Genomic DNA, 71928 nt, shown 5'->3' on the forward strand with positions numbered 1-71928 from the left:
GCTGGTTCCCTAACCATCATAGCTGGATCCACATGGGTCGTGATTTACTTAGGCGCATACCTTCTCATTTTCCAGTTTATAGATAATTTGAGCTGGTTCTGAGGTTTGCTGCTGGGTGTCACAACCCACTGTGGCAGTGACCGCCACCCACAACATGACAGATCCTCAAGCTGGAGCTAGCAGAAGTGCTCAGAAGTGGCCTTTGGGCCTCTTTGCCTGAGGATGGCTGGAAAAGGGCATCAGAGTCAGGGGAGGAGCAGATCTGATAGCTTTGCCATTAATACTTTGGAACCCAATTCATAAAAGCATCTAATTACAGGGAGCCTGCATTTCATTGTCGTTTGGGTAATGACCTTCAACTGCATACAAATTACAGGGTAATCCCCTCAGTGGTGCTCTGTTTCCTCCAATGTGGAACTTTCCAGCTAGCATCTGAGGCTCAGGCGATGCCGGTGCAGAGTACGCCCTTTTCCAAGGCATTCATAACAATACAGACAGATAAATGGCATGAAGCTGGGCACATGCACTGCCCGCCCCCCATGAAGTGTGTTCTCAAGTCCTAGGCTGGGTTGCAGCAGGGACTTGGTTCACACAGGCTGACCCTGTTCGGTTGGGGTCAGGGGACTCTAGAGACAGGGTCATAGATAATGATTGCTTCTGTCCCTGCGCGAGTGTCTTGTCAATGGTCAGAAGCTGTCCCTTCACAAAACTCTCAAATGACACATGAGGAACCCTGGGCTGTACACTTTCTTAACCCTCTGCTTCTTCATCTTGTACCATCCCCTTCCATTTCACCTCCCCACTGCCTGGTCATGGTCTGATGTGTCAGCATGTTCTAGAGACAGAAGCTCTGTTGATGTCTACATTCTACCTTTGCCCTCATGTGGGCAAGGAAGGGATCTCGTGCATATCTCCTGTGTGTGTGTGAGAGATGCCCAGGTGGGGTACTCAGGTAAGAGGCCTGTGGCCAGCACTCATCCAGGCTGGGTTACCGACTGCAGGTCTCAAGCCCGCTAGGGCATCCTGCATTTGTATCTGCCAGGGTATCTTCTTATATAATGTAGCAGAGTGCTTCCCTGCAGAGGGCTGGGCAAGAAGTCTGTGGAGGGGGTCAGAGGAATGCCTGCACCAGGAGGTGCTCAGTGTCAGCGGTGAGCAGTGGCCACTGCCAGTTTCAGAATGGAAGTCAGGCTAAAGTCTTTTGGGGCTGGGTATGGCCCCGGTAGAACCTTGTTCCCACCCTCAGCTCTTTGCACATATGCACTTTCTAAGTACAGTTTTGGTTTTGTTTTTCTAACCGAATGCCTGTGGCTTGGCCTGTTGTAAAGACAAAAATCAAAATGGTCCGTCACAAGCTGGGGGCTGTCTGTACACACAGTGGCAAAGAAGCGCATGGGGCCGAAAGGCAAGATTTCCTCCTCGGCCCCTACCTCAGGGCCTCGTTCTTCACTGAGGCCTCTTTTGTGGGTTCACAGGCAGCATGCCATTCTGTGCCCGTGACTGACCCCCGATACGCCTGTCTACAGCTGTCCTTGTTTATTTGCTGGTTGTCTTGGATGTGCCGCCACTTCTAATGTCACACTAGGCCTTCATTTGGAGTTGCATGGCTCTAAGGTGTGAATGATGTATTTAGCCTGAGTCCACCAATCTGTGGACATGTGGGGTAGTTCCCAATTCTTGTATGTGAGCTGCCGTGTGCTTCTGTGGGTGCGCCTCTGGGGTGCTGAGCCCCTGACTCACGCATTCCTTGTCAGCCCATCCTCTCCTGGTTCTCAGCTGCCTTTGGGCAGCACCACCTCCCCTGTGGCTCCTCCCTGTGGACCAGGAGCTCCAGGAGCTGCTCAGATACTGCTCAACTGTGGGTGCTCACTGTCCTCAAAAGGCCCCAATGCTGATGACTTGGTCCCCAGGTGACACCATAGTGAGATCTTCCGAGGTCCCTGGGACATGTCTTTGAAGGGCATGTGACACCCCAGTGTTTCTTCTGCTGTCCACTGCGAGCAGAACAGCTGTGCTTTGACATCTGTCACCACCATGGTACACTGCCCAACCAGAGGCCCAAAATGCAGTGGCCACCAGTCATGGCCCCTGATCTCTGAAATGCTGAACCCAAACATTTCCCATTACAAGTGACTCCTCTCAAGGATTTTCTTACTGTGACCGAAAAGCTCCCCAGAATGGACATTCATGCCCATTCCACCCACCATGAAGCTCCTACTTTCCTACATGTGGTGTTTCTTCACTTCAGAGGGAAACCTAAGGCACTCTATCCTTGACCCCACTGCGTAGCTAGAGACAGATGCAGGGAGGGGGGAGGGGCTGCTCTCCCTGACCGAGGACTATAGAGAACTGATGCAGTGCCCAGGCCAGAGGGCAGTGGCCAACACTGGCCTTCTGGGGCCGCCCCCACCAGGGGCCTTCAGCCGTCCTTGGCCTAATCCCGTTTTCTGCCCAGCTGAGCAGTGGGAAGGCTTAGTTCTCACCCATTTTAATGCAAAGGAGGCTGCCTAGCCAGCTTGTTCTGAGCTTGGTGACAGTGGCCATGAATGGGGACCCCAGTAACGGTGACAAAAATGTGACAGGGCCCTCCATCATGGTATTGTACGACAATTGGGACATTATAGTTGGTCCTGGAACCCACTCAGGAAGGGGCGGGGGCCTCCAGCTCATATGCTAAACAGGGCCAAGCTGGGCCTCAGCCACCTTCTTTGGCCTGGCCAGTGACCCCATTGTGTGAGATGCTTACACTGGGCTCCTTAACTGCCTTCTTCCCTCCTCACTTCCCTCCACTGATGCTTGGGCTTATCCTGCTGCCCTGTAGTGTGTCCCTGGATGGGTGCTGCCCTCTCTGGGCCTTGACTGGCAGTCATAAAAGTGAAAGACCAGGGTCCTGAATGTTTGCCTTGGACTGTACATACTCCACCCAGCTCTTTTTGCAGCCCCTGGGGAAGGGGCTTTGCTTGATCCAGAGTGCAGATAAGGCCATTAGCTCTGGAAGCTGAGAACTCACGCAGTGTGAGGGTGTGCATTCGTATATGCATGCAGGCACTTCAGGCAAATCTCTTGCCTCTGTATAGTAGTGTGTGCACAGCATAGCCATGGTCCTTGAAGCTATGTAGGGCTGTCCAAGGCAGGGGTGAAGAGCACAGATGGACCGGCTGAGGCTCCTTCTTCCGGTCTATGCTGTCCTGCCCAAACCAGACCAGACTCCATTGATCAAAGCAGTCTCCTTGCCCCTGAAGCTTAGGCCAGCCTGCTCTGCCATCTCCCAGCTCCTTTCCATTTACAGCTGGACAGCTTCCAGGGCCGGAGTTGGGACAGGCAGTAATGGACCACAGACTGAGTTATGGAGTCCTGGAGGCAACCGCAGCAGTGGAGGCTGAACCCCAGTGTAACTAAGCTATGGGACACTTGTCTTCCTGGCCCCGGGACTCTCATCCTCTCTCCTCAGCAGAACAGTTCTTGAACCTTCTAAACTTTCCAGAGTTGGCGACTGAAGCTCAAAGGACAGATGATAAGTGAACTCTGGAGTCTCAGGCCTTTCTTCCCAAAGCCTCTCAGCAGCCTGAGGCCTAGCTTCATCTGTAAGGTCTCTGTGCTGTGTTATGAGGCTAACATGGTTATGTGCATGTGTGGCTTTGAATATGTGGGTTTTTTTTTTTTTTTTTTTTTTTTTTGGATCGGAAGTTCTTTCTTAGTCTCTTACTGTTGGAAAAGCCCATGATGTTCAGTGGGACAAGACAGTAGAGAGACAGGTGGGAAGCCATGGCTGGGTTACCTAAGACTCAGATCTTATGAATTAAGGTCTGTGCCTAGAATGAGGGTGGTGGCATTTACAGTTTATTCTGATCAGATGATTATTGAATCTTATCCCTGGGGCTGGTGGGGAGGAGCTCACCAGAGCTGGGAGGAGTTTGCAGCTGCTCCTGGGTAAAAGGGAACAATGTTCTCCCCATCTGGACAGCATGGCTCACGGCAATCTCTGAAGGCCTCCCTGGGGCAGTAGGAGGAGTTGGAGTCATGTCCATAAGTAAGGACTGGGCTCCAGTATGCAGTGCATAGAGAGATGGGCTACAAACTGGTGAGGGGACTGAGAGGGAAGGCCGAGCTCAGCCAGCTATAGAAACTGGGGTGCCAAGGGCCTCAGGCTTGAATGGGAGCTCAGCTCTGGGACCCTTCCTTCCCAGAGTGCTCTAGCAGGAGCACCCCCACTTCTGCTGATTACAAATTGCTCTGTGATTTTCTCCATTACCATGGTGACAGCAGGCCTAGCATCATAAGCAGCAGTAGGATGCAGCTGGATCATTTAACTTCGGGGCTCTTCAGGCTCCCTTCCTGCTTTGTCCTCCCTGTCTGCTTATTCTCTACTCACTCATGCCTCCTCCATCCCTTTCATTCATTCATTTCTTCCTCACACATCCCCTCATTCATTCATTCATTCATTCACTCATTCATTCTTTTGTCTCCCCCTTTCCTCCCTCTAGCATTTCCTCACTTCACAGCTCCTGGCAGTCCTCAGATGGGTAATAAAGGCTAGTGGCTAACCAAATATCCAGAATGTCAGATATGTCCCTTGGTAACAACCAAGCCTTTCCCCCTCAGCCATGTGACCTCGAGACTCCAACTTCAGTTCATCCTCTGGTGGCTCTAAGAAACAGATACCCCCTGCTATTCTACTGTGGTTGCATTGTGGCAACTAGGTCCCACACCCACCCAGCTTCCTGGGTTCTACGCTAGCCTTTGGTCACTCTTGGTTCACCATCTCAGAAGCCACATGTACCTGAGAGGGAGCAGCGAGGCCATTGCCCACTCCATTGTGGAGCTGCCCTGCCCCAGACCCGGTATAAATGGCTTCTCGGGGCTCTTCAGGTGTCCTGGACGAGCTGGTTTTCATAGCCCCTCCCACCCCCTGGCTACTTTGCTCTGTACCCCAGGAGGCTGCCAATCCTCCAAACTGGGGCTTCTCCTCCCTCCACTTCCTTCTATCTGTAGGTCCTGATTTTGCACAGGGTCCCTTCTTGTGGCTCCAGATCTGATCTCTATGACCCCCTTTTCCTCTGTCCCTGTGGCCCAAGGTGGCAATGGCTGTGTGCGGCTGGCTTCTCAGCCCTGCTGTCACAATTCATCTCTGTGTGCTTCTGGCTCCAGTCTTCATTAGTTCATCTCCTGCCCACCCAAGGCCAGGGCCTGGTCTCATGCTGGTGAGGACGACTTTTGTCGCTGACAGTTTTCGGTGGCTCCCAAAGGTAGGAATTCTGGAGCTAGAGGACTGGGTTCTAATCTCAGTACTAACAGATCCTGATCTGCCCCATCAAAGCTATGTGGCATTAGGAAATTGTTTTGCCTCTCTGCCCCGCTCGTGGTAATTATAATGCCCATCCCAGGAGGCTGCTGTGAGGACAAAGTCCTTTAACACCACTGAACTCATGAACAGCATGTGCTGGTAGGTACTAAATGTCAAATAAGTACTCAGGCTTCACAAGCATTCATGCTACTGCCCTTACCAAGTTCTTGTGAGGCTGTGGAGCTGGGTAGAAGTTGCAGGCAACCACTGACATCCTCACTATGGAGACTGGCAAGCCTTTTAGCTGAGAGCACAAGGCTCGAGGTCTGTCCATCCTCTGGTCTCTCACAGCCTCATCACCCCCCCCCCCCACATTCTTTTCACCATCTTCTTTTTGACAGTGAGACACAGGCAACCAGCCCCTGACAGTGTGTGACTTCACGCACAGGACCCTGTGGCCTCACACTGCTCACCTCTCCACTACTTTTTGCCTGCAGGCCCCCTTGCCATTCCAGCCTGTAACTGGAGCTGTGGCGGTGTGGCCCAGTCCTGGTGGCCAGATCGCACAGGTATCAGTGACTACCAATGTCCCGTTTTCCTCTACACAGGGACATAGTTAACAATGACTGACAGTCCTCACAAGGGCCTGCCTTCCCCAGGGAGAGGCCCCTGCATGCTATCAAGCCTCACGATCTTACCCCTTAAAAGGCCTACCCTCCCTGCTGACATATCACACAAATGGGGCCTTCAGCCATTGCCAGGGACCGTCTGATGCCCTGGGAATGTGGGCCGGAACCTGGGGCCCTGTGCCAGCCAGTCCTGCGCAGCTTGCCCTTTTCCTCCGTGTGAACCTGCCTCTCTGAGCACCTGACCATTTTTCCTTTCTCAGCCTGGATTACACCCCGTGAAAGCCCTTTGTTCCCTGGCTGCCCAGCTTCTGCCAAAGTAGCCATCTGCCCATGGGCAATCATTCAGACCCTGGGCCATTCTCAGGCACCAGTGCTGGTCTAGGAGTTATGTGGCATAGAGGCATGTCACTGTTGTGCCAGATAATCCTGAGAGTTGCCTTTTGTCCCCAAATGCTAGGCTGTATATTCTAGAAATTTCTCTGCAGCAACACTGACAAGCTTGCTAGCTTGTGTCTGGTGAGGTTCTCCCTTGCTGACGTCCTTCCTCATCTATAAGATGATGGCAACTCCAGCATCCACATAATGGCCCAATCGATAAATGTCGATCTTGGTGCTGGCAGACCTGGCAGAGCTGGATAGTGAGACAGGGATGAGGCACAGTGCCAAAACTTGGGGTTGAGGCCATTACAGATACAGATAACAGAAGGGACATATGGGAGAGGTCAACAAGGCCCCGTTTCAGGTGGGGATCTGAGAAGCTTGAGAGATGATTTGGGGCTAAACTCTTGTCTTAGTTCAGGGTGTCAATTGCTGTGACAAAACACTATGACCAGAAAGCAAGCTGGAGAGGAGTTTATTTGGCTTACACTTCCATATCGCTGTCAAACAGGGCAGCAACCTGGAGGCAGGAGCTGATAGAGAAGCCATGGAGGGGTGCCACTTACTGCTTGCTTAAAGGTTCAGAGGTTTAGTCCATTATCATCATGATGGAAAGCATGGTAGCACTTTGTCTGAATGATGATATTCTTTGCCTTACAGAAGCTTTTCAGTTTCATGAGGTCCTAGTTACTAACAGTGTTCTGTGCAGGAAGTTTTCTCCTGTGCGAATGAGTACAAGGCTACTCTGCTTTTTATTCCATCAGATTCAGTGTATCTGGATTTACGTTCAGGTCTTTGATTCACTTGGACTTGAGTTTTATGCAGGGTGATAAGTATGAATCTATTTACATTATTCTTCACCATCACCATTTGTTTAAAATGCTGTGTCTTTTGTCCAGTGTGTATTTCTGGCTTCTTTATCAAAAATCAGGTGTCTGTGTGTGGACTTATATCTGGGTCTTCAATTCAGTTCCCATGATCAATGTGTCTGTTTATTGCCAATACCATTTTTTTTATTATTATTATAGCTTTATAGTAGAGGTCAAGAATTGTGAGACCTCTAGCAGTTCTTTTATTGTATAGGATTGTATTAGTTATTCTGGTTTTTTGTTTGTTTGTTTGTATTTCCATATGGAGTTGAGTATTGTCCTTTCAAGGTCTGTAAAGAATTCTGTTGTAATTTTGATGGGGATCACATTGAATCTGTAGACTACTTTTGGTAAGATGGCCATTTTTATTATGTTAATCCTACTGACCCATGAGTGTGGGAGCTCTTCCCATCTTCTGATTTCTTTCTTCAAAGACTTAAATTTGTCTTTCACTTGACAAGTCACCTTTCAAGTGTTCTAAAGCTACATGTGATAGCTGCTGGCCCTCAGATGGATGACATCATAATAGGGGATCATACATAAACAGAGAAGGCAAAAGGGATTTGGGGCCATTTGTGCCTTTTTGTAATACCTCCATGGGGAACTAACTAAAGGTCCAACTAACTTAAGCTCTTCCAAGGACAATGCCCCAGTGACCTACCTACTTCCCTCCAGGGACCTCCCCACTGCCCCACAGTGCCCTACCCTCTTCCCTCAACATCCCATCCCTCTACCCACCACAGGGAGGACGGAGCTCCAGCAATGAACCTTGGGGGTTTCACTCAACCCTCCTCCAAACCATAAAGCAGCATGGCTGTGGCTGTGAGATGTCACCTCAGAAAGTTCTTGGGAACCTGGTGGGAATAGCTGCGACACACCTGCAATGCGCCCTGGCTGCAGTGTTCATGGATGTGACAGCCACACTCTGCTTCTGCCACTTGCTCTTTGCAAGCACCTGTATGAGGTGTGACTGTGAGTCAATGCTTACCCCTCTGCTCAAGACTGCATTGAGGCATGGTACACAGCTCAGCAGGGTCACCCCGGGTCACTGAGGCAGGCCACATGCTAGGCCCCAGTGAGGAGTACAAACCCCTACAGGGACAGGGAGCCTCCTGTCTCTCTACCTGGAAATGTGCAAAGTAAGCCAAGGTCTTCAAGGTATGATCTCAGAACAGTGAACTGTTCAGTGGATGGACACACACTTGCACAATGGGTTAATAGCTGGCATGTCCGTGTCCTGACCACTGCCACCCATGATTGTGCTGTTTTAAGTGGCAAAGAATCCCTGACTGTGAACAGAGGACAAACAATAGTGGCAATCATTAAGAAAACAACAAATGCTGGTGAAGATGTGGGCAGAAGGAAGGCCTATTCATTGCTGTTTGAAGCATAATCCAGTTCAGTCAGTATAGAAGTCAGTATAGTCTACCCTATGTCACAGGCGTGCCATCATGAGTATTCACCCAAAGGACCCCAAGCCCTCAGAGACACTGCACAGTCATGCTCATAGCAGCCCTGGTCACAACAGGTAAGGTACATAGCCAACAAAGAAGGGACAAACAGAGAGAACGTGAGCATAGACGCACAATGCAGTTGTTTTTTATCCTAGAGAACAGAATTATGTCGTTTGCAGGAACATGGATGAAAATAGGGCTAATCACAGTGTGTGAACTAAGCCAGTCTCAGAAAAGCAGAGAGCAAGCTTTCTCTTGTTTGCAGTTCCTAGAATGTACAGACACATAAAATCATGTATGTATTCATAGAAGAGAACAAGTCAGCTGTCCTGGATTGTTCATGTGAACAAGGGTCCTTGCTGAGGGATCCAAGAAGCCAGAGTCAGAGGTTGGAGTGATGTGCTCTGTAGTGGATGGGGGTAGGGGTTGTGGGGAAGGACCACCAGCTGAGGGGGGCAGGTGGTGTCTGGGAGCCAAGCAAGACAGGAAAAGGTTCATCCTCTCATAGGCTCTGGGAAGAGCTAGCCCTGCCCTCACCCAGACTTCTGACCATGCAAGCAGGTGTGTGTTGTGCCAAGCCACCCAGTTAGTAAGTTTGTTTCAGAAGCAAGAGGAAACTTATACATCAGCAAAGAGGCTGGAGTCACTGGTTTGAGCACTCAATGGAAACTTCTTTTGCTAACTGGATAACCATGGGCAACTGGCCTCATTTCTCTTGGTTTCCTTTTACCGATCTGAAAATTGGGGCTTATGGAGCTGGGGTGCAGTTTCTCCTCAGAGGGCCAACATAAGCCTAACCTGTTTGTGGCCCTGGGTTTCATTTCCAACACTAAAAGAAAAGATTCATCCTCCCGGGGCCACCAAGAGACCCAAGAGGAACTTCTGGTCTTAGGTAGTCTGCAGATAGCACTGAGAATTGTACTGGGCCTCCTGGGATCACTTTGCCAACACCGGTAATGAGTGATTTTTGTTTCCGTGGGCCTTTCCTAACACCACACACAGACCTGTCCCATGACAGCAAGGCCTATGGTCCAATGCAGGACATAGGCCAGGGCTGAGGGTGGGGGAGGGGTTCCCGCAGTGCCCCGAGGAGCAGCTGGGAGGCTAAGGCACAAGATGGGGGGTCTCAGCAGGCATGAGCCTGGATCTGACTCTCCCCTTTCTCCACCCACACTCTCCAACAAGCTGTCCAAACACAGGCCAGGCGCCTGAGGAGGTCTCCCAAGGATGGGCCCTGGGAAAGGTTGGCGACAGCAGCATGCAGCAGGGGGAAGCAGCGTGTTTGCTTTCCTGCAGCCTGGGGGCTTCCTGCCCTTGGTGTGTTTGCTTTGCTTTCTAGCTGCTGCCTGCTGCGGAGGGTTGGCCACCTGGAGCCCTGAGCCCTGGAGCCCTGGGTGGCTCTGGATCCAGAGCTGAAGAAGCATCTGGGACATCTCAATCCCAAAATCTGTGCTTGGCCTCACCAATGCTGAAGGCAAGGGCAGAGCCACCAAAGCCACCATATGTAGTGGCTCATGGCTCATAGCAGGCCAAGCCCCTTTGAGAGTCTAGGCAATGCTGTTCCTTGAATCAGGTAACACTCAAGACCACTGCGCTAGCTCCATGTACCGCTGTGGAAATGGAGGCACAGAACATGCTGGCTCTGGTCTATTTTCCCCAGGGGTACAGCCTGATCCTAAAGCTGCGTAACCTGGCAGCACCCCTGTGTTACAGGTGCTTGCAACAAATCCCATCTCTCAGGTCTTAGTCTCATCACAAATAAATATCAGAATAGACCATGGTGTACTGTGCCCCCATTTTCCTGTGGCTTTCAGCTCCAGGCTTGTCACCTTGGGGTCCCAGTGTGTGATGCTGCTGTGTTCTGGCTGGGACTATCCCTGGCAGCTGGTTCCAGCTGTCTTTCATCTTCTGATCTCTCCATGTCCCTCTGCCTTGCTGCAGCTTACACACATTAGCACCTCTACCTCTGATTTCTGATGACAAACAGTGGTGCTGCTTCTCAAACTCGGTATGTTTCTGGTGTGCATTTAATTGGAGTCCCTCAGCCGGATGGGGCCATCCATCTGCTTGCTGATTATTTGGGACTTCGGTTAATATCTGTGAAGGCACGATAATATCGTTAAGGTTGCAACTGGCCTCAGCTGCTATAAGCCTTGTACAAAAACAAGATCTGCTAGTGGGGACAGGTGAAAAAGTCACATGGGCAATCCAGAACGGGAAAGAGGAATCTCTCTGCGGTACCCTGGTGAATGGCATCTACAGCTTCTAACAAAGACATTCTCACTCTCCCCAGGTCAAGATCTGGTCACAGCAATGTGCCAGACTGTGTGTGTGCTTGCGCAGAAAGACAGTACTTGGGGCATTGCATCTGACGGTGGATAGACTGATGACTGTCCCTAGCAGTCACTTAGAGCCTACTAAAACCAATTGGTTATCTTCACAGCATAAGACACTGGAGACAGTTTATCTGTGTCCAGGCAGCTGCTCCCAAATAACCATACTGAGACTTACTATTAATTGTAAATGTTTGGTCGATAATTTAGACTTGTCACTAGCTAACTAGCTCTTACAACTTAAATTAACATGCTTAAATTTTTTAAGCATGGCACATTCTTCCTCTCCATGTGTCCTCCTCCTTCTTCCCAGCTTCTCTTAGTCTGATTCTCCTGCCTAACCTTAACCTGCCTAGCTATAGGCCAGTCAGCTTCTTTATTAAACCAATCATAGTGACATAAAGGAATATTCCACAAGTCACTATATGACAGAAGAATAAAGTGCTGTGATTTGTGTTTGCCAAGAAAGCAGCCTAGGTTCATTCATGTCAATCTGCAGCATTGATCGGTTTCTATTCCTACTGTCAAGTCTGGCAACAGTTGCCATCTCTGGGCATCAGAGCCTCTGAGGAAATGTGTGTATTTTCATCTCTTACTTTAGACATTTCTGTACACTTTAAACTAGAAAGCATCTGCCATTAACAAGTATTAAAAAATGCCTGCTCCCCCACGCCCCTAAGAGTGTGTGTGTCAGAGGGGAAGCTGGTAACCTGCCCTGCTGTCCTTCCTTCCCTGAGAAGCTTTTGTACTAGCTGCCTCTGCTCCATCCTTCCTCCTGGCAAATGAGATGATTGTTTCTCTGTTTTACTTGGCCATCACGGTTGCTTGGGTAGTTGAAGGTTGGCTCTTGGTGGCTTAGTACCATTGGCTCCTTGCATTTCAGCACTCAGTGAGGGGCAGAATGAGGGACCCCAGGACCCTGCAGACTCAGGTTTCTGCCACCTGGTGGCCCTCTCCCCAAGGTAGTTGTTAGGAAGAGGTAAGAGTGTATTTCTTCTCATCCAGGCACGGGAATGACAGGTTTCTGCTTCTACCTAGCATTCCTTGTGGGAGAAGATCCTGCTGAACCATCCCTTAGATGCACAGGGAAAGGATATGGCTTTGGTGTGAAATGCTCATGTCCAGTGTTATTTGCCCCTCTGCCTGTGTAACCTATGTCTTTTCTCTTGCTTGTGAGTAGCCAGTAGGGCTCTGGAAAGAAGTGGGTGAACTCTCAGAAATGCCAAGATGGACCAGAGTTATCCACCTTGACTTTCTTCTAAGAAGGGCTGGGAAAGCATCATATGGTCTCTGCTCTCTCTGATCCCTTCTGGGTGTTTGGCATTGAGAGACTTTCCCATCTCTAAAAGCGAGTCAGCAAGCATATACAATCTGCCAGTCAGCTTGGTAAGGGCCAGGAAGACAGGGCAAGAATTGGGGTGTTGAGGGGGGCAGTGAGCTGACTGGAATGAAAGGGGGTGAAATGAACACACCTTAGTCAAGTTGAGCCAAGCAAGATCCTAGAGATGCTAAACAGGGCCACACCCTTTGAGAGTCTCTGGCTACTGGGAGAAGTCTGAAAGCCATTAAATCCCATCATGTAAATGGAAGCTAGTGCCGTAGACAGCTTTGCCCCACCATGTGCTCCAGTATGTGTTCCCACCACATGTCCAACCATGTGTTCCCACCACCACACGCTCCATCATGTGATCCCTCACATGTTCCCATCATGTGTACCCACCATGTGCTCCCACATGTGGTCCACCACATACTTCACCATGTACCTGCTCCCACCACATGTTCCCATGGTGATGCATTGCCTCAACATAGGCCTAAAGCAGAGTGGCCAAAACTATAAGCCTGAGCAGCACCTTCCTCCTTTCACATCATTATCTTGGGTTTCTGTCACAGAAGAGGAGTCACATACCCACCTTTCCAGACCAAGAAAGGGAAGACCTGTGATTGGAACCCAGACTCTTGGGCTGTGAGTAGGGGCTCTGGGGAGCACACGGCTCTGTCAAGCAAAGGCCAAGCTTAAAAAACTCTTGGCCCTTCAGACCCAAGTGCCTCCTGTCTGGGTGTGGCCTCCTGAGGCAGGTAGCACTGGCTCTCTCTAACCTCTCACAAGGGCCCCCACTCAACCATGCACACATTCATGAGCACTGAGGGTCTGCTTCTGAGCAGGTACCAGAGACCACAGGGGGAGAGGAAGGGCCAAAGCAAGACTCCTAAGGAATGGTTTGCAGCTCTTCCCACGCCATGTATGTGGTCTGTACCTGAGTGTGTGTGCATTGTGTACCCTTAAGAATATGGCACTATCCGCTCTGTTTTCAGAGAGAGGAACTCATCTTCCTGCCTTAGCCCCCTGAATGCTGGGATTCTGGGTCTCTGCTGCCTTGGCTGACACCCAAGTGTATGGCTGAGATGGTCAGTGTGTGTGTGTGTGTGTGTGTGTGTGTGTGTGTGTGTGTGATAGCTGCTTGTGAAGGTCTGCATGAAGCCACATGGCTCTTGTATCTCCCCCTCCCCCGCCCCCTTTTGTCAGTCTTTGTGTGATTGTGTGCGCGCATGCGTTGCAGATTCTTTCTTTGCTGTCTCGGCAGCGGCTCTAAGCTGGGGTGGCTACTGAGCTGGCCTGTTGTCTTCAGTTCATTCTTCTGTGTCCAGGAGCGTTGCTGTGGTAACCAGTGCCGCCTGTCAGTGGAGAAGTTGTGTCTGTGGCTGTATCCACAGGCACTTGCCAGCTCCAGTATGCTGCAACCCTCAAAACAAGCCAGCCTCTTGTCTTCTAGGTTCTCACCTCTGGTGCTCTCACGAGCCCTGTATGTCCCACCACGCATTCATTCTTAGTCACCAAATGCTTATTACCCTAACCAGGCCCAGAGCATTGAGAACCCAGTAGCAGCCTCACAGATCCATAAGCCTCCCACTTCCAGCCTTAGAGTGGCCTGCACCACGTGTTAGTTCACTGGGTCACTGCCATCCTGTTGCGTATTCTGCTTGACCATAGAGAAAGATAGGCAGAGAGGTTAAGTAGGCTGCTCTAGAACACACAGCCAGCTTTAAACCCAGACAATTCTGTCATCTGTCTGTCTGTCCATCTGTCTTCCCATCCACACTCCCATTCATCTATCCATTCACCCATTCATCTATTTATCTACACACTCATTCATCCACTCCATCTTTCCAGTTACATGCCCATCCATCCAAACACCTAATAAAAGAAAAAATAAATAAATACATTCAAGGGAAGAAATCAGCCATCCAGCCATGTTTATTTGTCATGCTGTAACCCAGGTGGGGAACTGGACATGACCTAGGCACTAGGGGTGCTCCCAGCACACAGGCCACAGGGCTCAGGGCTGTGGTCTCACAGGCATCTGAGTTTCACCAGCAGCTGTAGCAATAGAGTTTGGAGTCTCTTTGTGGCTCAACACAGTCAAAATGGTTCCCTGCTGTCTACCTTGCACCCCAACCACAAATATAGACACCCAGTAACCCCCCTGGGACCATAGATGCTCAGGCATACAGCTCCATACACATGATCTGATCTCCCAGGCACATGGGATACATACAAGCATACCCACAGGTGAGCACTCTGGAGGTACTTCAAAGTGCTGGCACAGGAGTATGTAAATGTGCATGCCTGCACACAGGTGGAAATGCATGTGACACACATGAAATCAGACCCAGCCTTCTGGAGGGGCTTCCTGGTTGAGAGCTGGATCTGCTGCAGAGGGGCCATACCCACCACTTTCATTGTGGTTGGCCAAGGATTCTTAACTTCCATCTTTCCCCTTTCTGGTCCCTTCTCTGAGGATGGCACCTCACCTGTAGGCAGTGGCTGGCTGGGCTGGTTGGGGTATCAGCATCCCTGAGCTGGGCTGTACCTGATGATGAATACCAGGTCCTACTGATGATCACAAAATGTTCAAGACACTGACTCATCCACCACTGTAGCTCATCCTGAGATCTCCCCCTAAGAGTACTGTCCAGTGACTCCATTCCAAGAACTGAGCAAGCTAAAGCTGGAGGGTGACTCCCTCTCATTTAACACCAATGATACCACAGCCCAGGCATCTGGAAACCTCTATGGTCCCCTTGGCAAATGAAACTCCAGAACCCAGCTGTGTAAAGGTCCCTAGGGGACCTGCCTACACACCTGGCCTCATCCCCCTGCCCCTGAGTGAGTACCAGTGTTAAGGAGAAGCACGGGCCATGGGGCAACACAGGCAGATGCCATATAAATAAAATATACATAGAAAAATAGTCTCTTAGAAACCCTCTTATCCAGTGGTTCACTTTGCAGAGATGAAACTGCTGGGAGTTTATGATTCCTGTCCCCTCACCCAAATTGTCTCCAATGGAACTTTTCTAACAGTGAGGTTTGAACTGTGGAGGACAAAAGGATGGGGGGCATGTCCTGGAGAACTACTCCAGATACGGACCAGCTGAGATTCTGAATAGGTAGCAGCAAACAGCAAAAACAAAACAAAAATACAAATGTGTGTGCATATATACCTATATGTGTATAAAGACCATCTTCTCTTTGTACTTAACATCTAGTGCTGCAGAAGGGTACTTGCAAAATCAACTAGTAGAAACGTCTGCATAAAGAATAATTATGTACAGTTGTTCACAGCTCCCAGTCCCAGTGACAAAGTCATCCCACCAGGACCTCAAGCAGTAGTCCACTTTGATTGCAGAAAACGGATCCCGACGAAGTGGAAGAATTCTCTTTAATTAAATAAATTAATATTATTTCTTATCAGAATAAATTGTTAAATATTGCTATGACGAGGCCCTAGGCTCCAGAGTGCCTGCCGCAGAAAGCTTCGTTCCAGCTGTGGAGGGGCCCGGGCGGTGTCTGGGGGAGGGTGTCTGAGCAGCATCCAGCCATGTGGAATAGAATGGCGAGGCCTCTGAGATTCTTCCCACAGGGGTCTGCAGGAAACCCAGAATACCCCTCCCCCCTCAGCAGAAAAGACGCGGTTCCTGTGAGTGTCCAGGCAGTGGCTGACGGGGAGGCCTGCGATGACCTGTGGCCTCTGTTCACTTGCACGTGTACATCTCAGTGCGCTCGCTGCATGTGTTGCACTTGACGTAGCAGCACCAGTGGAATTTGCAGTTGCACTGCCACACTCGGGCGTATTGGTGCGTGTTGTAGCCACGGCCGCAGCACATGAGGTCACAGCCACTAGCCTGAGGGGCTGTCTTATTGCAGGCGCGGCCCTGCGTACCCACACTGCCTGTCACTGGGTCCTCTTCACAGTAGTTGGGTGACTTCTCGATGTACACCAGGTCAGTGTCCATGGGCTTACGGTAGGACAGGGGCTTCTTGATCTTCAGGAAGGTGGGCCGCTTGTTCCTGCTGGCACGCACTGGTTCCACGTGGACGGCCTCATTGTATTTGTCTTTGAGCACGTAGCCTAGCTCTCGGAATTGTGGCAGTGTGGTCCAGCATGTCTTAGTGGTACAGGAGCCCGACACACCATGGCACTTACACTCCAGCTTCATGTTCTCTTCCAGGATCTGCAGGACCAACAGGGAAAAGCACAGAACGTGTCACTGTGGCCCATGGCCAAGTGCAGGCCCACTCCACCCTTCAGGCCCTCTCAGACAGCTATGGCTTTCATTTTCTTCTTTGTACAGACAACTTGGACCTGGAATCCAGTCCCTCTGCCTCCACAACCTTGATGCAGTGGTCTCCCCGGGTGTGTGTGCCCTGTTTACTCTCAACTTCTTTATGCTCTGCTCTCCCAGCCCAGCTCAGGCCAAATGCACATTGATTGGTGTAAGGTCAGTTTTGAACCATGTCTAAAGCACAGGAGGGTTCAATTTAGAAGATGGGCTTTTCAGATTCCTTGAAACCTGTGGCATCTGTCCACACTGAGTGAGGAAAAGGTCCTGCTTCAGCTGGACTGCTGTAGATGCGGGCCCAAAGTCGGCACAGCTATCTGTGGTGTCCTGGAGCAGCTGTGACTTAGATACTGCCCACGGGCCCTCGGCAGTAGGTCCCTGAGCTGAAGACTGGACTCCAAGGCCCTAGGTGTATAGTGGCCACCCCCTACACCTCCACCGGCATCATGCAATTCCCATTAAGCCTCTCCTCTCTGTGGCCACTGTTGGCCTGGGGCTGTGGTGACCTTGAATGGGCTCTTAACCAGGTGACATTGAGTCTAGCTCTGCTAACTCTGCACTCTGAAAGTCTCAGAGATCTCACTGTATTCAGCATAGTTGTAACAGCCCTGGACAGGACTGGTCACCCACCAGCAGCCAGCTGCCTCCCTGAGATATGGACAGCAGCAGAGAAAATGTGTGCAGGGCACATCCTTTCATCCTAGGTCCCACCTCTCGAGGCCAGATTGGATCCTAGTTTCTGAGCTTCAGGGTTCCCAGCCCTCTCCCATGCTTCAGGTCAGACAGGTTGAGGCTTCGAAATACTAAAATGACCCATCTCCAGTACTTTTCCAGGGCTAGCTCCCAACAGGTACTCAGAAAATGCCCAAAGGGAGTTTACCAGAGGGACATCTGAACCCTATCAGGTCACAACTCTGGGTCCCAGATTAAAGGAGGGTAGATGGGCATGCCACTCACACCAACACTTCATACAGCTGAAGGGAAACCCAGGAGGGAATAACACATCTGGGTCTAGCCTCAGCTGGCTGGCCCTTGGAAGATGCTGCCAGATTCCTACTGGACCCCATGGCAGTTTGTGACCCTACTCTCATAAATCCCAGCTCCTGCTGAACATCTTGTCTGGGTTCCATCAGGCCTCCAGTCCCAGGCAGAGAGCTACCCTTTTAGACCTATTGATTTCATCCTATGGATTAAGACACTAGTTTGAGTAGTTCCTTTCTGATTCAGTTCACATGCCAGAAAAAAGTTCTACCTCCTCCAGGAAGTTTTTCCTGATTATCAAGGTGGGCCCCTGCCACCTGTCAGTCCCTGACTGTCTCCTGAGCAATGTCGAGCCATCCATATGCCATGTTCTTCATTAAGGCAGAGCTCTTTGGGACACAGAGGATCTCTGCCTTAGCGGCCTGTCTCAGGGCACTTAGAGCCAGAGGGACAAGTACCTGGCCATTCCAATGAGGCAACAAGTGGGCAGCACCTACTCCATAAAACAGGATTAGTGTCCTGCAGAGTTCAGATCTGAATCCCCCTCTCAAGTCTCCTCTCCCAGAGAACCCCAAGTGGGACAGTCATCAATCCATGACAACTGGCCTGGTATAGCAAAAGTGCTAACTTCTGCTTGTAAGAAGAATAGAGGGCTGTTTGGCCTAGAGTGCACCCTATCTTTCACTTGCTCATTTTGCAAAATACTCCTGATCTGAACTGCTGGTATTACCTCTGTTATGAGCAGGGGCAGGGGGCACCCTCCTGATGACAGTAGACACTGGCCTTGCCTACTCTAAAGGTGCAGCCTTTTCTGTCTATGAGCTTATGGTTCCAGACCCAAGGTAGCCATGGAATTCATGGAGAAGGGTGGGGTGGGCTTTGGGAAAGTGAGACTATACAGGACCCAGAGAATAAGGACTAACCAGAACAGCATTGCCTGTGCCTGTGTGGGTAGGATGAAGCCCCTGGGAGGAACAGGGAGGCAGCCCTGTGTCTGGAGAGTAGAGGCTTAGGGTGATAGAGCTAAGAAGCTGGCAGGGCTGACTCTTCAGGGCAGGGCAGCATCTTGAGCACCATGGAGGCAGTCACAGGATCATTAGGTTGGAAGTGACAGTGGCCAGAGAGAAGCCTGAAGAGACACTGTCCTCTGTGCCCAGGACAGAAGTGATGTAGCTCCCATGCAGGCAGCAGCCACAGGAGAAGAGGCAAACATGCATGGTGATGTGAGAAAGCCAGCCACAGGGGCTGGCGGGTGGGGGATCTGTACACGAGTCAGGAGGCCAGAAGCAGCTTGAGGAAGAACACAAAACACAGGGAAGTGTTTTGGAAGTGGCCAGGATGAAGGGCCTCTGTGGAGTGTGTGTGTGTGTGTGGGGGGGGGTTCTTTTGGTACAACTGGGCCCTGGCTCCCATCACTTGGCATGCCTAATAGGGAGGTCATATGGGGAGTCCCGGGAAGAACTCTGTCCCTTCTGCAAGCTAACACAGGAGTAAAAGTAGCCAGAAGAAAAGCAAACTCCCAAAATATTTATATTAAAGTTGGTCACAGAATGGGAGACACTGAGAAAGATCGATTGCTTCAATGACCGCAAAAGTGCTAAAAAGCCAGCGTCTGAAGCCATGTTGATAGATGCCTAATGTGTGTGTCACGTGCGCGCGCGCGCGCGCACACACACACACACACACACACACACACACGAGGGGAGGGGCATCCTTTGTCTTTGTGATTTCTAGAATGGAAGAAGGCAGTCAAGCCTAGTGGTGCACACCTGTAACACCAGCACCTGGGAAGCTGGGTTAGGAGAATCGCTACAGATGAGGTCCTGGCTGTCAAAAGAAAGGAGAATCAGGTTCAACCCGACTAGAGGAGGGGGTCAGCACAGTTCAGGGTCCTTGAGTGTGGCCCATGGGCTCTGCATTCCTGTCTGGGATGAGGTAAGCAGGAAGGACAGTGTAACAAAGGGCAGGACGTGTGTCCTGGGAGCAGGAGCCTTCCTGGGCAGCAGAGCACTGCTCAGTGGGGGGCTAGCCTGCTGGGAGGGAGCTCCTGTGAAAGAGTAAGTCAGGTACCTGTGGTGGAGTGTAGATGACTAGCACTTGACTTTGCAGAGGGGCTCCCTGCACCCAGTGGGTGGGGCTGCAGCTGAGCTCCTTCTCTGTCTCTCAGCAGTGCCCCAAACCTGTCTAAAGCAGCAGGAAGGATTTTCCACACCGCCAGAGGGAAAGACATCCATCTCTTTCTGACAAGTCCTCCAGGAAGTGCCAACAATGTACCAGGTGCTGCCCAGAGCCCAGAGCTCCTCAGGGTGGGGTGCTCAGGTTTGGGGAGGCCTGGGGAGAAACTTTGCTGCAGAAAATTCCTTGACTTATACGTAACACCAAGTAGATACTATCAGAGTCTGCCTGCTGGGCCTGCCCCAGACTCTCACAGTGGCAGTGACACAGGGGACCAGGAGAACAGAATGGGTTTTGAGAGGAGAGAGGTTGGACATGACCTCTAGCTCCCACTCAGTCCATGCCATAGGGCACCCATCACCAAAGTGTAGGTGATGCGCCACAGCATCCAAGGGCCCATCTCACTCTACATGTTTCCCGATATTGAACATCACTGTTTCTGTTCATGACCCGCAGCTGGGAGCCACACTGAAGCTATCTGAGATTCTTCTCAACATGATCAGGACTTCCTGCTTGTTGGGGTGGATTACCTCTGCCCAGCCCTCCTCAGGAATGTGCCTCTGTCTACTCTGTCTAGGAATGCACCACCCGCCAGGGTCTAGGGTCTATTCATCTCCTGCACAGGTCTGGCCCACCCCAGCAGGACACTCTTTTTTTTGGTACTTTGTTTTCTAGCAAGAATGGCATGATTGACACTGCTCCTCAGTAAGGCTTTTGCTGGCCACCAAAATGGAAGCCACCCCATTGGCCATGGTTTCCAGCTGCCGACAGCCACCTCTCCAGATCCTACCACCTCTCTTTTGCAGTTCCCACCTGTCAATGCTCGTAGTTCTCACACTCAACTCTCCAGTTCCCACTAGTTATCCCCCCAGTTCCTACCAGTCACCCCACCCAGGTCCCACCACTCATCTCTCCCAGTTCCCATCAGTCACTGATTAGTTCCCACAGTCACTACACCTCCAGCTCCCACCAGTCAGTACTCCCAGATCCCACCAGTTCCTTCTCCCAGGTCTCGCCGATCACTGCTAAGAATCAGCTGGCGACTGTCAATCAGAGTAAGCCTTGAGAATTAGGTTGGTTATTTCTCACCAGACATGCGCAAAAGGGAAAGTGAAACCCACAGCTGTGGACAGACTTCTGGCCAGCTTGGGAAGTTGAGTCTGGTACCAACTAAGCAAGTAAGCTGGGAAATAGTGATGTGTGCAGTTGGTTCCTGGAATAGTATGTTAGTATGTGTGCCCAGGATCAAGCTGGATCCAGATTCATTGCCACAGGACCTTTCTGTTCCAGGAACCAATGAGTTCTTGGTCCTTGAACCAGCTTGAGTTGTGTTAATACACTGTGTGTGTGTGTGTGTGTGTGTGTGTGTGTGTGTGAGTTGATAGGTTTGGGGCCATAAACAACATGGTCTGGGTTGCTGGGGACTGGTTTGCATATTAAAAAGGACTTGGGAGCAGGTAAGGGGGTGCCAATGGGTAAAGCTGTGCTGTGTGAGTGGAGGAAAAGTTTGAATTCCCAGACGCCACATAGATCTGGGCATAGTCACTTGTACATCTGAATCTGTGTGCTCCTCTAGCAATGCAGGCAGTGGAGACAGGAGATTCCTCAGGAGCTAGCAGGCCAGCTAACCTGGTGTATGCCACAGTAGAGAGCAGAGACCCTCTCTCAAAGGATGTGGAAGGTGAGGAGTGACATCTGAGATTGTCCTGTCACCTCCACATACGCATGCCCCATAGTACATGTACACATGCACACACATGTGTGCACAACACACACACACACACACACATGCACACACCATCACCACTCCTAAGCTTTAAATTCAAAGGGCATGGGGTCTAAAGACTGAGAATCTTTCCCTGGTCCCCTCTGAGGCATCAATTCTGAGCCACTTGTGCCTCAGGTAGGGAACAGGGATCCAGGTGATTAGATTCTCTATGACTGCATGCTGTAACAAGACATCTTGAAGCAGGGAGCACTTGTTCTCCCCACTGCTCCTCCTCCTCCCGCTGCTCCTCCTCCCGCTGCTCCTCCTCTCGCTCCCCAGCCTTCACTGCTCCTCTCGACACCACTCCTCCCCTTCTGCTCCCCTCCCCTCCTCCTCTGGCCCATCCATCATGAGCCAAAAGCTGCCTTGCACTTAGCTGCAGCTGCGTTCCTCTGGGCAACTCAGATGTAAGAGGAAAGCAGCTTTTTCTGTAAATACTTGGGGTATTTTCTCTTTGGTCACATTCTTTAAGCCACACTGAGTGCACTCACTTCATGCTAGTGTCCCTATCTGGTTCAGGTGTGTGCAGGCATAGCTACATTCCACAGGCTGGGGCCACCACAGCCCTGGTGCTGCAGACCTGAACATGGAGGGCATGCCCATGAAAAGGGGTTTGGGGCCACAGCCAGAGAGGTTTTCTGGTGTAAAGTAATGGCCTTGGAAAATCTTGTCCGAGGGTCACAGGCTCAGAGGCTGCTTGTGACTCCCTGCGGTCTTCGAATTACTGGACTTGTCTGGAACCTGTCCTCTAACTCGGGGTCTTATGAGAACTTGCACTTCACAAATGGCCCAGTCTGGTCTCCTCTTAGGTCAGACTCCCTGGGTACACCTGTATGCCTGGCACACATCTGTTGTGGTCAAACAGCCAGATGCAACAAGTGTTTACACACCCACACACATTCTCTCCTGTGGGTGAACCTACCCAGTTCCACAGGCTACACACCTTTGCACTCATTACCACACATGCAGTGCCAGGTTTCATCTGCATAAGTATTCACATCCTCCCTCAAAAATCACATGTTCACACACCTCCACACACCACAGGAGACACATTTGTGTATGAAATGACACCTCTATCTCTCTCCCTCTCTCTCTCTCTCTCTCTCTCTCTTACACACACACACACACACACACACACAGAGAGAGAGAGAGAGAGAGAGAGAGAGAGAGAGAGAGAGAGAGAGAGCAATCTAGATGAATGAGCAGCCTTGGGCCATTGGCTCACCTTGCACAGGCTGTTAGAAGCACCCAGATTGGGCTCTCAAAAGTCTTACCATCACAGAGGAATTGTGGGTGGAACAATGGGTTTCTCTTCAAATCTTGGACTGAGGGGTGGGGACCAATGCAAAAAAGCACCCACCAGCCTGCTGCTCTGACCAGCCCCTGGAGACCTAGGATATGGCAGCCCACTCTAAGACCAGACATCTCTGTCAGTCCCTCCTCCTCTTTTGGCTCCAGACTTGTGCCCTTTTGGAGACAGCTCCAAGGTGGCAGGGCCAGGGCACAAGGATAGAACAAAAGGCAGATCAGAAACACAAGTCCACACATGTATTTGTTTGTTTGTTTTTTGTTTTGCAGCAACAACCACAGTAGTTCAAATGGAACAACTCCCAGGGCCCTCAGTGAACAAATTTGTCTTTTACCTTCTTGCAAATAGAGGCTGCTTGTCAGTCCACTAAAACACAATGAAGGGGCCACAGGAAGGAGGAGGTACTTCACCAGAACCCATCAGTCCTTAGGACTATTTTCACTCAGCAGCTAGCCACAGAATAGCTATGATGACCTGATGACTAGCTTTACATAGACAATGCTACCACATAACAGAGCTCCTGCCAGCACCCAGAGCTCCAGCAGACCTTACCTCAAAACAAGCTGTGTAGATTTCTCTCTCCTAAAGCTCCCAACTCTCCTCTGTTTTTTTCCCAAACCAGAGACCTCTAAGTGTTTTAGAGTGTGTTCCTATGCTTGGTTTATTTCCCCTAAGAAGATCTGACCTGGAGATTAATCTACATTTTGTTTGGCTTTAACACTACAAACTGTGGTCTCTTCATATAATGGAACAGTCTTCTGCAGTGAAAGGAAAGAAGTGTTGATAATTCATATTTCTGTCACCACAGCAGAGTTCCTGAGGTCACCAATTCACAGGGGTAAAGGTTTATTTTATACCTGTGGTTTCCAAGTTGTCTTTCCATGCTGGCTTTGGGGCTATGGTGTCACAGTGCATCATGATAGAATCACTCAGTAGAAAGGGGCTCATCTCATGGCAACCAGGAAGCAGAGAGAGAGACAGAGACTGACAAGAGACTGGATAGATAAGGGTCTCACTCTCCCTTTCAGTGACGTTTCCTGACACCTAACATCCCCTCACTAAGATGGCAACTTAGCATGTGGGCTTTGGGGGGATGCCCTGCACATATGATAGTAATGAACAAAGCCTGTCACAGAGCTGCATGTGGTATGATCCCACTTACATGACACATCTAGAAGAGGCAACTCCACAGACACAGAAAATAGATCAGTAGTTACCAGAAAACTGGAGGAAAGGGGAACCACGGGTAAGGTGATATCTGGTGGGTTGATTTTCTGAGATGGGGTCTCACATAGACTAGGCTAGCCTTGAGCTCCCAATCCTCCTGCTTACACCTCCTCTGTACTGGGACACCAACCTTGTTGGTTTGCTTTTTGGTCTATAACTGTCAGTAGTTACCAAAACCTTTTTCTTTTGCATGTTGAAGGTATTAAGTTTATTTTGGTGGTCAGTGTATATCTCTATGAACCTGTTAGGAACCACCAGACTATATGCTGTGGCTGTGTGACACACAGATGGCTCAATAAAGCTACTGAAAAAGAAAAATAACCTGTGGGGCCAGCAGCCCTGAGCATAGCTGCTCCTGTGTGTGCGAAGTACAGCCCTGACCTGGTGTCTGGCTGGTCCTGCTTCTCCTCCAAGACTGGGCTTCCCACCCTGCAGAGTCAATGCAGGCTGAATTTCCAGAAGTCTGGCCCAGGCTCTCATAGGTTTGACTTGATCTCAGCTGTGGCCAGGCACACAAGATCTTCTTGTACTCTAAGTACAAGAGTACAAGAGTACTCTTGTACTCTTCTGGTACTTTTAGTAATGTGCAGGGGAGAGAACCCTGCTCTGTCCTTCCAGAGTCATCTTGAGGGACCTGCCCTCTGCTAAGGCCTACATCAGGTGCTGGTGATGTATGGCTGGTCAGTCAAGATCTCTCTTCTCAGGAGACTCTGCATAGTTATGGAGACAAACAGCCAGTGAATCTTTCTTCCTTAGATCTGGCCCAAACAGACGCCTTTGCATTCTGTATGATCCAAGAAAGCGATGTACCTGTAAGACCTCCTGGAAGAAGGGACCTGTGAGTTTTGAGGCTTGCAGAGAAGCAAGTACTGGACTTGCCAGTAGCAGAAGTGCCTGGACAGAAGTCCAGATGATGCCAAGATCAAAGGGCTTGAGAGATACAGGAGAGAAGTTGGGTGTGTCTCAGCAATGGCCAGGATAGGAAAGGAAGGAGTGTGGAGACCCCACAGAACTCTGGATAGATTTCCTGGGAGATTGCATACTGGACCATACCCCATCCTGGAAGCATCTGGGCATAGCTGGGACTCACTGGAGTGGGGATGTGATAGTTATCAGAAGACAAGTGGCAACCTCTTAAGAACACAATTTCACCCTACCCTCTGGTGCCCAGGACACCTGCTGCCTCTTGGTGCCAGGCATTCCTGGGAAACCATATTAATCTCACTTAAGACCCCTACGGCTGCCACTGTCTTGCTTGTGGCACCCTTCCCCTGGGTCCTCAGCTTCGACACCCTCCTCTGTCAGACTCACAACCCTATTTTGCATACTCCCAGCCATGAGTTTTTAGAGGACTTATTGGTTTCACTGTGCAGAGCCCTCTGCTGTATTGCCCATGAGGCATCTGGAAGAGACCACCTCCTGGGAGATGCTCAACAATCCTCTGTGAGTTAGGAATGGCTGGCCTCAGGTAGCTAGGACATACGTAGTAGGGCATTTCCTCTGAAATACCCTTTCTAGCTGGGACTTATATTTCATTCCTATTGGGTGGAACTGCAGTTCTTCTGGTTGAGTGTCTGGTCTTGACCCATCAATTTCCAGTTGAGTACAATGACACAGGGACAAATGGCAGGCATGGCTGAGGGGACATGGTGCTGCTCTAAACTTCAGGAGCTGCAGCAAGAACCAGGACCCAGGCTTCCAGGGACTTGGGCTGTCCCAGCCCTGCCAACCAAAGGTGTGATGCCTCCTTTGCCATTCCAGAGGCTCTCTGGCTTCAGCATCTAGGCCACCTCAGTAGATTTACAGAAAGCTCCCCCGAAGTCATGTCATGCTAAAAGACTTGGAGTCTCTTAATGCAGAGGAGAAGGGGCTATCACTATCAAAGTCCCAGGTCATTCACCTCCTGGCTGGGTCGCTCTGACAATGTTGCTTATCGCCTCTGAACTTAGTTCTTTGACCACAAAACTGGCAGCTGGTAAGAGAAGACACTTCCATGCTCTGTGAGCTAAATGAAGTGGAGAACAGACTCGCTGGTCCACCTGGGAGGGGAAGGGACTGCAGGGACCTGGTACAACCTCCTCATTTCCCCAGGATTTTTCTCAGAAGACATTTACAGCTGCCTTGGGGCCCTAGAGAGTGAAGCTGTGTCTTCCTGGTCAGTCCTAAGTCAGAGGTAGAGTGGGCATCCTGGAAACAATGCGATGTCCTGAGCCAAAAGGTGCTATGAGTACAAACACTAGGTCACACAATTATTACGGAAAAAGCAGTACACAAGGCCTCAGTATCCTTATACTGGTTACATCTTGAATGATGAAAATAGGTTAAATAAAATACATTTTCCCCTTTAGCAGCATCTTTTCCCCCCCTCTTCAGTGCTAGCGATCAAACCCAGGGCCTTGTGCGTGCCAGACACATTCTCTACCCTGAGCCACACCCCCCAGGCCTTTTATTGTCTTTTTGACACAACTAGAATACAGTATCCATGTGTTTTGTCTTAGATTTCTATTGAATAGTACAGGTCAAGATGCTTGCTGCCCAGTTGTGGTCCCAAAGGCTGTTTCCTGTGGCTATAGCTAAATATTAGAGGACAGGTAATGTCTAAAGAATACAGAATTATTCAGCCTAGTTCTCAAGGCTGAAAGTCTAAGCGCATGGTGCTCACATCTGGGAGGACCTTGTGCCATGTCACAACATGGTAGAGGGTGTCACATGAGAGGCAGAATAGCGCGGGAGCTCGGGTCTCTCCTCCTGTGCTTATAAAGCCACTGACACTCCAAGACTTCTTCTACCCCTAATCACCTCCCAAATGCCTCACTCACCTCCAGATCTCCATTTGGTTTTTGGAATTAACTTTCCAGTACCCAAACTTTTGGGACACACATTTCAGCCATAGCACCCAGCAGCAGTGGTACCTGGGGAGGCTCCTGGAGATGTAGAGTCAGGCCCTGCCCAGACCTGCCATGAGTCAGCAGGTATTTCCACTCTCCAGGTGGTTTATAGGCATGTGAATTCTGAGGAGTCCTGTAGGATCCTGGGCTTTGGGTTGGGTAGAGAGGGGGCAGCTTCAGACAGAGAGTGGGAGTCCATGCTTGTAGATACACTTGATCTCTGGTAGCCTCCAAATCCACTACTTGGCAGAAAGCACACATGTTTTCAGAGGGAAGAGAAGCAGGACACTGGACAGTTGTGCCCCACATCAGTGGATACCAGTAACTTAGGGCAGGCTCAGAAATCTATCTCAGGGGACAAATGACAAATGGATCGATGCACTTAAAATCCCAGACTTAACCCCGTCCCCACATTCCATTTCTTTTTTTCTCTGAAAACTTGGCCAACAGCATCCAGGGGCACTAAATACAGAAATGGCCAGGGAGTAAATCACTGAAGGGCCACATGTGGCCCAGGGCCTGTTTCACGGTTGGGCTGCAAACCATTGAGAACTGGGAGCTGTAATTAAAATGCTGATGGCCTCCTAACTGGGAACCCTTCCAGGGGAGCAGGGAAGGGGCCTCTCTACAGCAAACCATCCCAGATTCAGTGGCCTCCACTGGCTTCCAGGACAGCCAGGCACATCTGCCCTTGAAAGTCTTCATGCCCAAGTGGTAAGCTGTTCACCTCCCTCCCTCCCAGCTGTGCCTACTCCAAGCAGACCCCCCACAACCCTCCCCCAATGCACCCCTGCTCCCAGCTCCTACCTGTGACCTTGTCACCCCTATACTCACTGATCACTTGGTGGGACCACACTGGCCTCTGTGCTATCGAATTCTCTGACTCAACTGGTATTCCCCAGACAGCTTAGTTTCTGTTCACACTTCACCTTCTCAGAGAGGTCTCTGCCACCTACCCCCCAGTGACATCCCATTCCTGTCATCTCTACCCTCTCGCTCTGCTTTATTTTTCTGTCATGGCATTTATTACTCTTTGACAATGGTTCTCTCTTCATCTGACTATTTGTTGTCTGACTTTCCCCTGGAATGTCAACTCTATAAAGGCAAGTGCCACACCTAATCCCAGAGCCTAACACAGTACCGGACACACAAATAGGTGCTTGCTAGTATTTGTTTCCTGAATGAATGTGTGGATTTGCAATCCTTTCTTTCAGCTGGTCTGGTGATCTCACTGGGAAAGTGTCCAACTTCCCGGCAATGAGCTCAGCTTTTTACTCATTCATTCAATCGACTAACTATCTGTACAAATAACCCTCCATCCATCCACCCATCCATGCATCCTGCCATCCTTTCTATCTTACTTGTCCATATTTCAAATATTCAAATATACACATACCCATATACCTATAATCTATCCATTCACCCTTGTACTCATCCATCTATCCTCCAACTTTCCCACCCATCATTCATATGTTTATCCATTCTATCCATCCACCCATTTACCCACCCAACCATCCATCTACCATCCATTCACCTATCCATCCACCCATCCACCCACCCACCCACCCATCCATCCATCCATCCATCTACACCCATCCATCTATCCACCCACCCATCCATACATCCATATATCCATACATCCACCAATCCACCTACCCACTCATCCATCCACATCTCCATCCATCCTTTCCAAATCCTTCTTTTCTATATATACAGTAAAACATTTCTGTATCCTTCCTTTCACCCACCCTTCTATCCATTCACTCACTTATCTATCTACTCATCCCCCACTACCTACATATCTATCCATCTTCCCATCCTCCCACTCACCTTCACAACTATCTAACCACATACCGAGGCAGCCACGCTGCCACTCAGTCATCTGTTCATTTCACCCAGTTCCCATGCAAAGACCTCCTCTTCTGGGTTCCCATAATGCCCTATGCGCCTCTGTGCCAGATTTGGTTTCTGCTGTCAGGTCTCCGTGCAATAATTCACTTTCTCCCTATATCGTCACAGTGTCCACCCCTCAAAACCAGCAGCATGCTTTGTCTCTGATGCTCAAAACTGACACATTATAGGTGTCAGCACATGTTTACTGAGTGGGGACATTTTCTTGTCCCTATCTTGACTCATTCAGTACTTCTTACTGAATTGTGAACTCCCTGATGGCAGGCACCACTTTAGTCATCTATATATGTGTTCATCTCCACAATTTGTAGTTAACATGGAGTAGACACATGTTCACAAATAAGGGAGTGAGCAGGTACAGAGAGAAGTAAGTATAGTGAACATGGGTTCTGGCCCTGCAGTTCCCATACAAAGTCCTGGCTCTGTATTTATTCACCATGTGATCTTGGGCAAGTCACTGAACCTGCCTCAATTTCCGTATTTCTAAAGGAAGATTGTGAGAGTGGTCACCTCATGGGCTCTCATGACACCGTGTGAGGCAATATGTACAGTACTTAGAATAATACTGGCCATATGATGACAGCCGCATTGAAATAAAGCCTTTCCACTGGCCCAGGGGGACAAGGGATGGAGGGGACAGACTCTTGAACATGGTGGAGAGGAATCTTTGGCCTGAGCCCTACCACAGGAGGCCTTCTGCAGCAAGTGCTCTGACTTTTCCCAGTCACGTTGGGATCTCTGGCGAACTCCCAATATTATGTCAGGTGGTTGAAAGTGCTATGTGGGAAAACAAAACACGGGCGGGAACAGGAAGTGGCGAGACAGATGGGGGCAATTTCCAGTGGGGTGGTCAGGAAAACCCTTCTTGGGTGATATTTGAGCAAGGACTTGAGGATGGGTGGTGGGGTGAGCGTTGGGAGTGCAACAATCTAGAGAAATCGGCAAGTGCAAAGGGCCTGAGGCAGGGGAATACCCAGCATGTTTGAGACCGGTGAGAAGAGCCACAGAAGAGGAGGAGGAGAACAGGCAAAGGGGAAGCAGGAGGTGGGGTCAGAACAAAGGAGGACCGAGATCAGGGAGGGTCTTGATGGGTATTTTAAAGATGTCAGGATCTACACCGACATGGAAGGGAACAGTGTGAAGCTATGACAGAAGATAAAAGATATAAGTCACATTTGGAAAATCTGCAGCCCTAAGCCAGGGGCTGCAATACTGCTGCCAGGAAGAGGTGCTGACGAACCAAAACACCAGGCAGGCGTAGATTCTGCTTGCAGGAGATTTGAACTAAGGGTCTGGTGCACAGGTGAATGCTGGGAAGCAGCAGTAGGGCAGCAGGTGAAATCCCACCTGTAGGGTGTGAAATAAAGCACATAGCCAGAGACAAGGCCAAAGCTCTGTCCTTGGGTGACACTGATGCTTCCTGAAGCAGGGCAAGGATATTCCAGGCCATCAGACAGCCTGCAGCCAGGAGACAGCTGGATGCAGCAGGCAGGAGAGTGGACAAAAGGTCTAGGTGTGGACCAGGCTTTGTGGACAAGCTTGCAGGTCCTGGGCAGGGCTGTCTACTGAGGAGCTGCTCAAGTATGACTGACTGATCTAGAGACCCATCTCAGGGAATTCATAATGTCACGCAGTGGCTTGGTCTCCTATGGCCCTCCCTATTCAGAAGTAACAAACTTCAGTGGCTTCCAGACAGTTCCTTCTCCCCAGATCTTTTTGGCATGCTGTTTGGACAGAGCTTCAAAGAAGGTGGAGCACAGAGCTAGTAAGAGCTTAAGGAATAGAACATAGATTATAGCCAGGTGTGGTAGTGCAGGTCTTTAATCCCACCACTCAGGAGATAGAGGTAGATGGATCTGTGTGAGTTCCAGACCAGCCTGGGCTACATAGTGAGACCCTGCCTCACCCTCGCCCCCCCAAACAAAACAAAAACAAACAAACAAACAAAAGCACCTAGAACAGGACTCTGGCTTTCGTATTAATTCCGGAACCCTTGCGTCTAAGACTCGTGCAGTCTCAGACCAGTTGCTCAGGGCTCCTAGTGTTCCACAGTGGAAGATTGTCTATCCAGGACTTTGCAGGCATTGAACTTGCACAGTGGATCCAAGACTTCTATTATTGGTGCTCCTACCCCAATGGGTGGGAAACTGAGCCTCAGAGACAGGCAAGTGGTCAAGATCATACAGCAAATAAGCAGCATAATCAAAGCTGGGAGGAAGCTTGTCCCATGCCCAGGCCATTTCTATTGCTAGCACAGAACAAAGGCCCAACTGGAATTCTTGAGAGTTAGAGTGGGGTGTGGCCGGCACCCCCACCTGCCCAGAGGAGAGCAGCTCCCTGCAGTGTAACCCTCCTGGCCCACCAGAGCCTCAGCGGCCATGCCTGCTTACAACAGGAGCCCTGTGACACTGCTCACCTGCATGGAACTGAAAGGCTTGGCCAGGAAAAGGAGTAAATAGTGAAGGTCTTGGCAGGAATAAGGTATGCACAACTTGTTAGGCATGACTTCGGCAAACCAGCCCTGCCATCTAGACACCATACATGTACACACACAATAGAAGGCTAAGACAGAGGTTTACAGAGGATGGGCAGAATGTGGCTTGCCAAAGTGGGTGACAGGGCTACCTCAAGCATGCCACTCATTCAGTGCCTCAGTTTCCTCCTGTGGCAGGAATAACAACAGGAACTCTCTTGTGAGGTGAGAATAGCTGTGAGACACCATGTGGAATGGGACAAGCACACATGTGGTATATCTAGACCTGAGGACACATATTATATAGTACAGCAAGCAGAGGATGGCATCGTCCACAGCCTGTGCCCAGGTCTGGCTTCCTGAAGACTCTGGTTATTAGGAGACACCCCCCTCCTTCCAGCAGCTTGGTGTACTCTCCATCTGCTGCCTGCTGCCCCCACTATCCATGCAGTGGGCAGGTGACATGTCATCCCATGGGGAGCAGGGAAAGCCTTCCTGCGGCGTGGCAGACACTCTCACCCCGAGCTATCTCCCTTGGTTCAGATGCACGTTACAGGTGAGTTTCCTTGGCTAGGCAGAAAGTCCCTTTCGGTATATTATTTACACCTGATTTTTTTTTTTTCTGCAAAGGACACAAGTGATTAGGAGAAGTGACAGCTGGACTCCTAGAAGCCAGGCCTACATTCCCTGCAGGACCATGCCATGCCTCTCCGCCCTCTAAATCTCCTTCTGCCCTCCTCTTCACTTATTTGATAACACCCTGAGTGCTAGTCCCTCTCCTGAGGACAAAGAAGACAATTGTGTGTCCAGTGAGCACATTTTGACTTGGTCTCACTGTGGCATAACTGACTCAGGACTCTGCCCCTCCCCTCCTCTGGTTACTTTCCAGTAAGCTCTTGCCAGGACCAGCCACATGGGGGATTCTTTCTAGGGGAAATCACATGGCTGGTCCTGGAGGCCAGGAAGGTGGCCGGCTCTGGAGGATTTTCTAAGTTTCTCTGTTAATGCTAAGTTCTGAATGCCCCACGCTCACAGGGGACTTCCTGTACCAGGGAAGTCATAAACCAACCATTAGCCACACATGGACACCAAGCACTAGAAACCTGGGCCAAAGAACTGAGTTCATCATACTCATTTGCAGTTTGTTCAAATAGTCACATGTGACTTCAGGAGACTGTTGAACAGTGTGACCATTAACACTTCCAGTTCATTTGATCATTTTGTTAGCATCACTCTATGAGATGAGCCCTAGTTTCACAGATTGAAAGAGAAGGCACAGAGAAGTAAAGTGAGAGCCTTACAGATACCCAGGCCAGAAGCAGCAAAGCCAGGTCCAGCCAAATGTACAGCAGCACGCATTGTGGATGGGAATGAAATCCGCACTCCCAACCCCACAGCCCTTACCAGCCCTTGGATTGTGCCACCCGGAGACATCAAGTGTACACCAGGCTGGGCTCTGGGAGATGCTGAGCTGAAGTTCATGTTTGTCTCATAGAACAAGAAGGGCCCTGCAGGTGAGGGTTTAGAGCTCTAAGCCTGCCCTCTGCCCAGCACAAGCCCAGAGCAGTGATGGCCCCAAACTCTGCCTTAAAGATATAAAAGCATAAAACCTCTAAATCAGCTGTTTCCTCTGGAAAACAATGTTGAGGGCCCCACAACCAGAGCAAGACAGGACAACCAGAGCAAGCAGTGCCTGAATGGTTCTCAGCCCCCAGGTGATTGGAGTGGGACCTTGGGGGCTGAGGACCAAAGCTTCTAAGTTGCTTCGGAAGGTTTCAGAATTTTTGGGTAACATTGTAAAATCACTCATGGGATGTTAGATTGGGACAGGACAGCCCAGACAATGGAGTCTGGAGCCAGCCTGAGTTCAGATGTCTAGGGTAATCTGAATGCTTTGTAGCCTTGGGCCACTTTACCTCTCTTCACCTCCACATTCCCAAGAGCAAAACAGGGAAGCAGACTTGTGACCAGGCAGGAGGTTAGCAGTTGTGGGGGTTAAATTGGGATTGTACTGTGGGCTCTGATATTATATTTTCTTGTGTCCCCTCAGCAGAGAACCTGTGTCCACCTACACCCAACTCCCTCATAAGAGCCTTGTGTCTTTGTCACCTGAGCTTGAACCTGCCTTTTCCCACTCTGCTCCCTCCTGGGCATCCTGACCTACTGAGGGCATGGGGAACAGTGACAGCTCGCTAAAATCACCTTCTTCCTGGATGAGTAGCCCAAGTTCCTGTGGAGCCATGGCATCCAGTCATTCTCTGAGCTAAGCCTAAATTGTCATGTCTTCATGGGATTGAGTAGAGGTGGTCTTGGCAGTCCAGAGCAAAAGTGACAGATGGGGACCTACAGGCATTGCCAGTGTCTCTGGGAAGATCTGCCCTATCCGGTCACTGATTTCCACTCCTCTCTTGTCTCATTCCTCTTTCCCAGGTCACTGGTCATGGTTATCACTGTGGCATCAATGACAGGGGCTGGCTGGGCCAGTCCTGGCTATGTCATTGGATGAAGGGGGAAACGCTAGCCCCCATGGGCACCCTCCACCCTGACCAGTGCCTGTCCCTTCTGACCTCCTGTCCACCTGTGGGCCCTCCAAAGAAGTTTCTAAATCCAGAATAGGCCTGCAATTCCTTCTCCTGGCCCAGTTCCTTCTCAGAGGCTATACTCCTTGCCTGGGCACTAGGGTTGGGCAGAGGAAGCAGATTCAGCCACCACAGAAACCAAGGTAAAATGGGGATATTGTCACATAAGTCACACCTATAACATGAGGACCTGTAAGACATGAGGCCAGTTCAGGCCAGTCACAGAAGAAAAACACCCCAATCTAGCTTAGACTGAGTCTTCAGAATAGTCAAACTTATGGAAGCAAAGAGAAAAATTATGCCATGAGGCCGGGACAGGAAGTAGAGAGTCTGTGTTGTGGTTTTTAGCTTCGGTGGAGTGACTGGAGGTTTTGGGTTGGGGTGTTAGGGCTGAGGCTGAAGCTTTCAAGTTGTTGAAATCAGAGAATTTGATGAAGGCTCTGGCACAGGTGTGGGGATGGGGGCCCTGGATGGAGGCCCTGCCATAGGTATAAAGAGAAGCTCTTGTACAGGTGTGGGGATGGAGGTTCTGGTGTAGGTATGATGGTGTCTCTGGTACAAATGTGATGCTGTCTCCTGTGCAGGTATGATGGAGGCTGTGCACAGATGTGATGATGTTTCGTGACAGTAATGGACCTTGAGCTGTTTAATCATATATATTAAACACACATACATACATACATATATATATGTATATATAACATATATATCATAGTTGAAGTGATAAGCTTTATATTAGGTATTTTTAATTTAATTTAAATAATTAAATTTTTAATTAATTTAAAAATATTAGCTTGTTGACTTAAAACAACTAGTTATAAAAGGGAAGGGCTTAAAACAACTAATTATAATAGGGACGAGCTTAAGTGCTTTTTTTTTTTTTTTGAGTCATGGCTTTACTGTAAACCCTCTGAGTCCTGTTCTTACAGGCACATGCCACCACACCAGGAATCTAAATGCAAAACTCTTAGAAATAAATCACCCATGGGCCCAGGGTAGCAAAAGGTTCTTAGCTAACCTAGAAATTACTTTCCTCCACAAGTTCAAAGCCAGCTGAGCTACAGTGAGACTGTGTATAAAAACAAACAACAGCAACAACAGGCCCACTTTTGCTCTGTGAAAGACCCTATCTTAGAGATAAAAAGACAAGCTGCAGACTGGGGAAAGACCTGCCAACCATAGACCTGACAAAAGTACCTGAATAGATGAATCTAAAATATCCAAACCCAACAGTAAAAAAGCAAGCAGTCTAAAACATGAGCCAGAGGATGGACAAACACATTCCCACCGTGCCCTCTGGAGTACACAGGTGGCAAAACACACAAGGAGAGATGCTCACTTTATCAGCCACTGGAGGTGTGGCTAGAACTCCAGTGACATATGGCACACACCCATCACAACAACAGAAATAAAAACCTGTGTTATCAGCAAGTGTGGGCACGGATGTGGAGAAGCCGGGTCACTCACAGATGGCTTACGGGAGTGGAAAACGGCAATGCCAATGCTGTAGTTGTTCCCCAGAAGGCCCGTGCAGTAAAGGGCTGGTTCCCAATAGATAGTGGAATCTTTAAGAGGAAGGCTGTAGGGGGGTTTCAAGTCATTGAAGGTGCCCTCAAAGGGCAAAGTGGGACATGGTTCACCCATCCCTATCTGTCACCTTCAAGACATGAAGTATGCAGCTTTGCTACATCATACATCCTATTGTGACAAGCTGCTGCACACTCAAAGCAGCAGGATCAACCTGTTGTGGACTGGACCCCAAAACCATGAGTCAAGAAACGGTTTCCCTTTATAGAGCAGAGGTTTCAGCAGTTGTCATGTAGTGGGGCGAAGCTGACATGCCTCTGTAGGATGTTCTGCTGTTTTATCATAAAGCCAAACTCTGGGTAGCAGTATGTTGTCACTCCTAGCATTTACTATGGAGAACTAAATATTTAACATTCGTAGAAAGTCATCTGTACACACACATTCACCGCAGCCTTATTTACGACTGTCCAAGCCTGCCAACCACCCAGCCGTCCTTCAGTCGGGGAACAGCTAAACTAAGTGTGCCACCTCTGAGGCGTGAACTGTCACGTGGCTGCTGAAAGGCAAGAACCATTGTTGCACACAGCAACTTGAATGAATCTAGGAGATTATGTTGAGCATGAAGGGGTTCTACAGGCTGCACACTTCACCACTCCTTCTATACAACTTCTAACACAACAACATTATACACATAGGGAGTGGATTGTGGTGTGTGGTGAGTGGCACACAATCCTCATGCTCTGTATCTCTATGGTATCAGTGTCCTGGGGTGATAGTGTCCTACAATTCCATAGGCTGTCACTATAAGGGAGCTGAACAATGGGTCCTCAGTCTCTGTATTCTTTCAATTTCATGTGAATCCATAGTTACCACAGCATGAGCATGAGCTTTATTCAGAATACACAAAATAGTTAAAAGAAGACATCTAATTGTGTATCTCATAAAACATTTGGGACACACATAAATAAAATTGATTTCTTACTTATCTTGAATCCAGATTTAACTGGGAATCTCAAATTACATCTGGCATCCTACTCCCAAGACACTTCCAGGAAAGAGTAGACCCTTGCCATTCATCCCTGCACTCTATAAACCTCGCTTGAACCCTACTGTGTGCCAGGCATCATTCCAGGCACAGAAGAGTCAGCTGTCCTGACCCTCATGATGCTGACCTTGTAGTGGGAGGTGATAGACAATATGAAGGGCTGTGCAAAGAGAATAAGTCAAATGGCTGGTTGCCTTAAAAAAATAAAAGCAGAGGTTTGTTACACAGAGAAATTCTGTTTCAACCCCCCCCCCCACACACACACAAAAGAAAGTTCAAGGCCAGCTTGAACTGTATAGCAAGACTGTGTCTTGGAAGGGAGGGAGGGAGGGAGGAGGGAGGGAGGAAGGAGGGAGGAAGTGAGAGAGTGGTGTGCTGAGACTAGGTGGACTATGGGGACCTAAGACTTCCTGAGAGGGGGCTGAACTTCACCCTGACAGGCAGCTTGTGCATAAGCCCTGGGTGTGGGCAAGAACTAGAGTCTAGTGAGCACAGGAGAGCAAGGACAAGGGCTTTGAGTCTCCTCCTACCCCACATCAAACCTGGAAAAGCCTCTGAGACCCAAGGCCACCTTCCTCCAGATCCCTTGAGCCCAGGATGCAGGCCTTTCCTGCATTTTGAAAGTGAGGTGCCACACCTGCCCTAAATGTGAGCACAGTAGCCTGAGGACTATTAGCCGGCTTCCGGGGAGGTGGGGCCTGGCCTCTCGGGCCCTTGACATGCCACACTGTCCACTCTCTCTGGTCAAGTATGTAAGTGGCTTCCAACAGCAACAAAGTGGAGCAAGTCTTATCTGGGCCTCACCCTCACTGCCAGGGGCTTGGTCCCTGTTGTTCCGATACACTGGCCTCCCTGAAGCCATGCCCACAGTAGAAAGCCAGCCCCCAGGAGCACCCAGACCAGACAGGGCAGGGCAGGAAGGGACAAGACCAACACCCCTTGTGAGCAAGAGGTGACTCCACACTCAGGTGGAATTCCATCCCCCTTAGCTCACCTCCCTGGAGCACAGCACATTCCAGTGGGGCTGGCCTGTCCCAGTGGGGGCCTAAGGCTGCCTGTCCTAGTCTCAGCCTTCACTGCAGGCAGGGGCTGCTGACAGCCCATTCTTCCCTGGGACCTCCAGAGCTCCCCATCACACTTCACCCTGAGGGCACATCAAGGCCTCCACAGCCAATAGGAAGATACAGTGTAATGGTGGGACATGGCCATACTGCCGCCAGGCCAAGAAAGAGCAGAAGCCACTGTATCCTGCAGACTGGGGGTGGGGAGGATGTTTTCTATGCAGTCCAGTGATGTCCCAGGTCGTCCCTGTTCTGGTCTCTTCCCTGCCAGCACCTCCCTCCCCAGAGCCTCTCTGCACCCCTCAGAGGCCTGGCTTCCTTGGTGTCCTTAGCAGTTCCTGCTCTTCCTCCCTCTGATGATTCCTGAGCCTGCTTCACAGAGGAATTCTCCAATGCTATAGTCAGGTGCCAGAGCCATAGGAGTCAACACCTTCCTGTGCTCTCTAATCTGCCTCCTCTGCCTAAGCCAGTGAGGGGCACACCCCCAAACATTGCCCAACTGTATTATACCTCCCTAACTCCTGGGTGTCAGCACGGGCTACCTCTAGGGACTTTCGCTCCTCTCCACTCCATGCCAGGGAAGGACAGAAACCCACCCAGCATTCACCCCATCACACTGTTTCTGGCTACTTATGACATGTAAGGCTTGTATTTGAGTCCAACCTCCTGGGCAACCTCACTACCAGTTACTCAGCCTCAGACCATGGAGCCCCTACTGCTCTTTTAGGATGTAACAACTCCCTCATTTTTTTTTTTTTTTTTAATGCTGGGGACTGAGTAGAGGGCATTATGAATGCAGGCACTCCACCACGGAGTCCCATGCCTGCTTATGCTAACTGCCCTCTTCCTGGAAGCCTTCTGCTTCCTTGTCTCAGCTGTCTCCCATAGGAAACTGCCCTGCTGCCCTGCCTCTCTCCTATGACAAAGGTTTGGTCCCTTTATCTGACTCACACTAACCTGAGTATCTTGAGGACATGGACTATGGAGTAATTAATTCATCTCATTGTCATCCAAGAGACAGAAAAGAGATTAATTCAAGGACACAGAGATTGCTATAAGGACTTCAGGATCATTCTCCAGATGTCCCTCTCCTCTCGTCATCCTGAGATTTGAACCACCAACCAGAATAAGTGAGCCTAGTAGGCCACCAGCCTGAGCAGAGTGATATCAGTCTGGAATAGTGAGGCCCTAAAAGGCTAACAGGAGAGACTTCAGTTCCCCAGACACCTTCCCCAGAGGCATCTACAGACTCCGACCTGCCTCTTGTGACTACCCCTGCCATGGCCTAACGTGCCCTGGTGCCCACGGCCTGGTTCTAGAGCCCTGGTTCTAACCACGGCCTGGTTCTAGAGACCACTGGCCACTGAGGGCAAGCCTCACACTGACCCTCCTTCTCTGTGGGTGCACAGTACCCTCAGGAACCTGCAGAAGGCATGTGTGGCCTTTCTCCTGCTCTCCTGACCCCACCCCCTTTTCTCTCGCTCCAGAGCCTGTGGTCAGATTAAGTCTTGTCTCGGTGAGGCAGCAAGTGATCAACAAGATCACGATCCTTCCCAAGCCTCTCGACCCATCTCACCCAACTGCTGTGGGCCTTTCCCGCCAGCCGTGTGAAGTCCAGCGCAGCCTGGTGTATGCTGGGGAGTCTTGTGCTTTACAATTAATAATACCCTCTGGGACCCAGACCTAGGCCAGGACCCCCAGGTAACCCTCATACTCAGGATAGCACAGGGTCTCTAGATGAACTGGGTTTGTTTGTTTTTGTTTTTTGTTTTTGTGGGAAAACACCCAAAGATCCTGTGCTGGTTTGAATCAGAGTAGCCTCAGAGGCTCACATATTTGAATGCTTAGTCACCAGGAAGTACCACTATTTGAAAGGATTAGAAGGATTAGGAGGTGTGGCCTTCTTGAAGGAAAGGTGTCATTGGGCTTTGAGGTTTCAAAAGCCTATGCCAGGCCCAATCTCTCTCTCTCTCTCTCTCTCTCTCTCTCTCTCTCTCTCTCCCTTCCTCCTTTCCTCTCTTTCTCTCTCTCTCTTTCTCTCTCTTTCTCTCTCTCTTTCTCTCTCTTTCTCTCTCTCTCTCTTGCTCCTTTCCTCTCTCTTTTTCTCTTTCTCCTCTGATGATAATGAACTAATCCTGAAGTTGTAAGCAAGCCCCCAATTAAATGCTTTCTTTCATAAGAGTTGCTTTAGTCATGGTGTCTCTTCACAGCAGAGAAACACTAATTAAGATAGGTCCTCACCAGCAAGTGGGTAAAACCCCTCCGTCTGTGCTCCCCACACCTCAGGCAGGCCCAGCCTGTGCTCTGTCCATACCCAATGTCTACCTGGACCTTGCTGTCTCCATGGTCTGTTTCCATGACTTCTGCTCCCCTCTGCTTTGGAGCCAAAGTGCCTAGTTGCCACAGGCCCTGATCAATGTGTCCATTGTAGCATGTCTGTCTGAGGGTCTGGGGTACAGCGATATGGGGCACCCCAAGGCTGTCCTGACTGAGAAAGCTATGGAACAAAGCTGCATCCCAGAAGAGGTGAGGAAGGAATGAGGAGGAAGGTCTCCTAGAGAGAATATCATGGCTGAGATTTGGACAAGAAACCACATCAGTACATTTGATCATATTTGGGGATCCCCCCCTAAGAACCCACAGACCAGCCAGACTCCACTCTGCCATAGGTCTCCTTCTAAGCCTTCACCTCTTTCCTCTGTTCAGCTAACCTCAGCTGTCTTTTGGGCCCACCTCTCCCAGAAAGCCCACTGAAGTTTTCCTGTGACCATGCTGTGCCCACAGGCCCAGGGTAGCACCACTGAGCAGCAGACACAAGCCTTGCCCCTAGAACCCACTGTGCAGCTGATGAAGCCCTCTTACCAGAGTTGTTAACCGGGTTCACTGTGATCCATGGGCTAGCCTCATGCCTTTCCTCAGCATAGGCCAAGCAGGCATCTGGGGTGAGGAACGCAGACAAAGGAAGGAAGTTGCTGCCTCCTGCCTGCCTCACGGAGTGAGAGCTTCAGGAAGGAGCAGCACCTATGACCTCCGATCTCCCCTGGGACTTTGGCTGCCGAAGTGGAAAGGAAGGAATAGCTGAGACCCCCACAGAATGGTCCATCTGGACAGATGGTCCCTGGGCCACCCAATTTACCTGGGTATCACTCTGGGGAAGACCGGTCTCTCTTACTTACCCAGGCTGCTCAGAGGCTGTGACACACAGCCTTTGGCCAGAGGGACACAAGAAAGGAGGTAGTCCCATTTATTCTTTTGGATATAGGCCTGTCTATGTCCTCATAGTATGTAGGCCCCCAGCCACGCTCCTCACTGGTTCCCTTTGCACATGTGTGTAACATGAACTAATATCTACCCTCATGCTGAGCGCTGAGGACAGTGGGTCAGATCTCAGTGGGGTGTCCTCCCTCCTCACCTCAGCCCCAACAGCACAGCAAGGAATGACAGAGCCTGGCTGGGCAAAGGTGACCCTGCCACAGTCTCAGCCACTGCAGCCATGTAGACATGTGTGCAGAGAATGTAAACACTTTGGCCAGACGTGCCTGGCTCCAGTGCTAGGCGACCTTTAGCACATGACTTCCTGCCTGTGCCTCAGTTTCTTCACCAGTAAAAGTACAAATGACACAACCTCCTGCAGACACTGTGAGCTGAAACAGCCAGGCCAGAAGATATGTGGCCCAGGGGGGCCTGCTCCACCAGAACAAGACACCGCTTTGCCACTGTCCCCTCGGCCACACAACAGACACTATGTCTGAGCCCTTTGGGGAACTGCCTTCATTCTTTGCTTTTCGTCTTTTGAGACCAGTTCTGAAGACGGCGTGGTGACATCAATAACCAGAGACTTACACTCAGGGACTGGCTGTCCTGCTCCCAGAGCCCACCCAGCTGTGATGAGCTCATCAGGCCTGGAGATGCCCCCTCCTTCACCATGGCTTTGTGTCAACCCCTCCACCCTGCCTCCCAGATAACTGATGGAGCAGAGCACAAACCCCCTCCCACTCCTAACCCTTCACAAGCCCTAGGAACCCACACCCCAGCCTCAGGCCTCAACCAGATACATTGCCCCTCGGTAGCACTGAACAGGGTGTCCCTCAGTGCTTAGGTCAGGCTGCTGATGTGTGTCTGGAATAGGGTTCCAGCCTGTGTTGGTGCCTTCATTTGTTTCAATGGCCAGGGCTCACCCTTTCTTTGGTAGGACCTGCCTCCCTCTACTACACCCAGCTCACGGCCCCTTGCTTTGTACTCAAGACCTTCAGTCCCAACTGCTTCTCCTCAGGGACTGGGTATCCAGTTCCCTTCCCTTCCCTTCACAGACAGTCTGCTGAAAGGAGAAACCCTGTCCTACTCTTCTAGGGCTGGCTTAGATCTTGGTTTAGGGCCACAGAAAAACAGGTAGCTGCTCTGACAGCTGGTCCATGTGGATGCCTCTGGCCACTGCCTCAGTCCTTCCCCAGAGTCAGTTTATACAGCTGACAGTGGACCTCTGGAGAGCTCACAACCTCCCTCCTTGCCAGGAAGTACCCATTTTGTTTTTGTGTGACGTTCAGTATTCAGCCATACACATGACACCAGAGTGGAGCAGAAAGAAGCTAGGTGCAGAGCTGGGCTTTCCCAGGCGCCACCCCTGTCACCAAGGACCTCACTGCAGTGTCCTCCCTGCTGCCTACCTTCCGGCCTGCCTCGTTATTGTGTAAGTTCATGAGGGTACGGGCATTCTGCTTGATCTCCCGGGCATCCACGAAGACCTTGGCGAAGCCGATGCCGTAGCGGATGTCGGCAGAGCAGCCACCCCACTTCCAGCCCTCGTCCCGGTGGTACTGGCCTTGCTTCTCCTTGTCGCAGCCACAGTCGCTCAGGTTGCCCTGGGTGCAGGCAGCTGTGATGGCATGGGCCACACCCGCAGCAATAATTGCATAGGTGAAGGCAGCCTCCCGGCTCCCTGGGGGCAGAAGAGCGGAGAGAGCTTTGTAAGAGCTGATCTGGGAGACACCCCAGTAAGGGCATCTGGGGAGAAGGTGGGATCTGGCCCAGGAGAGAGGCTGAGCACAGTGCAGACATCCACCAGATGCCTGATGCTGACTATACGGAGAGTTCCTTAGGGTGGTGACAATGCCTGGGACCCCAATCAAGTACACGCTCATTCTCTCGAAGTCCTGACCCTCAGGAAAGCTGAATTGAGACACAGCACACATGTGTTATGGGGGGGGACACAGCACACATGTGTTATGGGGGACACAGCACACGTGTTATGGGGGACACAACACACATTGGTGATGGGGGACACAGCACACATGTGTTATGGGGACACAGCACACATGTGTTATGGGGACACAGCACACATGTGTTATGGGGGACACAGCACACATGTGTTATGGGAGACACAGCACACATGTGTTATGGGGGACACAGCACACATGTGTTATGGGGGACACAGCACACATGTGTTATGGGAGACACAGCACACGTGTTATGGGGGGACACAGCACACATGTGTTATGGGGGACACAGCACACATGTGTTATGGGGGACACAGCACACATGTGTTATTGGGGGACACAGCACACGTGTGTTATTGGGGGACACAGCACACATATGTTATGGGGGACACAGCACACATGTGTTATGGGGGGACACAGCACACATGTGTTATGGGGGACACAGCACACATGTGTGATGGGGGACACAGCACACATATGTTATGGGGGACACAGCACACATGTGTTATGGGGGGACACAGCACACATATATGATGGGGGACACAGCACACATGTGTTATTGGGGGGTCTCCTATCCCACTTCTACCTACTACCACTCCCTTCACACTTGACAGGATCCTGTCACCTGTACACATGTTCATATCACGGAAAAGTGACATTTATGCAACACCTGTGGAAGGCATACGCTGAAGTCTGAGCCCTAGGCCATTAATTTCTTCCTCTGTGACTTGACCAGTAATCACCCCTGCCCTGTGACAGTAGCTAGAAACATTAAGGGTTCGTCTTTAAAGCCATAGCCAGTGCTCAGCAGATGGCACCTATAGAAACAGTATTGCTGGCTCTTGGTCATGGACACTACTGTGAGGCGCACTGTCCCATGTATCTTTCCTCTGCCCTCTCCATGCCCCCTTGTTCCACCATAAGAGAGGTCTGAGCATCAAGATGCAGCCAACGGAAATGCTGAGTGAGTGCAAGTGTCATGTTGCCTCCTAGCCACTTAGCTTCTTTGGGCCTCAGTCTCCCCTTTGCTAAATTGGTTCAAGAGTCTGCAGAAGGGGGACAGGGCTTGCCCATGGTGATCCCTGCCTGAGCACTGGGCCTCACAGCTCTTACGGCCTGGGGGCTGAGGGAGAAATCAGAGCAAGTGCATGAGCCAGAGAACACACCTCAGAAGGAAGTGTTTCGGGAGCTGGGGCAGAGACGGTGCAGGGCTGCTGGGAAGACTGAGGAAGCTGCCGAGAAACCTGGAAGCAACCTTTGCCCTAGCATCTCGGCCTCCCCCTGTGCTTGCCTGGAACCTGCTTCACACACCACTTGCCCATCCATCCTCATTGCTGCTCTGGTGCCCTCCTTGACTGGGCAGGGCTGGTATTGCTCTTGCTTTCATGAAAGCCACCCACAGCATCCCTAGAGATAGGTTTATGTCTGGTTCACATCTGACACTGACTGGCTGCTGTGGGATAGTCCCTCTTCTCCAAGACCCGGGTCTCTTCTCTGTGAGCCTAGGATAACGCCAATGCCTACCCAGGAGGGGAATGTGAAGGTCTTGAAAAATGCCTGGCCCAAATCCTGGCTTAACAAATGGCCAAAACGGGGGTCCCAATAGTGGCGCCCCTGTCCTTTCTCAAAATGGAAGCTCAAGAAGACACTTTAAGCACATTGCTGAGTGGTAAGGAGGAATACTCTCTCCCACTCCCCACTCCAGAAGATAGACACACAAGAAACATAACTCTAGGAGAGGCAATGACATCAATTTTAACCTCTCAAGGGCTTTGGAAAAAGAGACAGTTGGAGGCAACTGTGTTCAACTGCTTTCTAGCTGTGTGACCTCAGGTGAAGCAGCTGTCTCTCTGTGCCCAATACTGCCACTGTTAAAGGGGCAATAATAGCACCTGATTTCCTACAGAGGTTGTGGGGAACACAGTGTTAAAGTGGACGAAAGCACCCTGAACACTAGTCACTACAGCATTCGTGGAGGACAGAACTGAAGGTGAAGGGGGTGGTTCTTCGTTTTCTTTTCTTACATTTGAAGAAGCCAGCGCCAGGAGAGCAGTCTGGCTCATCCGGAGCACTCAGGCCATAGCTGTGCGCCTGCTCTGGCTACCTCATAGAAACAAATGCTGTCCCGCGATTAAATGATTTCAGAGCCAGGGGTGATCACACTCCAGCAGGTGGAAGGAACTATGTTCCCTTAACCATACCAAAAGTGCAATCTGCAAACTGGGGGTGATCAAGACCCTCACCCCTCAGCTTCACCCTTCCCAGACTTCTCCCTGCACAGTGGGGCCCTGGCAGACCTACACTTTTTGTGGTAACTTTGGGTATCTGCCTGCCACCCACTATATTTCTCTCGAGTCTCCTGGGCCACAGGTGATGAGAGACAGCGAGCTGCCGAAGACAGTGGCTACAGAGATTGCCATGGCCTCTGTCCCCACATTCTCTGAGGTGAGAGAATGGCAGCCATGCTCCTAGTTCAAGGTGTACCTAACCATCACAGAGTCTGGTCCTGGACTATGCATGGCCTTGACCTCCCCGACAAGCTGGTCTTAGCACCCATTGCTCTGAGAGGTAAGAAGGGACAGCCACCCTTGCTCCCAGGGCCAGGTGCTTTCTGTACCCATGCCCAGCTCAGTTCCCAGCACTCGCAACCATCTGTAACTCCAGATTCAAGGGATCTGGACTTCTGGTGACTTCTGCAGGCACCAGGCACACACATGGTACACATACATACCTGCAAAACACTCATACACATAAAATAAAATAAAGTAAAATAAATAAATAAATGGCCCATCAGTTGAGCTAGTGATAGCACCCACTTTGCAGATGAAGAGACCGAGACTCAGCACTGTCTGACCAGGCAGGGGTGGAGCCCATGGCAAACAGGCTGTAAACCTCTCAGACCATCCTGTCTACCACAAGCAAGGAGCCAGGACAGCAACAGCCCCCAATGTAAGACACCACCCAATTTTACTGATAAAGAAATGGAAGCTTTGAGAAAAGCAATTGGATAAAGTTTCCTGCCTAGACTAGGGTCAGAACTGGGAGTCAAGGCATTTGTTGGATGGCATTGTTCCTCAGTCCTGCCTTGTCAACCTGCCTTGTCACTGCATCCGAAAGCCATGAGTAGAAAGGCAGACATCATCTTGTCCCAGAATGCATTATTTCTGTCAAGAGATGACATGTGGTTATCAGTTCATACTTGTCAGGCCCTGGTGCCCTGGGAAGGAAATGAAGTGACAGTAGATTCAGTAGGGAAGTGTCCTGTGTCCTCTGGCCACCCAACTGCTCTCCCCACTCAAGCCTTCTTCCCTGGATTGGAACTGAAGGGCTGAGGCTCAGAGAAATGTACTGATGTCACAGACACAGGTACAGTCAGAGGCAAATTGAGAGGTCACATAATGTCCCCAATCATGACCCAGGCCATTCCTGAATCCTGAAGGTCCACTATCTTCTCAATGGCCTGATGAAGCCATCTGGATCCCAGATCTGAGTCCTAGGATCCTGTCTTGGGAAGAGCTGCCTCCTCTCCCCAGAGTCAAAGAACAGATTCCCAGAGCCATAAACAAGAGGATCACCAGTGACCCCAGAGACTAGACTAGAACCAGTCCCAGACCCCCAGTAAGGAATCCCCTCCCTCCCCTCCACCTTACCCTCAACTCTCGCCAGCCTTATCTCAGGGGTTTCTACACAGAAGCCCAGGGAACTAACTCCAGATGTATTCAGCTCAGTCTACATGGCAGGGCACTTGTCATCTACTCTTCTTCACTCAGTGGGGTGAATCTGAACCAACACTCTGAGTCCCTGAGCCTCACCATCTATGAACTGAGGACCCAGGCGGCTACTGCCAGGCTGCCCTGAAGACAAGTGAGGCTTCCCAGGAGCTTCTAGGGGACTGTCAACAAGAGGGAGGGGTAAGTGTTAGTGCTGAGGTGAAGCCAGAGCCCGGTTGACGCCCTCTGTGTTCGGCTCCATAGCAGTCCCATGGGGACAGAGGAAATGAGCCCTTGTCCAAGCTGGCCCCAAAGATTCCATCCTCCACCCCTTTGCGAATGCTGCCCGTGGTTTGCACCGGAATATTATCTGGGTGTATTTACGGTATCTGACTGGAAACCACAGAGTGCATTGTAGTCTTTTTTTTTTTTTTTTTTTCTTTTGCTATTTAAAGCCAATGGGTCAGAAAGTGAGCAGTGTGTCTACAGTGACACCAGCAGAAATGTGTGGTGACTGGGAAAACAGATGGAAAAAGATTGCTCTCACCAGGTTGGTGTGGTAGCTACCCACAGCTCAGCACTCTGCCACACCAGAGTTAGGAGGCACTCTGTGCATAACCAGGAGATTTAAGGACTAGGAATCATGGGAGGGGGTTGAGCCAGATTCACCCCACAAACTGCCCCAGCTCTGTCTGTTGGTCCCTCTTCCCACAGAGCCAAACCACAGCACACTCTAACTATTCCCCAGTGGTCACCATCCATTTGTTTTGACTTCCCTATGCTTAGAAATGCCCTTTCTGCTGCTCTGTGAGGTATCATGGATGTATCCAGGTGGTTTCAAAGCAGGCCCCGGAGGCCAGTTAATCTGGGTTCACAGCCTGGCCCTGCTTCCCTGCTTCCCAGCATGACAAGATGCTGGGCAAGTTAACATGTGTCTTGGGCCTCCGGGTCTTCATTTCTAAGCTAGGAAGCATGAACAATATTTCTGGAGAGGTTGTTAGGAGACCTGACACATACCTGGCAGAGATCATCAGTAAATAGCACTTTGAAGCAGAGGCTTGGTATCTACACGATGTGGCTGCAAATGTCCCCACTCCTGAGGCCCTTCCTCCTCTATTTGTGGCCTGCACCTTATCCATCTGCATTTTGTACTGAATTGAGTTTTCTTTCTCTACCCATGATGTTGTGGGGACCTAGATTATTGATCTATGAAATCTCTGGGTTGAATGAATGACCTGTGAAAGTGTATGCTTGCCCATGTGTAAGTGTGAGTGTGTGTGTGTGTGTGTATGTGTGTGTGTGTGCGCGCGCACATGCGCACACATTGGACTATCTACCATGGGGAAGCTGGAAAGACTGTGTAACAAAAAGCTCATCTCAAAGAATAGTGTCAGGAGAGCGAAAATCCAGGATGAACTGAGGCTTGCAAAAAAAAAAAAAAAAATGCAAACGAGACAAAAAGCCCTTTGTTGGCTGTGTTCTAAGTGAGAAAGGGGAAAGAAAAGAGCTTTTGCTTGGGCAAGATGGTGCATTGTTAAGAAAGGCACAGGGAAAGTGGAGCTGGCCGCCCCTCACTCTATCTCTCTCCCTGGAAAGAACTTCCCATCCATCCTGCCAAACAGCCAAACACTGCTCCACTTTTACAGGCTGTGGGTAAAAAGACATAGCATTTTGGGGACCTGTAGGGGTTCTCATGCAAGGGAAGTGGACCCAGATAATACCCTAGAATAAAAGAGAGCAAGGTTCAAGCCACTGCTGCAGAGAGAAAGGTTACACACTTGATAGCAATACATCAGAGTTTCCCTGGCGCTGGACAGAGGCGGGTGGACCTGAGGCTGAATCCTAGGTCATGTGTGCCCATCCCTGGAAAAATCCTGCAGGAGGGTACCAAACCGGAGGCCATGAGCATTTGGAAAGGAATGTGGCATCCCCTGAGCACATGATGGGAAACCACCATTTCTTTGTTGATAATGCTGGCGACATAGCAAATTTCTGTGTGCACAAAGAATGTAGTTATCACTCAACCTCCTGATCGAATCTCTTGGACAACTCCCTGCCTGAGCAGAACTCTGGATGTGATGTGCAAAACCTTTCCATGGGAAGTCTGGGAATGACGGAACATGCCTGTAATCCTAGCACTTGGAAGCGGGGAGAAGTTTAACATCCTCAGCTACTTAGTGTGTTTGAGGCCAGCCTGGGCTTAATGAAAAGGAAGAAGGGGGGGAACAGAAAGAAAAACCAACCACTTGGGATTCCCATTCTCCATTTCTTTCTGAAGCCTCCGGGTCGTCCATGTCCATCACCCCAGCATCCTGCTGGCCCATCCTCTCTAGAATCCAGGGTCTTATACAAGTCACAATATACTGCTGAGCCATCCCTGCCATCTCTTTGCATCCTGTCGACAAGTCCCTACTTAGGTGGCTCTGCAGATGGCTCTAAGTTAACAATTCATGTGGCCCTCCACTTAGAGTGCATTTCAACCCCAGCTGTATCTGTTCCCATCAGATGTGGAAAGTGCCAGGGCAGAGCCCATGGCTCACTAGTGGGTTACTCACCAGCTTTTATTGCACAGTGATCTGATTTGTGGGACAGGTGAATAAGTGTGAGGTGGGGAAATAGGTATGAGGGGGTCTTAGCCCATGAGTGTCCAACAGCTGTAAATTTAACCAAACCCACTTCTCAGAAACTGTAAAATCCCATGGATGTAGGCTTTGGGTCTGAACTCTTCATCCTGTACCATGCATTCCCAGTGTCTACTGCCCTTGTGTGGAGAGTCTGGCATCTGAGTTTCCAGGTGTCTTCTGGGAATTGCTAAGAAATGCTGACTAAAACCGATCTCAGTGGCCCCAATCACATCAGATGATAACAGCCCCCTGTTCTGGACCCATAGAAGAGATGTTGTACCTGAGAGCAGCCATTCCCAGTATGCAGGTCTCGGCAACACTTTATCATGGAACAGATGGAACCTCTATGTGGCGGTTGCTCAAGTAGTTTCTAGAGCTTTTGGTATACTGGTGGACACACTGGTCCTCTCAGAGCAAAGAGTGTTACTTGCTGAGTTCCCCAGTCACCAACTATGAAACTAAATCCCCACTGCACAGCATCTGCCAGTGATGACCAGGGCCAGGCAGGGTAGGGTGGGGACAAGTCTGCTGAACAGAACTTGGACGCAGGTGTTCTTGAGTGAGGCTAGAGTGGCCTTTTTTGGCTAGTCGACACTCATTCCACTGGAAGGCAAGGAAAAGGGAAGATCGCAAAAGAGAGATGGCTATTCAGAAAGTCTTTCCTAATTTGCACAGGGCTCTGGATCCTATACTTGCCACTATAAAAATAAAGCAGCTGCCATAAGTAGTGCATGGCATCAAGGGACCCAAACAGACATGTGTGGCAAGCAATATGCAGTCTTACTTGGGTTAGAAATGAAATGCTTTATCTTCCCAGGATAGAAAATAAGACATTTACAAACTATGTGAGGGACTCCTGGACATAGCTCTAAGGCCCTGAAGTCAGGAAAGGAGTGATCTTCATGCACTCCATGTGCTAGGTTCTGGCCTGCACCAGGCCTGGGGTCCCACAGTTTGATGGACCTGAGTTCCATAGAGCCTCAGGCTGAAATCTACGACTACATGTAAGAATGTCCACACAAGGTAAGTGCCAGAAATATAGCAGCACACAATGGAGCAGGGTCAGCTGTCTCAAAGGAGAGCTTCCTGGAGGTGGCTCTTGAGAAGAATGATGTAGAGCACCGGGTTAGGAGGTTACTGCAGAGCTCATCTGTCTCTCCTGAGTATACTCTAGACACATTCCCTGCTTTATCATCCTGTGGTGTCCTTACAGCTACTGAGCTCATGGTGATCACCAGCCTCCCATGTGCCTGGGTGAGGCCTATGCTTCCCCACAGAGCTCTGGTTGGAGATGTAGAAATGATCCACAACAAAGGGAGACTCACAGACCTCATCCATCCTCTAGCCACCTGAGAGACAAGCATCCTTATCATTGTGGTCAAGGTGGATGGCTAGAAGACATCAGATAGCCTCAGGACTAAGGAAGGCCTTGAGCTGTCTTGAGGCATCAAGGGAAATATGGGAAGGTAAAGGATGAATGAGGATACACTACAGAGGTGTAATGTCCTCTTAGAGGCATCTCCAAAGGAGTGGGGAACAAAGAGATGGAGGACAAAATAAGCAGACATCTAGACAGTGGCATGTGGGCAAAAGGAGCAGCAGACTGTGCCAAGAGACAGGACTCAGTCAAAGGAGTAGGGGAAATGTCTGCATTTCCTCTGAGAGCAACAGGACAGCACAGCAGTGTTTTATATGGGGACATCCTACTTAGAATGACACCATGGCTGCATGGACTGGAGATCCAAGTAGCATGGAAGGAAAGTGATGTTGCCCAGGCAATGATTGTGTGAAGATGATTTGAACAAGGAGGTAATGAGAAACAGGCAGGTTTGGGAACACAATTTAAGTCAATGTAAAGACTTCAGATAAGTAGCCTGACCAATAGTTTCTGCCACACAAAGAAAAACCTGGACCATGAAGCACAGGTAGGTGCATCTCTGTGAGTTCGAGACCAGCCTGGTCTACAAAGTGAGTTCCAGGACAGCCAGGGCTGTTACACAGAGAAAGAAACCCTGCCTTGAAAAAACAAAAGAAAACAAAGAATAGAACCTGGGGCATGAGTTCCTTGATCCTGAGCTGCCTCCATGTCAGATCAGCACACAGACTCCATGAAGGGGGAAAGGAGATCCTCTGAGATCCCACCCACCAGGTGCCAGGGTCTTACATCCTGTTTCATGTAGTTCTGCTGCTCCCTAGCACGGTGGGCCACATCAGATGGGCAGAGTGAGGAGAGAAAGGCCACATACCTTCCCAACATCATCAGCGAAATAGAGATGGGGCAGAATGGAAACCTGGATTTGTGACTCCAACTCTAGAGCACATCTAGCTGCCCCACACAGTTACCCTGAGGTTCTCAAGCCTGGCTCATGCACACAGGCAAATTCCTCCAGCAACAGGGAACTCACTACCCCGTCTCAGCCCTGCCACAAAACAGCCACAGGATGCAGCTGACTCTTGCCTCTCTATGAAACTGGAAGGACAGGATCATGATAAAGAGCTGTCTCAGTTCCTGGCCATATTTGAGCCCCAGTAATGCAGCCCTGGACCCCTGTATCATGATGTCAGTACTACCATGTCAAGCCAGCCTAATGGGCAAACCTGCATGAAAACAGGGAAATGGGCAACAGGCATGAACAGACAGCTCAGGGGTGAGTAAATACAAGCTCCTCCCTTCACTGGGAAATATAAATCATGATGGCAAGTGGCAGGGAGCTACATGTGTGGCACCCACTCAACCAGGCAGGAATGTGGAGGTCTGAGAAGTCCCATTGGAGAGGCTGTGAGTAGCACTATAAAGTGACAGAGGTGAAATCTGCCACAGTCATAATTGAACTCAGCTGAAATGAAGTCATTTCATGAGGAGGTATATCTGTTATGATGAATAAAATATAGGTCAACAGGGAGGTGGAAACCCCTCCATCCCCTCCACATTCACAATGGAGAAAGCATGGCATGAACAGGAACAGGTAGAGAAGGAAGGGCCATCACTCCTCTGATGGATTTAAATAAGGTCTAAGAAAGTGTTTTAAGGTGTGATTAAGGCTCTGAGTTCAGTCCCCAGTACAGAAGAAAGAGATTGCGATGGGTGGGGCTAAAGTCCTTGTTGGACCCCCAGAGCGTCTCCCTGGGCCATGTCTCAGCTGTTTAAACATATGACATCATACACCACACAGAAAGAATCCCACCACTCTCTCCAAAAAGACCTGTTCGATGAGACCCTCTCTTACCTGAGTCTTCTCACTGTCTCCTAGGACCTTATTCACAATTCCCTTTGGTTTTTCCCACTGCCCGTTTTCCCAGTGACTAGCCAGAAAGTCCCTTTCCTTGTTCTTAGACCCAAACTCCTCTTTCCACCTTGGCGATCTCACCTCTGAGCCCCTTCCAGTCCTCTAGCACCTCTCTCTCTCTCTCTCTCTCTCTCTCTCTCTCTCTCTCTCTCTCTTTTTCAGGACAGGATTTCACTGTATTGTTTTGTAGTCTGTCCTGGAACTAGCTCTGTAGACCAGGCTGGCCTTGAACTCACAGAGATTTGCCTGCTGGGATTAAAGGTGTGTGCCAAAAATGCCAGGCATCCAGCACCTCTCTTAAGTCATGGACCATGCCACTGTTTACTGCTATAGGTTCAGTTATATCCCCCCATTACTCACACTGAAGTGCTGACCCCTAGTACCCCAGAATGTGACTGTAACTGGAGAGAAGACCTTTAAAGAGGTGGTCAGGTTAAATAAGGTCACTGGTGGGCCAAATCCCATGAGACTGGTATCTTTTTAAAAGAACTGTGAGAGCTTCCATGAGGAGAAGGTGAGTAACAGTAACAAAACAGCTGACAGTCAGTGGTAGAGTGATTTCCTAGTAAGTGCAAGGCCCTGGGCTAGATTCTCAGCACCAAGGGGAAGGAGCTTTATGCAAGTCCAAGAGAAAGAAACCTTGCTAGGCCTTGAACTTGAACCCCTAGCCTCAGGAACTGTTAGAAATAAATGCCAGCTGTTTAAGCCCCAGCTTTGGCATTTTGCTTCTTTTCCATGAGAGATGGCCAGAGTGGACTCTCATGCTGGCCAGCAAAGCATCTTGCCCCTGGGATGGGCACATGTCCTGAAGCCCAGCCTTGTTAAGTTGTGGGATCAGGGGAAACATCGGGATGTTTACAGTGTGGGTGGAGAAATGCCAAGGCTCTTTCCAGAGGTCTTCAACCTGTTGTGGTCCTGGGTCTACAATGGTCATCTGGCTGTCCCCATAGCATTTTTGAAAAGCAATACAACCTCTGGTCCGGCTGTTCCGAAGCCAGCATCATCCCTAGTTTTCCAGTTCCTTAGTCATCTTAACAGTCCCCTTTTCACCTGGGTGTGTTGGACTTGGTTTCAATTTCTACTTCCAAGAGACCTTGTCTAGACATGCTCACGGCCTTCTCAGATCTCTGCATGAAAATACAGACACTCAGAAGGGAAGGCAAAGCCAGGCAGCTCCAGCAGAACAGAGGACCATAGTAGGGATGGGTGGGAGCAGATGGGAGGAAGGAAGTCTTCAGACCTCAGCTTGGTGAAGTAGAAGCTAGTTACCCTACCTTGTAATCTACTTTCATATTCCTAACATCCTGAACTGATAACATGGCTGCTCTGCATGCAAGACTGCCTTTCATAGCTTCACTTGCAGCTAGGTGAAACCATGTGACTAAATTCTAGCCAATGGGATCTACAAAGATATACAGGGTGGAGCTTCTGAGAAGTCCCTGCAAAAGCAACTCACATGCCCTATGTTTCAGAGTGCCAGAGGAGCTGCATATGTCGAAGACCTCTTCCCTACTAGGCAAGCTGAGGCAATCCCAGGGTGGGGGTGATGAGCCCAGAAATCTCATATTTGAAAGTTAACAGGATACTTGTTAACACATGAGAAAGACTTGACTCATATGAAGTTGCCATTTTTTGTGGGTCAATAAGCACTGAATATTGACAATGTTTAAGGTGCAACCCATACTTTGGTAGTCACAGTCATAGTCAGAATCTTCCAACAAGTCCCGAGTCCTAGAAATTCAAGCTCAGACTGGGGTCCCACATCTCCTGCTCTAGCTCCCACTTTCACCCATGGTACCACAGCATTGCTGCGGCATGCCTCTAACCTGGTCCTTTATTTCCCAGGATACTGGAGGCATCCCTCCTCCTTAGACTGTGTGGGGTTAACCCCACAGAATGTAGCCAGGTGTGGGGGGTATTACGATCCAGGGGTGCCTCCATCCTGGCCCCCTCTGCCACAGCCCAATGGGTATCATCACAGTGTGTCTATGGGTTGGCTATACCCATTCTGAAACAGCAAACTATAAAAGATGAACTCTGTCCTGGGAGACCCTGCCACTCACTTTGGCCAAGTCCCTTCTGAGCATCAGTTTACTCATCATGGTCCAGCAAGGCCATTAGGTTCAAAATAATGTCAGAGCCCCAGCCTGGGTATCAGGAATCAGAAGACAGATAGGACACTTGAGAAGGACAAAGCTAACAGGTGACAAGTAGAAGGCTTGGGAAACTGGGATTTCAGAGGCTTCAACAGAAGTCTTGGTGTTAACATCCTGTTGCCTGAGCTGAAGTGGTCCACTCCTCTCTAGTCCATGAGAGAAATGATTCTGAGGTTGAGATGATACAGGGGACACATGAGTGTGGAGAGGAGGGACTCCATGTAGCCAAGATCTAGACAGAAAATGCTTGGAAAGAGGCTCTGCAGGAGGGGACCTGCCTGCCCATGTCATACAGACCACAGAGCCCAGCTCTGTAGTCAGTACTGAATCTGGTGACCAAAGCAGCAAGACTGTGTTGAGGCAGGAAAGGAGCTGGCTGAGAGCCACTGCCCTCCTGGAGCGGGCAGAATGCATTGAGATAGTGTGAGGTGCTGCCTGCTGGAGCCAAGGAGCAGGTGGGGGAGGCTCCAAGAGACTCGAATGCATGCAGAGGACTTGCACTATGGCGGGCACTGATCTCTAGAGAAACACTTATGGCCCTTAAGAAGAACCAGTAAGGTGTGTTTAGAAAGAGGATGAAACTGAGTGGAGGGGCCAAGGTCTCACCAGCACGTGGGAGATGGTTTCCCTGCTGGCTGGAAGGAGTGGCCTTTTAAAGGGCCTTTCACAGAGTAACACCATGCTCTGACCTGGGTGGGAGCCCTGATGACAGCAAGCAAGCTTGGGAAGCAGCCAGGATGCTAGACTGGACTGGGGATTTTAAACATCCCAATGGAGTTGCTAGTCATAGCTAGGGCTGAAGAGAGCATTCAAGGGGCCTGGCTTTGCAGCAGAGCTGTGTGCGTAAGCCCAGCCCAGAGAGACCTGTACTACCCTGAGCCTCGGGGAAGGTCACAGAGCAAAAATGAGTCTGCTGCCATCTTGGGCCCCCACGTCTGGACACATACGAGTGAGAAGACATCTCCACATCCTTCCCCACCATCCAGGACCTTCTAAAGATCAGTGACATTCTCTGCTCCCTTCCCATCACAAGCTCATCATGATTTCTCTGCAAGATGAATTCATGTGTGCACATGCTCAGGCATACATACATGTCTGCACATGCCAAACCCTCCCCAGGCACTGCTGCAGGATCAGGTGGATTGTGTCACAGGGTTATGCATGCTGGGCCACAGTAGAGAGTGGTGGGGAGTGTGGCAGAGAGTGGGTCACTTAGACCCTACCTCAGGAGGCTGTATTCTTAGCTCTCTCACGATGATGCCAGTGCACACTAAGTGATTGATAGAGCTGCCCATTTCCCCAAAGAAGCTGCAACTTCTTATGATGGGTAAAACAACCCACATTTAAATTTGGACCTCATTTGAGAACATGTTGGATCTGCCAGTGAGCCTTTGGGATATCAGTCTGTTTGTAGCTTTGCCTGTAACCAACAAAATGGCATGGCTTCCATCTGCAATGTTGGCCTTCATTGGGAGACCTTAATCCAAATCATACACCCACAAGATACAATCAGCAAGGGTATTGTAGCATAGTGCAAGCGAAGGGATCACAGAGGACTCCCAAGGTACTGACTGACTCTCTTCTTACCCCAGAAGGCCCTGCTCAGAGTCTGATGATTACATACCCACTTTAAGCTCCTTCCCGAAGACAGTTCGCTCTCCCAGAGCTGAGCAGTTCCAGCGGCCATTGCGGAACTGAAACTGACACTCGTCCAGGCCCATTTGGGAGCCTTCTCCTATGACGATGATGGCGTCCGGCCGGCTCTGGCAGATTGCCCGCTGTCTGGGAGCCAGGCCTGGTATCTTGTTACAAATGATGCTTGCACCCAGAGCGACCACCGAAGAGAAGCCACTGGAGGGGACACAGAGACAGTGGGTGAGACCTGAAGGAAGGTGGTGGTTGGCAGGTACTGGAGGGGGCAATCTCCGGCTACTACAATGAACTTCCCACAGAGACACAGTGGGGGAGAGGTCTGAGGGAGGGCAGGACAGAAGGATGGCATGTACAAATTTTGGCTACAAATCCTCTGAACACCTAGCTAACACCCAGGAAATGTCTGCTTCCTACAGAGAACAATGACACCATGGGACCCAAATTTTAGAGATGCTGCTATTTACTAGTGCCTAAGGGGAAGGTCCTCTTTCCCATCGAAGCCTCCCTTCATTTTCTAACCTGGAGCAAGTTCACACCCCCTCTGTGTATCTCAGAGCCAGCATTGCCTAAGCAAGAGCTTCTGGTAGGCAGTCTGCACCCCGGAGGGTGGCTGGAAAGCACATACTGAGGTGCCATTTCCAATATTTTGGGAACTAATTCCCAGGGGCTAATGCTAGCTGGGGTCATCTGAAAAACCTAGGTAAACTTAGAATACCAGATGTGTCACACAGAGTAGAAGACACGGAAGCCAGTGTCACCTACCAGAATGGGAAACCTCCAGGGATTTGGGGACCTTAATCCTCGGACCCAGGGGTCAGCAAAGCAGTTAAAAGTCTGCAACTGCCCCAGAAAGGAGAGGGCCACGCCCTCCTGATCTCCGCGCCTCCTCCCCTAGGGTAGCTGGGCCCCTAGTTAGTCAATAAGGTGTCCGATCCCCCAGGTTTATTTTCTGCTCTTTTTTTCTTTAGTCTTCGGTGTCTCCGCCCCCACCCCCTTTCTAATTAAAAAGATAATACCTAACCCAGCCAGAGCCAATAGGCCCGATCCGCTTCCTGGATGCTGGATGAGTGGATGAGCGCAGGGCGGCAGTGCACGGGCCAAGATGAAGATTAAAGCAAGTGGGGAAAAAAGAAAAGCCATCCAGACATGGGCGAATCAATAACACTTAAAACACACCCGCAGGCGGGCAGCGCGCGAGCCCAGAAGCCGCCTCTCGATCCGCGGTCAGGCTGGAGGCCGCCTAGTCCACTCAGCACACACTTAGTTGCGAAATCTCGTTCCAGAGAGGTGGGGTTGGGGAAGTGGGAGGCCTGAGGGTGGCCGTGGAGAAACACAAAGGGTCTGCCACACACGCCCCCTGGCCTTGGGTCCAGTCTTCCCCAGTGGCGACGAGAGGTTCACAGCAGGTAGTGAGGGGTGTGTAGAGAGGCAGGTGTGAAACCTACCAAGGTGACTCCTGGGCACCAGCACCTCTGTCTATGACTAAAGCCCCCACGACCCCCAAATAGTGCTGCACACAAGTCACTTCCTAAGTACAAAGGGAGACAACGTGTGATGCATCACAAGCTACATCTGGAGCCACCGACTCCCACTTTTTTTAGTAAGAGTGTCCACTGCCCCATTCCTGACACGCCTGGGCTTCTTGGCTCCCACCCCAGCGACCCCAGGGTCGAGCTGTCACGCTTCACTTTGCGGGTGCCTAGAGAGCATCTCCCCATGGTGTCTCTGGCCATCCATTGACGATCTCTGGTCTTACTATTTGTTTCTGATTGTTGAGGGTGCTGTCCTTCTGGCTTGGAAAGGGGCTCTGAGGGTCGCTGGAAATGGGGTGATGCCAGGGCTTTGAGAAGTGGTTTATGCTTTTACCAGAGAACGCCCCCACCCCGCGCCCCTAGATCCCTATTTACTACGTGGGGACCCCTGTCTACAAAAAGGCTGCGCAGGCACCACCACGCGCTGAGTTTTTTGTTTTGTTTTGTTTGTTTGTTTGTTTGTTTGCCGTGAACTGAGCTCTCTAGGGATGGTTGTAGTCTGCCAGACCTGCTGTGCTTGTGGCTTACGCGGTCCCTGGGTAGGTGACCCTATGCAGAAGCCAGTCTCCTCTAGAGTTCCAGAGCTATCTGTTTCTGAGGGTTCCCAGACTCCGAGATCCTTAGGATGGCCGATTCCCTGCCCTTGGTCATTGGAACAATTCGCGCCCAGGTGTCCGCTCGCTGGAAGCCTTTGTGCCCACAGAGTTCCCGCACCGCCCACTGCATCTCCTGAGCTAAGTTGGGTTTCACGCCTCCCTCCCAGGTCCAGCCAACTTTGCCTGGACCGCACGCGCGGTAGGGACGCGCGCTCGGCGCTTACCCGATCCGGAGGTAGACCATGCCCAGGCTGAGAAAGAGGTGGCCCAGACAGCGCCGCGCTTTCCGGGTCATAGTCCCCGCTGGTGGCGGGTGCCACGGGCCGGGCTGTGCTGATCCCGCCGGCCGGGCCCGGCGGGGCAATCCACATAGCCTGCTCAGGGGGCGCGGGCCGAGGCTGCCTGGGCCGTCCGTCAGTACGTCGGTCCGCGCTAGGCGCTGGAGACTGTCCCAGAGCGCCGGAGCCGCGGAGCGGGAGGGAGGGACAAGCGCGCAACGCGGGGCGACGCTGCGCGCCAACGATCGCGGCAAGTGTTTGAGGCGCGGGGACTGCGGGGCGCTGCTGCCTCCCGCCCCCGCCCCTCCCTCTCTGCCCTTCCCCCGCCCGCCTCCCGGAGCGCCCGCCCCGCGCCCGAGCGCCCGCGGGTCGGGTATGTCTGCCCCGAGCGCGCTCCCGTGGCGCTCCTCCGAGCTCGCGGTGGGAGGCGGGGGCGCGGAGCAGAGTTGGGGGTGGGGGGCGGTGGAATCCCGCTCGCCTGGCATCCTTCACTAACTCGCAGGTTGAGACCAGCAGGTGCCCAAAGGCCATCCTGTGGGTGGAGAGGATATAGGTTCATTCCAGAAACCTCGCGCCTTGTTACAGCTCTGTCACACGGGAGCTGGGGTGGCGACCTCATCTGAAGTACTATCACACACATTCTTTCCTCACCCTTGTCTGTGCAAGGGACTGGTTGCACAGAGGGCTAGACGTTCCAGGATCCTCTGGAATCTAGCTACCGGTGGAGACTAGGAATTGGACTGAAGCCCAAAGGCCAGAAGCAGAACCTGAGAACTCACGCAGGTGAAAGCTCAGTGCGCTCTCGTGACGACACCTGCTGGGAACATCTGGTAATGCATTCTGGCCTGGCGTCTTCTGACCAGAGACACTGACCCCTTCCTTTGATGAAGCACCTCAATCCAGAGAGCTAGAGGATATACAGCCCAAGGAGTTTCACCTGGAGAGACTAAGGCTCATGAAGCTGAAGCCAAAATCAAACTCAAAGTCACCATCTGGTAAATAACCAGATTGGAGCAAGGTAGCCCCAACTCTAGTGAGCCACACTATTATTCTCCCCAAACTAGGCCTGCTTAGCCTTCATTGCACACACTCATTTGCATAATGCACAGCTGGTGTTCATGCATGGATCCACTGGCTACAGACTGGAGCCAGGTACCATGATGAACACAGTGGATTCAAGGAACAAGGAAGGCCTTCCTCTGGGGACAGTGGGAAGACTGGCCTTACAGCTCCAGATGGCACAGAGTGTTGGGAGGTCACAAGATAGGATGATGTGAGAGAGGGTTCTGGGTATTGGAATTCATTTTAGCTCTGAGGAGGAAGGTGGCTGGGCTGTCCCTAGCAGGTCACAGGATTTGGACACCTGTCATGGTAGAAGCTGGGAGGTGGGTGAGGGTAGAGGTGGGGTGAAGAGAAAGAAAGCCAATGATATGGAGGGAAGAAGGTGGCAATGCAGACCCAGACTTACTACATATGGTTTTTCTAATGTTAGTTGTAGCCTTCTTTTTGTATTAGACAAAAGAGGGAATTGTAGTGATATATTATTGATGATTTTGTAGTGATATATAATTTATGATTTATTAATGCTTGCCTGAGGATTCAGAAAGCAAAGTCAGCCACAACCCATAGAAGCCAAGCACACACTTTTAATCCCAGCAGCCAGAAGCTAGGAGGTGGTAGTACACACCTTTAATCCTAGGACTCAGGATTAAGAGGTAGCCTAACTCTGAGTTCAAAGCCACTCAGGGATACACAAGATTGAATCAGTCTAAAAGAGTAGCAATCACATGGCTTTAATCCCAGCATTAGAAAGGTATATAAGACAGGAGCAAGGAGTCAGTATCAGGCATTGATTCTCCAGCCACACTGAAGATAAGAGTATCAAGGAGAATAGGAAGACACTGAAGTCTCAGGATTCTGCAGCTATGTTGAGGAGAGCCAGCAGTTTGCGGCCCATTCAGCCTGAGGCGGAGGTAAGAAGCTAATGGCCAGCTGCTTTGTTTTTCTGATATTCATCTTGAAGTTTGAAACCCAATATCAGTCTCTGGGTCATTTATTATTCATGTTACTGGCTTGGAGTCCAGTAGGGGACACTGGAGAATAAGCAGGTGACTCGTTTGGTGTGTGCATTTCAAAGCACTAAGATGGCTGTGTCAGTTTTCTGGTGCTGTGACAAAATAAGTGAGATGAATAAACTTATAAGCAGAAAAGTTTTTGTTTAGCGTGTAGTTTCCAATGTTTCAGCCCATAGTCTCTTGGTTCTCCTACCTTTGGACTTGTAGTAACTACATACACTATTAGGGTAGCTGCACACATTACTTAGCAAAGGGGAATGCTTGGGTTGTGGCAGCTGGGGAGCAGAGAGGCAGAGTCAGGAAGAAACTGTGAAATCCCCTGATAATTCAATTTCCTACCATTGGATCCTATGGTGGTTTGAAAGAAAATGGCCCTCAAAAGGAGTGGCATCATTGGGAGGTATGGCTTTGTTGGAGAAGTATGGATTTATTGGAGGAAGCGTGTCACTGTGGAGGTGGGCTCTGAGGTCTCCTTTGCTCAAGCTTTGCTCAGTGTCTCAGAACACTTCCTGCTGCCTGCAAGATGTGGGACTCTCAGATACTTCTCCAGCACCATGTCTGCCCGCACACCACCATGTTCCCCACTGTGGTAATATCTTGTTCATACAAATAAAGTGTGCCTGAAGATCAGAGGGTGGAACTTACCACTAGCTAACCATAGAGGTCTAGAGGTCTGGAAGTCTGCACAGACAGGCAGGAAGTAAGATGGCTGGGTAGAGAAAGGAATATAGGCAAGAGGAAAAAGGAACTCGGGTCTCTGCTGCTGGGAAGCTAGTGAGGTAAACGTGGCTTTGGCTTGCTTCTTCTTCTATCTGATCTCTCGGCATTTCCCCCTATATCTGATTCTGGGCTTTTATTATTAAGACCTATTATAAGTCGAATTATATCCTACCATGATAATGGACTGAGCCTCTGAACTGTAAGAGAGTCATCCTAATTAAATGTTTTCCTTATAAGCATCTGCTTCACAGAAACAGAAACCCTAACTTTTAAAGGTCCTACTACCTTTGAGCAGAGGAAGGTGATCTCTGATTTCATGGATAGCCTGATCTACACAGTGATAACCTGTCTCAAAAACAACAAGAAGAACAAGAAATAGAAGTTTCTACAATCCCTCAGTGGTGTCACAGGCACCAGTCTTTGGAAATATTTCAGGATCCCAACTGTGGCATAGTGTCTAGGCTGCCAAGAGTGACTGAGGTCTCTGTGGCCATGAGTGGACCATCAATCAAATTGGAATACGGGTGTGACATCTTGGTACCTAGGATCAGTGGGGAACATGTTGCCCAAAGCCCCAACACCTCAGCCTGATTAACAAACAGCTGGGGAAGGAAGTCGGTAAAAGTGGAGCACTCCCCTCTCCCCTTCCCTCCCTCTTTCCCTGCATCTCATGTGTCAGCTGTGGTGTGTGTGTGTGTGTGTGCGCGCGCACGTGCGTGCATGCGTGTGTGTGTGTGTGTGTGTGTGTGTGCGAGCGCGCGCGTGCGTGCGTGCGTGCGTGCGTGTGCGAGCGCGTGCGTGCGTGCGTGTGTGTGTGTGTGTGTGTGTGTGTGTGTGTTATCAGATGCACACCGAACACTGCAGAAGGTGCTCCTTGTCCTTCCTCTGTGTGTAGCTGGAGTGCCTTTAGCTCTCCTTCCACCTGGTAAACTTGTAGTTCACCCTCTAAGGCCCACCATGTCTCCACTCCCTGAAAAACCTGCCTTGATCCACCTGGCTTCTATCCTTGGTTCTCCTTTATCCCTTTGTCAAATATCCCTCAAGGATTACATTATGCAAGCCCTGCAGCAGATGCAGATACAGATACAGAGAGCCAGATAGTCTCTGCAGACCTTTGAATGAGTCAGATATATATCTCCACATAGGAGCAGGTCATGACTGAAGACAGCATATTTTATTGTAATTCTTCCTTCGGCTTCCACTGGCCCTGGACAGAGTCCTTCCCTCCCTAAAGTATGTCTGGGCTCACACCATTTGCCTCCCACTGCAGCATAATCTGCAGAGTTCCTTCCACTCTGATTACACAACCCCACGGGGCTTATGTCAAACCAGGACCATGGCTTGCTGAAGAGATCACACATTTGGGGGTCAGCTAAGCCTGGGGTTTGGTTCCAGTTCTGCCTCTTATTAACTTCATGATCCGAGACAGTTTTTCTTTTGTTCATCTGTTGGGTGTGCTCTGCAGCTAGTTACTCTCATGTCACTACTCACCAGGGGTCTAAGAGTTCTGAAGTGGACACTGAATCTGATCCATCCCAAGATCCATAGCCATGTGAAATCGACTGTCTTGGGTTATCTACAGACTTTCTTTTGCAGATTCCTCTTAGCCCAGGGTCTCTCTCCCCATTTGCAACCTGTACTTGGATCCTGGAAATAGGCATCTCGGTGACCCAGTGAGTTGCCTGTTACTATCTTCAGACAAACCAAACATACCTGGGCAGCACGTTTGCCTCTGTGCTTTGTCGCCATCTGCTGGAGACGGAAAAAATGGTCACCTAGGTCCATATAGCAGTTGCGTATTCCCTTGTCTCAAGGGAACAAAGGAGAGGGCAACAGGGTAGGACTCCCAAAATCCTCCTGTAGCTTCTGTAGGTTCAGACATAGATGCACACACAATCTCCCCACAACACACACACACACACACACACACACACACACACACACACCTGAACAAAAGGAAAGAAGGAAAAATAAAGACAAAACATCATGGACTGCAGAGTGAAGTTGAATGCTGCAAATGTGACAGAATGGCTGTGGGAAACCTTGCACAGCAGCAAAGAAGGGCTCTGACAAGATCTGTGCTAGCATGGGGAGATGAGACGCACCCAGGACACCCTGAAGACCCACTTCTCCCCATCACAGTGGATGCTGTGCTGTATTACCTTGGCCTACATGCTGGCCTGTCCCCCTGACCGGACTCAAGCATCACTGAGATGGATGGATGTGACACCGAGGTGATAATCTCAAAAGCCTGAGCACCCAGTCCCTGGAGAATGACAGTGGGGAGGAGCAGTAAGAAGGAAGTGGCCAAAGCCACTCGAGAGGCTGAGGCCTGACACCCAAGGCTTCTGAGCAGGACTGTAGCCCTACCCTGGGTGGGACTGTGTAGGTGAGGTGAGTCTCTGTGGTTTCTGACTGTCCTCTGTGTGGACGGCCCCATTGTGTGTGTGGCAGGAGGGTTCCAGTCCTCTCTCATGAAGGCTTCTGGACATCTGCCTTGGAGCTGTTGCCTTCATGTCCTGTCTTTCAGGTTGGGAGCAGGTGGGACAAGTTGATGAGGCCTACAGACCCCTTTCCCACATCTAGAGAGCAGCAGAAACCCAGAATACAATCACAGTCAGCTGTGATTGACAAATTACCCCATTGCAAGGTAGCTCACCATGGCAGGGAGCTGATGGGGATGTTCTGTGTATATGTTTCTCTCATTGGATAGTGAATAAGACACTGCTTGGCTGATCGGCCAGACAAGAAGTGATGTAGCTGGGCAGAATCAGGATATATACCAGGACAAACAAGAAATCATTCTCTTCCCTGTGGAGACACTGAGCACTCATGTAGCAGGCAAAGGAGTTGCAGATCTGGCATTCCCCAGTAAAGATAAGGCCACTGGAAATACATGGATTAACAGAAATGGGTTAAATATTAAGACAGAGCTAGCAATAAGAAACCTTAGCCAATGACCAACAGCTTTATAACTAATATAGTGTCCCTGTGTTTCTTTGGGACTGAGAAGCACGGTGGGATCTGCCAGGCCAGAAAGCTCACGTTATAGAATGGCGCCAGCAACATGTGGCATGGCATGAATTTCCACATAAACCTGACAAAAACTTAAAAAGGGATTTTAGAAACAAAAGAACAGAGACAAGCACAGGTCTTGGTAGTAACATTTTCTCAGGTGGTCTCTGTTTTGTTAGAGACAAGCAGAAACTCTCATGGCTCCTTTAAGAGAGGTTTCATGAGTCAGCATAAGCAAAAAAAAAAAAAAAAAAAAAAAATGCTGGGCTCTTTTAAGAGGCCCAACACCAAACAAAAATGGGTGTATGAGAAGCTGGCAGCAGCAATGACCAGCATTCTGCATGGAAGACTTAGCTTTTACTCATAAAGAGTTGAGGCACTGAGCACAGCTTCCAGTGCTAGCAGTAAACTTAGGCCCACCATGATGGGAAGCCAGCAGCTAAAACATCTACTTTAATTTTAACAATACTGTTTAGCAGATTAAGACTTGTGGTTAGAAAAAAGATATACAGTAAAGACATATTCAAAGGGAAAAAATAAAGCCTCTGAAGTTTTCAGGGTGTTTAAAAATATACATAGGCTTGGAAGAGTAAAGAAAAAAGAAACAGAGTAGCTGGGTGTGGTTGGCACATGCCTTTAATCCCAGCACTCAAGAGGCAGAGGCAAGCAGATCTCTGTGATTTCAAGGCCAGCTTGGTGTACATAGTGAGTTCTAGGACAGGCAAAATACACAGAGAAACCCTGTTTGATAAGAGGAAAAAATAAAAGTAAAAGTAATAGAGTAATAATAAATAAAAAATAAGCCATATAAAGATGGAAAATACACAGAGAGTATGAATGCTGTTTGCTATTATGTTGTCTTTGAATTGTTCAGTTGCTAAGGAAGGAACAAGAACTGCTAAAATACACTTGATCATCAATGATGCTGGATTAATCCAATTTATATATTTTAAAAATGCTTTGACTTCAAAATTTAAATTGAAGGACGGATTACTTTGGAGAAAAGGTTTTGTTCTTGTTTCCACAGAAGATGAAAAGCTGTGGATTCCTTCCAGACTAATATGGTTTGATCAAACAAGACCCCCTGAAGCAAATGCCTAGGTGATCCAACATCTAAAACAGCTGAGACAATGCAGCCTTACGACAACTACAACAAGGACTTGGCCAAGTTTTTGTGTTTTGTAAAGATCCCCATGGTATTTCAGCACCCCCAAACAGCAGGAGAGAACAAGGCCCACATTCCCAATATTGTTTATAAATGTTTGTTTTCACTTAAACGGGGTTGTTTATAAATGGTTAATGATCACAGCCGATCTTTTTAAAGAAAAAAAAAAGGAAAAAGGATACTTTGTATTGGAATGGATTTTCATTTATTGACACAAATTTAAGATCAATTTTGTGATATGTATATTCCTCCTCTTGTTTAGGTATTGTGTTTATATAGCTCATTTTAAAAATGTAATGTATTATTAAATACAGATTATATATAGTCACCTACAATAGTCAAAACTTATAGTTAAGTTAGTTAGGTTTTCTAGATATACAGAGATATACTTGAGATGGATAGATAATCTTCAGACCTTTCAAAGACCTGCAGAATATGGCATTTAAAATGGTTTGGGGTTTTTCATGGCAAAGAGACACAACTGCTCTTGGCAAAACCAATTACATCAGAAAGGAGGATGGGCATCGAAGAGACTCATTATGGAGTTTGCCTTCAACATGGCAGAAATAGCCATTTGGGCAAGAAACTGTTCTTGCCTGGACTGTTTGATAAACTGGACATGCAGGATCCACAGGAAAGTGACTGCTAAACTTAATGGGAAAGTCCTAAAGGGTCCCTGCTTCATGGAAGAGTCTGCCAGACATTCTGCAGGACACGGAAAAAAAAATGAATGACAAACTGCCAATGCCAGCCGACAGTTAAAATTTCCTGCTTCACGAAGAAGTCTATCAGATGCACTGTGGCCTATGGGCTAAAGATGGATGCTCCAATTTACAAAAGAACTTCCTGTCTATTCTAGAGTTTATTTTTTATAATTTTTAATTTAAATTTGAAACAAGCTTATTTTACATGTCAATTCCAGTTCCTGCACCCTCCTGTCCTCCCCTGTTGTCCCCCCCCACCAGTCCCCATCCCATCCCCTTTCTGCTCCCCAGGGAGGGTGAGGCCTTGGGGAGTCTTCAAAGTCTGTCATATCATTTGGAGCAGGGCCCCCCATGTGTCTAGGCTGAGGGAGTATCCCTCTATGTGGAATGGGCTCCCAAAGTTCATTCATAAACTAGGAATAAATACTGGTCCATTACCAGAGGCCCCATAGACTGCCTAGTCCTTCTAACTAACACCACATTCAGGGAATCTGGGTGGGTCCTAAGCTGGTTCCCAGCTATCAGACTGGAGTCCATGGGCTCCCCCTTGTTCAGGTCAGCAGTTTCTATGGGTTTCTCCGGTCTTCTTGACCCCTTTGCTCATCTCTCCTCCCTCTCTGCAACTGGATTCCAGTTCTGCTCAGTGGTTAGCTGTAGGTGTCTGCTTCTGCATCTATCAGCTACTAGATGAAGGCTCTAGGATGGCATATAAGGTAGTCATTAATCTCATTATCGGGGAAGGGGATTTAAGGTAGCCTCTCCACTATTGCTTATATTGTTTGTTGGGGTCATCCTTGTAGATCTCTGGACAGTTACCCAGTGCCAGATTTCTCTTATAACCTATAATGGCTCCCTCTATTGTAGTGTCTTTTCTTGCTCTCCTCTATTCTTTCCCTGACTCCATGTTCCTGCTCCCTCATGCCCACCTCTCCCCTCCTCTTCCTCCTAACTCCCTCTCCCTCCCCCTATGCTCCCAATTTGCTTGGGAGATTTTGTCTCTTTCCACTTCTCCAGGGGACCATGTATATCTCTCTTAGGGTCCTCCTTGTTTCCTAGTTTTTCTGGCAGTGTGAATTGTAGGCTGGTAATCCTTTGCTCTATGTCTATACTCCATATATTAGTGAGTACATACTATGTTTGTCTTTTTCTGACTAGGTTACCTCACTCAGGATGGTTTCTTCAAGTTCCATCCATTTGCCTTCGAAACTCAAGATTCCATTGCCCCCCCACCCCAAGTAGTACTCTATTGTGTAAATGTACCACATTTTCTCTATCCAGAAGTGGAGGAATATACCCTTTTCTCCACATCCTCTCCAGCATAAACTATCTTTGGTGTTTTTTATTTTAGCCATTCTGACAGGAGTAAGAGGTTATCTCAGAGTTGTTTTGATTTGCATTTCCCTGATGGCTAGAGATGTTGAGCACTTTCTTAAGTGTCTTTCAGCCATTTTAGATCTCTGTTGAGAATTCTGTATTTAGTTCTGTACCCCACTTTTAAATTGGATTATTTGGGTTTTTTGTTTTTTGTTTTGTTTTTGTTTGTTTGTTTTTGCTAACTAGCTTCTTGAGTTCTTTGTATATTTTAGAAATCAGTCACATGTGGGGTTGGTGAATATCTTTTACCATTCTGTGAACTGCTGTTTTGTCTTGTTGACTGTGTCTTTTGCCTTACAGATGTTTTTCAATTTCAGGAGGTCCCATTTATTAATTGTTGATCTCAGTGTCTGTGCTACTGGTGTTATGTTCAGGAAGCAATCTCCTGTACCAATTTGTTCAAGGGTACCCTCCACTTTCTCTTCTAAGAGGTTCAGTGTGGCTGGATTTATGTTGAGGTCTATGATCCATTTAGACTTAAGTTTTGTGCATCGTGATAGATATGGATCTATCTGCAGTATTCTACAGATCAGCATCCAGTTGTGCCAGCACCATTTGTTGAAATGCTTTCTATTTTCCATTGTATAATTTTAGCTTCTTTGTCAAAAGTCAGGTGTTCATAGGTGTGTGGGTTAATATCAGAGTTATCAATTCAATTCCATTGGTCTTCCTGTCTATTTTTGCATCAATACCAAGCTATTTTCAGGACTATAGAGCTTGAAGTTAGGGATGGTGATGCCTCCAGAAGTTCCTTTATTGTATAGGATTGTTTTGGCTATCCTGGATCTTTCCATATAAAGTTGAGTATTGTTCTTTCAAGGTCTGTGAAGAATTGTGCTGGGATTTTGATGGGAATTGCATTAAATCTATAGATTGCTTTTGACAAGATTGTCATTTTTACTATGTTGATCCTACCTACCCAAGAGCATTGGAGATCTGAAGTGATATATTCACTTTTTCTGCACCTGTGGCACTGACCATGCCCACTGGGAGTGGGGACAGGGACAGACGTGAGACAGGCATCCTTGGGACCAGGAACCTGCTGGTGTTCATCTGCCTCTGTTGTAAGTTATTTCTCCCTGAATAAACATCTATTCAGCCTATCTGTTTTTCATGATCCTCATTAAACCACGACAGAGATCTTTCCATTTTCTGGTATCTTTAATTTCTTTCTTCAAAGACTTAAAGTTCTTATTATATAGGTACTTCACTTGTTTGCGTAACATTACCCCAAAATATTTTATGTTGTTTGTGGCTATTGTAAAAGGTGATGTTTCTCTGATTTCTTTCTCAGTCCCTTTATCGTCTGTATATAGAGGCTACTGATTTTTTTTTTGAGTTAATCTTGTATCTTGCCACTTTGCTGAGGGTGTTTGTCAGTTGTAGGAGTTCCCTGGTAGAGTTTTTCGGGTATATGTAAACTATCATATCATCTGCAAATAGTGAAAGTTTGACTTCTTCCTTTCCAATTTGTATCCCCTTGATCTCCTTTTGTTTTCTTATTGTTCTAGCTAGAAGTTCAATTCAACAATATTGAAGAGTTATAGAGAGAGTAGACAGCCTTGTCTTGTTCCTGATTTTAGAGCAATCACACTGAGTTTCCATTTAGTTTAATGTTGGCTGTTGGTTTGTTGTATATTGGCTTTTATTATGTTTAGATATGTTCCTGTTATTCCTGATCTCTCCAAGATCTTAATCATGAAGGGGTGTTAGATTTTGTCAAAGGCTTTTTCAGCATCTAGTGAAGTGATCATATGGTTTTTCTTTTTGAGTTTGTTTATATGGTGTGTAAGGAGTAGGTTTTTTCTTGCCGGTTTGCCAGCCCCAAATAATATGCAGAGACTCTGTATTTGATATAATGCTGTTGGCCATGTGCTAGTTTCTTATGGGCTAGCTCTATCTTAAATATTACCCATTTCTATTAATGTAAGTACTTCCACGTGGTCTTATCTTACCGGACAGAGGGGCTGGCGTTCTCTCTGTCAGTCCACCATCTTGAATCTCTCCTCCCTACTACTTCCTCTTTCCTCCTGGTCCCACCTATCTTGCTTTCCTATTGGCAAACAGTGTTTTATTCATTAACCAATATGAGAAACATATTTACAGAATGACATCTCCCATCATCTCCTCTTTTGTGTCTAAAATAAAAGAAGGGTTTTAACCTTAGCATAGCAAAATATATAACACAACAGTTATCCAATAAGAATCATGGTTAACAATATTTAGTCCATTAACATTTAGCAAGATTTAAAGAAAATATTCCATCATCTATCCTTCTTTGTGAGTCTAAAGTCTTAAATGTAATTTATCTTTAATCCTAACTAAGGAAAACTATAGCCATAACTATTTGTCTTCAACTCCCTCAAAGACCACAGAAGGATAATATATAAACTCTAGAAATGACAGAGACATCTTACCTGGTCAGTCACCTGAAGTTCTTCTGTAATCTTCCATCTTCAGCCTATAGACCATAGTGTGTCTGGCAGACTCCACAACAAAGCAGGAAAATTTAATCTGTCCATCTATATTGGCAGTTTATCAATCACTTTTTTCTGTGTCCTGTAGACTGTCTGTCAGACTCTTCCATTAAGCAGGAACCCTGTAGCAATGTCCATCTTGTATTAGCAGTCACTTTTCTGTGGGTTCTGCATGTCCAGTTTATACAGCATAAAGTCAAACAGTCCAGACAAAAGCAGTATCTTGCCCAAATGACTAATCTTGCCATATTGAAAGCAAACACCATAACGCGTTTCTTCAATGTCCATTTTCCAATCTGACGCAGGTGGTGTTGCCAGGAGCAGTTATGCCTCACTGTCAAGAAAAACCCTACACCAATTTAAATGCCATATTCTGTAGGTCTTTGAAAGGTTTGAAGAATGCCTATCCATCTCAAATACATCTTGAAAACCTAACTAACTTAACTCTAAGTTTTGACTATCATAGGTAACTATCTATAATCTGTACTAATTTATACATTGCATTTCCAAATGAGCTATATAAACACAATAACTAAACAAGAGGAGAAATATACACATCACCAAATTGACCTTAAATTGTATCAACAAATGAAAATCCATTCCAAAACAAAGTATTCATATCTATGCCATAATCCCCTTTTTACCTTTAAAAAGAGATTGGTTGTGATTATTAACCATTTATAACCAAGTCCATTTAAATGAAAGCAAACATTTATAGACAATATTTGGGAATTTGGGAGTCCTTCTTTCCAAACTGCTTCCTGCTGGTAGGGGGCGCTGTCATGGGGATCCTAAGAAGACACAGAAACCCTGGCTTGTCCCAACTGTTTTGAATGAAGCCTACTTGGTTATGGTGGATGATTTCTCTGATGTGTTCTTGAATTCGATTTGCCAGTATTTTATTGAGTATTTTTACATCAATGTTCATGAGGGATATTGTAGTTCTCTTTTTTAGTTGTATCCTTGTGTGGTTTGGGTACTAAGGTAATTGTAGCCTTGCAAAAAAGAGTATGGCAATGACCCTTCTGCTTCTATTGTGTGGAACACTTTGAGGAGTATTGGTATTAGCTGTTCTTTGAATTTCTGGTAGAATTCTGCACTGCAACCATCTGGCCCTGGGCTTTTTTTGGTTGGGAGACTTTTGATGACTGCTTCTATTTCATTAGGGGCTATAGGTCTATTTAAATTGCTTATCTGTTCTTGAATTATTTTTGGTGATATCTACCCAGAAAGTTGTCCATTTCTGTTAAATTTTCAAAATTTGTGGAGTATGGATTTTCAAAGTATGAGCTGAAGATTCTCTGAATTTCCTCAGTGTCCATTGTTATGTGCCCCATTTCATTTCTGATTTTGTTAGTTTGCATGTTCTCTCTCTGTCTTTTGGTTAGTTTGGATAAAGGCTTATCTATCTTGTTGATTTTCTCAAAGAACCAACTCTTTGTTGCATTGATTTTCTGTATGGTTTTCCCAGTTTCTATTTATTGATTTCAGCCCTCAGTTTGATTATTTCCTGGCATCTGCTCCCCTGGGTGAGTTTGCTTCTTTTTGTTCTAAGGCTTTCAGTTGTGCTGTCAGTTCTCTAGTGTGGACTATTCTCCAGTTTCTTCACGTGGGCACTTAGTACTATGAACTTTCTACTGCTTTCAAAGTGTCCCATAAGTTTGGGTATGTTGTGTCTTCATGCTCATTGAATTCTAAGAAGTCTTTAATTTCTTTATTTCTTCCTCGACCCTGGAATGGTGCAATTGTGCATTGTTCAATTCCCATGAGTTTGTAGGGTTTCTGCAATTTGTGTTGTTGTTGAATTCTGCCTTTAAAGCATGGTGGTCTGATAAGATA

General features: G+C 49.1%; 1 protein-coding gene across 1 annotated transcript; it reads right to left on the reverse strand.

The window, feature by feature from the left end:
* Positions 1-14168: 14168 nt before the first annotated feature.
* Positions 14169-58854, reverse strand: Wnt7a (Wnt family member 7A). The gene is made up of 4 exons (XM_051203421.1): positions 58506-58854; positions 56125-56351; positions 42175-42446; positions 14169-16458 (listed from the first exon to the last, which is right to left on the reverse strand). Exons 1-4 carry the CDS (start codon positions 58574-58576, stop codon positions 15979-15981), a joined length of 1050 nt encoding a protein of 349 aa, XP_051059378.1. The 5' UTR covers positions 58577-58854; the 3' UTR covers positions 14169-15978.
* Positions 58855-71928: the final 13074 nt, after the last annotated feature.

The sequence above is a fragment of the Phodopus roborovskii genome, unplaced genomic scaffold, assembly GCF_943737965.1.
Source record: "Phodopus roborovskii unplaced genomic scaffold, PHOROB, whole genome shotgun sequence".
Lineage (NCBI taxonomy): Eukaryota > Metazoa > Chordata > Mammalia > Rodentia > Cricetidae > Phodopus > Phodopus roborovskii.

Bases quoted from the DNA above. Each gene is read 5' to 3' on its own strand.
- Wnt7a (XM_051203421.1), bottom strand. From the start codon at position 58,576: ATGACCCGGAAAGCGCGGCGCTGTCTGGGCCACCTCTTTCTCAGCCTG. The intron at 56,352-58,505 runs GTAAGCGCCGAG...TGTCCCCTCCAG, and splicing joins ATGGTCTACCTCCGGATCGG to TGGCTTCTCTTCGGTGGTCG. The intron at 16,459-42,174 runs GTAGGCAGCAGG...TTGGTCCTGCAG, and splicing joins ATAACGAGGCAGGCCGGAAG to ATCCTGGAAGAGAACATGAA.